The sequence below is a fragment of the Eschrichtius robustus genome, chromosome 20 (assembly GCF_028021215.1).
Source record: "Eschrichtius robustus isolate mEscRob2 chromosome 20, mEscRob2.pri, whole genome shotgun sequence".
Taxonomy (NCBI): Eukaryota; Metazoa; Chordata; class Mammalia; order Artiodactyla; family Eschrichtiidae; genus Eschrichtius; species Eschrichtius robustus.
In genome coordinates, this window is record NC_090843.1 from 58,468,959 (window position 1) to 58,536,573 (window position 67,615).

Here is a 67,615-nt window from a genome sequence, read left to right on the forward strand (position 1 = left end):
GAAAAATTATTTCAGGTCTCAGTACAATGAGGGTCTTTTACTTTGACATGTCATCTTTCCATAAATTATTGTTTTTTATGTGTGCAGAGAGCATGTCCTAGGGGTCATTAACTTACTGAGCTCACTGGGCAGGATGTGGGTCTCATGCCACCAGGGTTTTATTGTTTTGGGGCATGTCTCATGCTTCTGTTGCATGGTTTGTTGCTAAGCAGGCCTGCTTGGTTTTGTGGTTAAGCAAACCTGTTTTCTTGAGTGATCATTAACTTACAGGGGTCTCCCATACTTTTTTCTTTACTTGCAATCCCCTAGTGGGATTAACTATTTAATTACCTAATTTGTCTTTTTACTCTGTCCCTATCACAATCGTATATGTATATAGTATGAGAGTTTTAAAAATGTGCCAAAAAACAGTACAAAGCTGCTAAGTGTTTGAGCTACAAAACTAAGGAACGAGAGCATGGCTATGAGCCTCAGCTTCCACTTCTGTAAAACAGGGTTTTTGTGAGGATGGACTGAGATCATGTAATGGGTGCTCAATAAATGCTTCCGATCATTATTATTGTCACCGTAACTAGCCAGAATACAGAAGTTAAAAACATACGCCTCCCCGACTTCCCTGGTGGTCCAGTGGTTAAGCCTTAGTGCTTCCAATGCAAGGGTCATGGGTTCGATCCCTGGTCCGGGAGGTTCCACATGGCGATCGGGGTGCGCCCTGCCCCCCACAAAAAAATATATATATATATATGCCTCCCACCCTGCTAAGAATTAAATAAATGAATTCATTCAGAAAAGATCAAAGTGAAAGAAAGAAAGCCAAGGGAGTAGGGGAAGGGAAACCGAGTCCTGGACAGGTAAGGTGCTTCTCAGTCCGTTTCCCGCATGCAAGGTCTCCGTCAGAGCTCAAGCTGGCTGCACGGATCTGACTGTATTTTCACAAAAGTTAATTGACCCCGGCAGGCGAGAGTGGGCGGGGGCGTTCTCAGGCTTCGCCTCTTCCTGCGGCGCACGCGGATGACGTACATGGGCGCGCCAGGATTCCGGGAGCTCAGGGAGTGCGAGAACGGCTGCCACGTGCGTATGCTTACCCGGATGCCCCTGCATGCTTCACCCCGTAGCCACCCACCCAAAGCCTGATCCAGGCCGCTGCAGGATCCCCACCAGGCCGTGCTGCGCCCAGCGGGTGCCTGCGTGCCCGCCTTAGTGCAGGTGTCCGCTCGCGTTTGTTGGACGCCCGGCAGGGGAGACCCCACGTAAACTCATCCCCTCTCTGACAATTCATTCATTCAACCAAGAAAAAATCCGTTGACAGCCTGTTTTATGTCAAGTACCATGCTGGTCTTTGGGAAGACAGCCCTGATGTAGACAATGCTGTCTTCGTGCTCTTGGAGCTTCTGTTTCACTGGGAATGATAAACGAAAATCAACTGGTATAATAAACAAAATGATTTCGGGTTGTGATAATTCCTGTGAAGGAATTATGGTATGGAGGACAACTGAGGCGCCTAACTTTAAAAAGGGTCATAAGGGGAATTCCCTGGCAGTCTAGCGGTTAGGACTCAGCGCTCTCACTACCGAGGGCCGGGTTCAATCCCTGGTCCGGGAAGTAGGATCCCACAAGCCACGAAGTGCGGCCAAAGGAAAAAATAAATTAAAAAAAATAATAAAGGGGGTCATAAGCATTGGGTGGGGGCCGCTGAGAAAGGGAGGAATCAAGATCTGGCAGGAACACTGGTTGCTGAAATGAGACCTGGCCTGGAACTTGTCAGTCTACAAGTTTGAGATTTTTTGGTTTTTAAGCCCCAGGTATTGTTCTAAGCCTTGGTAATCCGATGGAGGTAAAATAGCTACGGTTCATGCCCTCATCGAGATTTTGTTCTAGTGGGGAAGGCAGAGCTAAAAATAAAATGTCAGAGAGTGATACATGCTATATAGGAGATTAATATAAGACCATCTCATAATGGCTACTTCAGGGCAGTTGGTCAAGGAAGGCCTTTTCAAGGAGGTGAATTTTACCTGATATCTAAGTAACAAGAAAGAGCTAGCCATGCAAATAGCAGGGTGAGAAAAATGCCTTTCGGAACTGAGCTTGTCAAGTTAGAAAACAGTAATAGAAAAGAAGCCAGTGTGATTGGTGCATTGTAGGTGAGAAGGAGAGTGGTGTGACGTAGGGTTGGAGAGGTAGGCAATGGCCAGACAACATAAAGCAGGGTAGTGAGTTGGAATGTTATACCGTGTGTGATGAGAAGCCATGATCTCATTTATGCTAACTTGTGGCGAGTGGATTGTGGTTGGGGCAGCGGTAGGATCAGGGGTCCTGGTCAGGAGGGCTACTGATGCATTAGTCCAAGTGAGTCCTGGTACTGACTTGAACTGGAGTGATGGTAGCAGAGAGGAAAGGACGTGGACAGATTTGGGATATGTTTGGAAATGGATTCGCTGGCAGACTGGGCATAGAGAGGGCTCAGGGAAAGAAAAATTAAGATCGACTCCTGTGTTTTTGGCTTGAGCAACAGATTGGATGATGGTGGTGTTAACCGAGATGGGGAAAATGGGGGGAACCGCAGGTCTGGAGAAACGATAAATCAAAATTTCTGTTTTGGCCAAAACAGGCTATCTGTGTTTATGAGACATCTATATGGCAATGTCACCTAAGCATTTGAATGTACTAGTTCGGAGTTTCAGGGAGAGTCAGAGTTGGATAAAGTTATGGAATCTGTTGGCAGATAGTAACTCGAATCATGTGAAATTGCCATTTTGAGTCAAAAATGGTTGAATGCTGGCAGTTTCATTGGTTCAGTCTAATAGATTGTATTTAAAGCCACAGGTCTGGATGAAGTCTCTTAGGAAGAACATTTAGAGGGAAGAGAACAAAGGGCACAGTCTTGGGCACCCACCATTTAGAGGTGGAGCAGCAGAGTAGGAGCCAGACAGGTGACTGAGAAGGAGCAACCAGCAGGTGGAGGAGCATCAGGAGAGTGGTGTCAGGAGGCCAAGAGAGGAGGGTGTTGCAGGAAGTAGAGAATGAATAAGTCAGATGCTGCTGAGAGGCCGAATACGGTAAGAAGGTAAGTGACCTCTAGATCGGCAACGTTGCAGTCTTTGGTGACCTTGACAGAATAGTCAAAGTCAGCCTTGAGTAAGTTAGATTTGAGATGCCTATGAGTTGTCCAAGTGAAGAAGCGAGGCAATGAGCTTGCTTTCCTCCCACTTCCTTGGGAAGAGGCCGTGTACAGCTGGGAGACCTGTGTGTGTGTGTGTGTGTGTGTGTGTGAGTGTGTGAGAGAGAGAGAGAGAGAGAGAGGGAGGGGGAGAGAGAGAGAGAGTGAGAGAGAGAGAGATCGGAGCTGAATGAGTGGTACAGATCAGAAGCCCTCAGCTCTGCTAGGAGGGAGGTGTCCCTGAGCACTGGAGCAGTGAAGAAGGCCTCCCAGAGCTGGTGAGACCTGTACTCACCTCGACAAGTGGGAAAGCTTTGGACAGGTTAGGGATAGGCATAGGCATTCTAGGATGGGGCAAAGGAATGGCGAGGAGGCTAGGCAGGGTTTAGTGAGTAAAGCCAGGGTCCTACTGAGAAGCACTGGGACCAGAAGTTGAAGTCGCTGGGGAATAGATGTGGAGAGCCTTTGACTGTCAGGCTAAAGGCTTTGGATTTACCTTGAGCCGGGAGATAATGTTTTGAAACAGTGAAGTAGAGGAACTATCATTTGACTTCACTGGCCAGCCCCGTCCAGCTCATCCTTCAGGTTTACGCTTAGATGCCACTTCCCTTAGGAAGTCTTTCCCACTCCTAAAGTGCTAGGTTGGTACCCACAGTCCTGTGGCCTTGACCACACCGGACGGGAAATGTCTGGATACATTTATGCCCCAGTGCCCCCACTGCTTTCCCCCACCACACCCCTAACGCTTCCGAAGCCTCAGCTGTCCTTGAAACTTGAAATCAGTTCAACAGATAGGCTCTAGTGAATGTTATTTTTTCTAACTCGTCTCGCCAGCAAAGGACACCTACAGAGATGTCCTCAGTCCTTCACTTCTATGTCCGTCCCTCTGGCCACGAGAGGGCAGCCTCTGAATATACTCAAAGGAAGCTGCGAGGGGAACTGCCAGAGCTGCAGGGTGTCAAGACCGAGCTGTGCTACAACGTGAACTGGACAGGTTGGGCCACTTACTGGATCCTTTGGGAGAGGTGCCACGTGCCAGGGGCAGTGTCTCAAGGTGTCCTTGCCCTGTCTCCCTGCAGCTGAGTCCTCCCCGAGCGCCGAGGAGACGAAGAAGCTGACATGGCTGTTTGGCTGCCCCTTGTTACTGGACGATGTCGCTCCGGAGTCCTGGCTCCTTCCCGGCTCCACTGACCTGCTGCTGGAGGTCGGGCCCAGGCAGGTGTCTCAGCCTCGGGTAGCTCGTTCCATGGTCCAGAGCCCATCAGCCTTTCCAAACACACACTGCCACCCCTTCCACTTTCATTCCTCTTCCTCCTCTTGTGGTCCTTGGGAGACTTGTTTTCCCTTCATCCTACTCCCCGCCTAGAAAGCTGTGCACATGCTTTCCCCATGTGGGAAGATACCTTTGAAGACTGAGCCAGCTGCCAGGCATGTTCTGGAATATAACACGTTGTATTCTGAGAAGTTGAAATTGAAGCATTTTGTTGCTACAAGAACAGTTATGGTTTGATTTGAATGACCTTTGAAAGCAGGTTTCTCGGTGCCCAGGTCTGAGGCTGGAGGCCAGTGGTGTGGGCAGGTGCAGGGGGGTGGTAAGTAGAGCCGGGAGATTGCCTGGACAGCAGTGGGCAGGATCCACCTTCTCAGCTGGGGCTCTAACCATCTGGTCCTAACCAATCCACAGGCTGAACTTCTCCACGCCAACGTCCAGCAACATCGTGTCAGTGTGCCAGGCTGCGGGGCTGGGGGCTGTGGACCGCGTGGAGCCGACCCGGCGCTACCTGCTCTCGGTGAGGTAGTAGGCAGCCAGGGGGGGATCAGGAGGAGGAAATGGAAGAGATTGGGTCCTAAACTCTAAGGAAATGATGAGAAGCAGGGGGAGGAGTTCCTGGTTTGACGCCTGCCCTGTCTGCGGGTCGTTCACTGCCTGAGGCCACCTGGTCGAGGAGTGAACAGGACAGAAACCCAGCCTGTGCTCCCCTTACTAATCTGTGCATGCTGACAGGGACTCATGCCTGGAAGGAGCATCTTTTTCTAATCTGAACAAAGGTGCCGGAGAGGCTAGCAGTGGGCTGGTCCTGTGTGGCTTGGAGGACGAGGGTGGACCATTTTGTCCATTCTTCAACCCTGCACCCCTCGCCTTCTGTGTGTGTCTCCACCCCTAGTTTGCCCACCCGCCTTCGGCTGAGCTGGAGGCCGTCGCCCTGGCTACCCTGCGTGACCGGATGACAGAGCAGCACTTCCCCTGTCCCATCCAGAGCTTCTCCCTGGGGTGCATCCCAGCACCCCTCGGCGGCCCAATTGACATACTGGCCGAGGGCCGGTCTGCCCTGGAGAAAGCCAACCAGGAGCTAGGTGAGCAGGAAGGCCCAGGCCAGGCTAGTAGGGGTGCTGAGTCCCACAGTCAGCTCTTCTGGTGGTTGTCTCCTAGGTCTGGCCCTAGACTCCTGGGACCTGGATTTCTACACCAAGCGCTTCCAGGAGCTGCAGCGGAACCCCAGCACTGTGGAGGCCTTCGACTTGGCTCAGTCCAATAGGTGGGGAGGAATGGGGACATTCTGATGTCTGAGCCCGTGGAGGTTGGAAGGGAAGACCACAGGGACTCTCCATGGCTCTCTCTTGGCCTAGGGGCCTCCCTGAGTCTGTTTGAGTACCTGGGTTCCCCATCCATCCAGTAGTCTGCATTCACATCTTGGTTTTATCTTCACGCTGGATCTGGACCATCCACAATGACAGACTGTTGGAAGCTTATGACTTCTGGAATCTATTTTGACCTGTGGCCGTAACTCTGCCGTTTATGCTGATGAGAAGACATGGCAAGGCCTGAGAAATGACCCATGTTTCCACCCTGCCTTCCCCTCCCCACGTCACCCCCTGCAGTGAGCACAGCCGACACTGGTTCTTCAAGGGCCGACTCCACGTGGATGGGCAGGAGCTGGCACACTCGCTGTTTGAGTCCATCATGAGCACCCAGGCATCCTCGCACCCCAACAACGTCCTCAAGTTCTGTGACAACAGCAGGTGGGCTGTGCCCTCAGCCGGGGTGACCTCAGACCCAGGGAACGGGAGGCCCCAGGCTCTGGTGGGGTAAGTGCAGATCCCAGGAAGGAAGTGAGACTCAGAACGGTTGTGTCCACAGTGCAATCCAGGGGAAGGAAGTCCGATTCCTGCGTCCCGAGGACCCCTCACGGCCAAGCTGCTTCAGGCAACGTCAGGGGCTGAGACATGTCGTCTTCACAGCAGAGACCCACAACTTCCCCACAGGTGAGATGAGTCCTCAGGAGGGATAGGCAGGGTCAGAGTATAGGGTAGGGCAAAGGCCCCAGGCCCACCTGGGGACCAGCAGGTTGGCTGCATGTCCTTATTTTCAGTGGGGTGGTCAGAGGTGGAGTTTGCCTTTTCAGTACCCATACCCTCCCTCTCTCTTCACAGGAGTAGCCCCCTTCAGCGGTGCGACCACTGGCACAGGGGGCCGGATCCGAGATGTCCAGTGCACAGGCCGCGGGGCCCACGTGGTGGCCGGCACTGCTGGCTATTGCTTTGGAAACCTGCACATCCCAGGTCCCGTCTCTTTCCTCTCTACCCATCTCCCCTTCCAGATCCCTTGTCCTGGCAGGCACTGGACACTTATCTCTTAGGTCAAAGGGTCATCATGGGTACCTTTTCTTGGGAGGGAGGGCTCTAGAGTAGCTGGCCTTTCGCCAACCGTGGTTGTGAGGACAGTAGGCCAAGGAAGACCCAGATCTGGCTTTGCAGAACCACAATTTTCTTTATAAACTAGTATCTACTCAGCCAAAAAGAACTGTGGTACTGGGTTGGACTTCTGGCCATCAACTGCCCCAAAAATCCTTTTTTTTTTTTTTTTTTTTTTTTTTTTGATGTGGACTATTTTTAAAGTCTCTATTGAATTTGTTTATTGCTTCTGCTTTTATGCTTTGGTTTTTTGACTGCGAGGCATGCGGGATCCTAGCTCCCCGACCAGGGATCGAACCCACACCCTCCCCCGCCCCGCCCCAAATTGGAGGGGGAAGTCTTAACCACTGGACAGCCAGGGAAGTCCCAAAATCCAATTTCTTGGAAAGTGTTAAGAACTCTGATCCCAAGAGTCAGACTCTTCCTGAAGGGCCCTGACTCCTCCATCTTCCATCTTTACAGTCCATCCATCTTTCTCCTTCCTGCCCAGGTTACAGTATGCCCTGGGAGGATCCAAGCTTCCAGTATCCTGGGAACTTTGCCCGACCCCTGGAGATTGCCATCGAGGCCAGTAATGGGGCTTCTGACTACGGCAACAAGTTTGGAGAACCAGTTCTGGCTGGTGAGGCTTGAGGGGGCATGGGGGCTAACAGTCCCAGAGGCGGGGTAGGGTGAGGTGTGTGACCCAGTGAGCGCTGAGGAGCCTGGCTGACTAGACCCTGTCCCTCTCCCTGTGCCATCCACACTCCAGGCTTTGCCCGTTCCTTGGGCCTCCAGCTCCCAGATGGCCAGCGGCGCGAGTGGATCAAGCCCATCATGTTTAGTGGAGGCATTGGGTCCATGGAAGCTGAGCATGTGAGCAAGGAGCCCCCAGAGCCAGGTAAGAGCCCGCCACCTGTCTACCAGGTCCAGCCAGCTTTCTCCCCAGCACGTGGCAGCCGCAGGAGTGGAATTTAGAGGAACTTCAGTGGTTTGTTTTTTATCTCCCAGCTCATGTCTCCTCTCCCCAGTACAGGCTTTCAAGGCAGGGCAGGGCTTTATGCCAGTGGGGCAGGCTCAGTCTGTGTGGCCTCTGTTTCTTCCCGGGTTGACTTCTGCATGGCAGGGGCCCACCCTGCTAAGTCAAGGCAGCCAGTGTTTACCCAGGGCCTGTTTTTATCTGCAAGCTCAGTTCAATTGGTCGACATTTACTGAGCGCCCATCGGGTGCTGGGCACCATGCTAGGACCTGTGGTGGAATCAAGATAAAGGCCAGGTACCATTTATTGAATGGGTGACCCGTCACATGGCTCAGAATTTAAAAAGCAAGGAAAGGTTATACGGTGGAAACTCTCCTTCCCCTGACCTTCAGCCACCCAGTTTCCCTCCCTAAAGATAACCAATGTTAATTGGTTACTTTTGTACCCTACCAGAGGTTTTTCCTGCATACATAAACAGACCCATGTGTATATTTGCCCCCCTTTTTTATTTATTTATTTATTTATTTATTTATTTTAGTTATTTCTGAGATACACATTTTAAAGTAAAACCCCCCCCTTTTTTAAACAAATAGCATGTGTGCACACTTTTTTTTTTCTTTTTGGCCTCGCTGCGCAGCTTATGGGATTTTAGTTCCCCGACCAGGGATCGAACCCGGGGCCCCAGCAGTGAGAGCGCCGAGCCCTAACCACTGGACCACCAGGGAATTCCCCACCTATTTTTTTAATAACCATTTTATTAAGATGTAATTCATGTACCATAAAGTTTACCCTTTTAAAGTGTACAAGTCAGTGGTTTTAGTATATTCACAAAGTTGTGCGTCAATCACCACTAATTCCAGAACATTTTCATCGTCCCAGAAAGAAACCGTGCACCCATGAGCAGTCACTCCCCATGCCCCCTTCCTCGGCCTCTGGAAACCAATAATCTACTTTCTGTCTCGATGAATTTCCCTGTTATAAATGTTGTGTTTGGCTTCTTTCACTTTGCATGATGTCTTAAAGGTTCATCCATATTATAGTATGTATCAGTACTTCATTCCTTTTTATGGCTGAATAATATTCCATCATGTTGCTGTATCATTTTGTCTCTCCGTCAGTTGGTAAACATTTGGGCTGTTTCTGCTTTTCGGCTATTATGAATAATGCTGCTGTAAACATTTTATTTATTTATTTATTTATTTTTGCCTGCGTTGGGTCTTCGTTGCTGCACGCGGGCTTTCTCTAGTTGCCGCAAGCAGGGGCTACTCTTCGTTGTGGTGCGCGGGCTTCTCATCGCAGTGGCTTCTCTTGTTGCGGAGCACGGGCTCTAAGCGCGTGGGCTTCAGTAGTTGTGGCTCGCTGGCTCTAGAGCCCAGGCTCAGTAGTTGTGGCGCACGGGCTTAGTTGCTCTGAGGCATGTGGGATGTTCCCGGACCAGGGCTCCTGCATTGGCAGGCAGATTCTTAACCACTGCGCCACCAGGGAAGTCCTGCTATAAACATTTGTGTACAAGTTTTCCTATGTACTTATGTTCTGAATTCTCTTGGGTAGGTAACTAGGAGTAGACTTGCTAGGTCACATGGTAACTGTACTCAGTCTTTGAAAAAACTACCTGACTGTTTTCCAAAGCAGCTGCACCATTTTACATTCCCCTCAGCAGTGTGTGAAGGTTCCGATTTCTCCAGATCCTTGCCAACACTTATCTGTCTCTTTGATTATAGCCATCATAGTGGATGTGAAGTAGTATCTTATGGTGGTTCGGATTTGCATTTCCCTAATGACTCAGGATGTTAAGCATCTTTTCCTATGTTTCTTGGCTATCTGTATACCTTCCTTGGAGAAATATCTATTCATGTCCTTTGCCCATTTTTAAATTGGGTTGTCTTTTTTTTTTTTTGGAGTTTAAGTTAGAGTTCTTTGCATATTCTGGATACTAGCCCCTTATCTGATAGGTAAATGATTTGCAAATATTTTCTTCCATTCTGTGGGTTGTCTTTTTACTTTCTTCATGGTGTCCTCTGAAGCACAAATGTTTTTAGTTTTGGTAAAGTATAATTTATCTATATATTTTTTCTTTGTGGCTTCTGGCTTATAGTGTCATGACTAAGAAACCACTGCCTAAGCCAAGGTCACCAAGATTGACTCATATATTCTCTTGTAATACTTTTATAGCTTTTAGCTTTTACATTTAGGTCTCTGATACATTTTGAATTTTTGTGTATGGTATGAAGTAGGGATCCAACTTCCTTCTTTCACATGTGGATATCCAGTTGTTCTAACAATCCTTTTTGAAAAAAACTGTTCTTACCCCCATTGAATTGTCTTGGCACTCTTGCCAAAAATCAGTTGGCTATAAATGTTTGGGCTCATTTATGGACTCACAGTTCTATTCCAATGACCTATCTATCTACCTGTCTCCTTCTGCTAGTAACACACTGTCTTGATTACTGTAGCTTTACAGCAAGTTTAAAAGCGGAAAGTATGAGTCCTTCAATTTTGTTCTTCTTTTTCAAGATTGTTTTGGCTTTGTTCTAGGTCCCTCGAATTTCCATATAAATTTTAGGATCAGCTGGTCAGTTTCTTTGAAAAAGGTGGCTGATTGTGTTGACTCTGCAGTTCACTTTGGGGAGTATTGCCATTGTAACAATATTAAGTTTTCCAATCTATAAGCATGAAATCTCTTTCAATTTATTTAGGCCTCCTAAGATATTTCATAATTTTCAGTGTGTAAGTCTTAAGTATTTTATTCTTGTTGATGCTGTTCTAAGTGGGTATGCATACTTCTGCACCTTGCTTTTTTTCAGCTTAGCAATATACTTGGAGATCATTTCATACTGATGAGATCAGATTATTTCATTATATTCATATGTAACTCTCTTTTTCGGGGAAATTCCCTGGCGGTCCAGTGGTTAGGGCTCCATTCTTTCACTGCTGAGGGCTTGGATTCAATCTCTGGCTGGAGAACTAAGATCCTGCAAGCCGCGCAGCATAACGAAAAAAAAAAATTCTCTGTTTCGGTGGCTTAGTTTTTCATTATATGGCTTATACCATAATTTATTTAACCAGTTCTCTGTTGTTAGCATTTAGATTATTTCTCGTGTTTGGTAATACAAATAATGCTGCAGTGTTTAATTTTGTACGTAGGTGCTTTGTACCTGTGAGAATAAATCTGGAGGGTAAATTCCTCAAAGTGTATTTACCCAATCAAAGAATTTTGATTGCTCTCAGCTCTAACACCAGCTTCCCTTTATCCTCACACTGCTTCTTTCTCACACGTCTGGTCACTTCCCGGGTGTTCTGATTCTGCCCTCCTTCCTCGCAGGCATGGACGTTGTGAAGGTTGGGGGTCCTGTCTACAGGATTGGAGTTGGGGGCGGAGCTGCTTCGTCCGTGCAGGCAAGTGCAAATAGCTCAGGTGCCAACTCCATGACATCTCTGGGCCCCATGCATGGGTGGGGTGTGAGCTCCCAGCCCCCCTGAGCTGAGATGTGCCATCTGTCCTCCCAGGTGCAGGGAGACAACGCCAGCGACCTGGACTTTGGGGCTGTGCAGCGGGGAGACCCGGAGATGGAACAGAAGATGAACCGTGTGATCCGGGCTTGCGTGGAGGCCCCCGGGGGAAACCCCATCTGCAGCCTTCACGACCAGGGCGCCGGTGGCAATGGTGAGAGGAGGGGTTGGGACAGGGGACCAGGCCTACCTGGTCTCCTGCCAGGTTCAGTCTGGGGAGAGGTATCGCGGATCTGCAACCAACCAGCTAGCTCTGGGCCCCACTCTCCACCCACTACACATTCTGGACAGGCTCAGGGTTAGTTGCTGGAGAGGGTGCAGTAGCGGTTCAAACAGGGATGCACAGAATTAGGGGCTCCTTTGGAGGCTGGGAACGGCCTTTTGTTTGCCCGGTGCTGACCAGGGCCAGGTGAGAGCCTCTCCCGGAAACCCTCTCACCAGGCAACGTCCTGAAGGAGCTGAGTGACCCAGCCGGAGCCGTCATTTATACCAGCCGCTTCCAGGTGGGTCTCCTCCCTGAAGTCTGATTGTCTCCCTGCCCCTGCCAGTCCCAGCCGGCCCCACCCATCTGTCCCCCACTCCCAGCAAGAACATGAGACTTGGAAGTGCCCGCTGACCCTTCCCTTTCATCCTCCCCCATGGATGTGCAGCTCGGGGACCCGACCCTGAACGCCCTGGAAATCTGGGGGGCCGAGTACCAGGAGTCAAATGCACTTCTGCTGAGGCCCCCCGACCGGGACTTCCTGAGTCGTGTCAGCGCCCGGGAACGCTGCCCAGCTTGCTTTGTGGGCACCATCACTGGAGACAGGAGAGTGAGTTGGCTCAGGGGGTCGGTAACAGATGCTGTGAGTGGGCTTGAGCTGCCTAGGAGGGAGAGCTGTCTCAGGAAAGAGACGAGAGGATGGGAGCCGTGGGGACCAGCGTGGGGCCGGGGGCCTCAACAGGAGAAGCCAGATGGGGTGGACAGAGCATCTCTGCCGGCTTTCCAGAAGTGTTTATTCCCTGCTGGTGGTCATAGTCTCGTTCTCTCTGGGCGGTGTCCCTGTGGTCTACAGATAGTGCTGGTGGATGATCGGGAGTGTCCTATGGGAAGAGATGGCCAGGGGGATGCCCCCCCAACACCTCCCCCGACCCCTGTGGACCTGGATCTGGACTGGGTGCTGGGCAAGATGCCCCGGAAGGTATGTGGGGGGCGGGAGGTTTCTCCCTCTCTGGCCCAGCCCTTCAGACCATCGTCTGCCCTACACGTGCTTTGTCACCTGTGTGCCCGGCGCCTCCCCAGGCGCTCACACCACTGTTGCCACCTGTGTTGCAGGAGTTCTTCCTCCAGAGGAGTCTCCCCGTGCTGCGGCCCCTGGCCTTGCCCCCAGGGCTGAGCGTGCGCCAGGCCCTGGCACGGGTCCTCAGGCTGCCTGCGGTGGCCAGCAAGCGCTACCTCACCAGCAAGGTCCGCCCCGCACCTTGCTCCGCCCCCTCAGCCCTCTGCGCCCTTCCCTCTGCTTGCCCAGCCCAGGGGATGGCTGTGGGAGCCCCCCGGGCCCAAGGGGGACGTGGCAGGGGCAGGGCAGCTACCCCGATGGCCTGAGCCCCTGCTGTCCGCCCTGAGTCTTGTTGTGTTCAGGGTGAGCCAGGCCTCCCACGCCCTTGGCCTCTTGCCAACTCCACCTGGTTCCACAGGTGGACCGCTCCGTGGGCGGCCTGGTGGCGCAGCAGCAGTGTGTGGGACCCCTGCAGACCCCTCTGGCAGACGTGGCGGTGGTGGCACTGAGTCACCAGGAGCTCGTAGGGGCTGCCACAGCCCTGGGAGAGCAGCCAGTCAAGAGCCTGCTGGACCCCAAGGTTGCTGCCCGGCTGGCCGTGGCCGAAGCCCTCACCAACCTGGTGTTTGCTCTGGTCACCGACCTCCGGGTGAGCCCCCTGCAGCTTCTGCCCTGCAGCCCCAGGCCTCTGGGACGCAGACGCAACCACCGCCTGCTCACCCCTCTGCCCCCAGCCTCTCCACACCGCCCTCCCTCCCTAACGCGAGTCTCTGCCGCTTCCCAGGATGTGAAATGCAGCGGGAACTGGATGTGGGCGGCCAAGCTCCAGGGGGAGGGCGCGGCTCTGGCCGACGCCTGTGGGGCTGTGGCGGCCGTGATGGCGGCCCTGGGTGTGGCAGTGGACGGCGGCAAGGACTCCCTCAGCATGGCCGCCCGGGTTGGCGCTGAGACCGTGCGGGCTCCTGGTGAGCTCTGGGCGCCCAAGGGCGACGGGCAGGTCTGTGGGCCGGGCTGCGCCTCACTCTCCACTCCCTGCTCCGCAGGGTCGCTGGTCATCTCAGCCTATGCTGTCTGTCCAGACATTACAGCCACTGTGACCCCAGACCTCAAGCGTCCCGGAGGGAGAGGTAGGGGTTCTTCCCTCTCCTCGGTGCACTGTGGATTCACAGCCGGGTCCTTTGTTTGGGGTCTGCTCCGTGAGTGCTGGGCCCCCTCGTTCAGCACTGGGGCCGTGGTGCCTTCTGGGGCTGGTGGTCTGGGTGTCTCACCACGTCCCGGGAACTTCAGTGAGCATGGCGGGAGGGGTTCTCCTGAGCCGCCCACCTCCCCTCACCCCTTCCCTGTCTCCCCAGGCCACCTGCTCTACGTGCCTCTGAGTCCCGGGCAGCACCGGCTCGGGGGCACGGCTCTGGCCCAGTGCTTCTCCCAGCTCGGCGAGCAGCCTCCCGATCTGGACCTTCCGGAGAACTTGGTGCGAGCCTTCGGCATCACCCAGGGGCTGCTGAAAGGTGAGCGAGGCCCTGGAGGAGACGGTGCCTGTGGCTGGCACGGGGCAGGCACTGACCAGCTGAGCATGTGAGGGTGGGCCAAGAGGGATCCGACGCCCTTCTCTCTGGTTCTCTGAGTGAGCCCCCACTCTCGCCCCCGCCCTCTCCCGACTGTCCAGAAGCGGGGCGGGGCCTCCAGGTTTGGGTCCCGAGGCTGCTGAGCATCTTATTCCTTCCTCCAGACCGCCTCCTCTGCTCAGGCCACGATGTCAGCGACGGAGGTCTCATCACCTGCCTGCTAGAGATGGCCTTTGCTGGGAATTGTGGGATAGAGGTGGCCGTCCCTGCCTCTGGGGTCAATGGTGAGGAGCCTGATGTCTAGATTCCAGCCTGGGCTGCCTGCCCCATCCTGCGGACCCCATGTCCTATTAAAGAGTGGAGTGTCCCCAGCTCCTTTTCCCCCGAGTCCCTTGCTGTCTTTTCTGACCACTGAGCCAGGTGGCACCTCTGAAACCTCCTGCAGACCCTGAGGCCACATCCTTGGTCCTGCTTTCCCAGGCCTCACCCCATCCCTGACCCCTGCCTTCGTTCCTTTAGCCATAGCCACCTGACTCCACCTCTGAGTCCCTGGCAATACCCTAGTCACCTTGACCCCTCTGTTACTCTCCCAGCGCTGCCTGTACTGTTCGCTGAGGAGCCAGGCTTGGTGCTGGAGGTGCAAGAGCCAGACCTGGGCCAAGTGCTGACACGTTACCGGGAGGCTGGCCTCCACTGCCTGGAGCTGGGCCGCACAGGCAACGCCGGGCCCCACGCCATGGTGAGGAAGTGAGGAATGGCAGGCCTGCAGCGGGAAGGTCGTGGTTTGCCTCTGCCAGCCTCGGAGGGGGCCCAACGTGGACATCTTTGCTCTCAGCCCCTGAAAGATCTGCTCCCCTCTCTAGGTCCGGGTGTCAGTGAACGGGGCTGTCGTTCTGGAGGAGCCCGTTGGGCAGCTACGAGCCCTCTGGGAGGAGACCAGTTTCCAGCTGGATCGGCTGCAGGCAGAGCCCCACTGTGTGGCCCAGGAAGAAGAGGGGCTGAGGGAGCGGACGGGGCCCACCTACTGCCTGCCCCCCACCTTTCCCAAAGCTTCCGTGCCTCATGAGCCTGGTGAGGGAATGTGTGTAGTGGCTTGGCTGCCCGGGCACTTTGGGGAGGAGCCCAAGGCTTGGATGCGGGGGCCTGCCCTGGAAAAAGTGTCTGGGGGGCTGGGGTGGAGAAGTAACCCTCTGGCACAAGGACACTCCTTCTCCCCCCAGGTGGTCCCGCCCCCCGAGTTGCCATCTTTCGAGAAGAAGGCAGTAACGGAGACCGGGAGATGGCCGATGCCTTCCACTTGGCTGGGTTTGAGGTGAGCAGGTTGCCTGGCAGAGCCGGGGCTGGGCTTTGGGCCATGGGCCCTCTGACACTTGCCCTCCCCCTCCTGCCAGGTGTGGGACGTGACCATGCAGGACCTCTGCTCTGGAGCAGTCAGGCTGGACACGTTCCAAGGCATGGCCTTCGTGGGCGGCTTCAGCTACGCGGACGTCCTGGGCTCTGCCAAAGGTGGGTGTGCGGCCCTGCCCACTCGCTCCCCGCATGTTCCTGAAGAGCTGCCTTAGCCCCCTTCTCCCTTGACTGAGAACTGGCCTCTCGCCTCCACGAGGCTGGCCGGGGGAGCATGAGCGCATTCATTCTGGGCCAGCCGCTGGCAGGCCTGCAGGTAGCTTTTTTTTCATTCATTCATTCATTCATTCATTGACTGCGTTGAGTCTTCGTTGCTGTGCGCAGGCTTTCTCTAGTTGAAGCGAGCGGGGGCTACTCTTCATTGCAGTGCGCAGGCTTCTCGTTGTGGTGGCTTCTCTTGTTGCGGAGCATGGGCTCTAGGCATGCGGGCTTCAGTAGTTGTGGCACACGGGCTCAGTAATTGTGGCTCGCAGGCTCTAGAGCGCAGGGTCAGTAGTTGTGGCACACGGGCTTAGTTGCTCCGCGGCATGTGGGATCTTCCCAGACCAGGGCTCGAACCCTTGTCCTCCGCGTTGGCAGGCGGATTCTTAACCACTGTGCCACCAGGGAAGCCCCCTGCAGGTAGCTTGTGAGGCAGGTGGGCTGGGTGGCGCTGTGCCAACACCGGGGGCATGTGCCCTGTCAGAAGCAGCAGCTGCTACTCAGCTCCAGCAGGTTGTCCCGTCAGAAAGCAGGCTCGGCACAGCCAGATCTTTCTGTTTTTCAAGAGAAGCCACAAATCCTGATTAAATGTTAGGCAACTGAATAAAAAATTTTGAAAATGCTCTGCTGCCTAAGCAGAAAACTCGTCATGGGCCGTCTCAGGCCCAGGAGTTGGCAACATCTGCTTCAATCAGTTAAACCTGCTTTTTTCCCCGGCGTTTGCCCTGAGCTCTGCAAAGGGGGGAGGTCCTGGGCGAGTGTAATGGGGCACGCTGGGATGGAAAGGTGACGGTCCCCCCCTCATAACGGCGCTCACCCCAGCCTCCTGTTCCCTCCTAGGGTGGGCAGCTGCTGTGACCTTTAACCCCCAGGCTGGGGCTGAGCTGAGGCGCTTCCGGCAGCGGCCAGACACCTTCAGCCTGGGCGTGTGTAACGGCTGCCAGCTGCTGGCCCTGCTGGGCTGGGTGGGAGGCAGTCCTGGTGAGGAGGTGGCAGAGATGGGCCACGAGCCCTGGCCGGCCCGGCCCGGCCTCCTGCTGCGCCACAACAGGTCTGGGCGCTTCGAGTCGCGCTGGGCCAGCGTGCGAGTGGGGCCCGGGCCGGCCCTGATGCTGCGCGGGATGGAGGGTGCCGTGCTGCCCGTGTGGAGCGCCCACGGGGAAGGTCAGGCTCCGGGGAGGCGGGGAGGGCCTGAGGGCAAGGGTGGGGGAGGACGCCACGGAGCTCTGCTCTCAAGTCCCTCGTCCCTCCTTCTGCCCCAGGTTACATGGCATTTTCTTCCCCGGAACTCCAAGCCCAGATTGAGGCCAGGGGCTTGGCTCCGCTGCACTGGGCGGACGATGACGGCAACCCCACGGAACAGTACCCCCTGAATCCCAACGGGTCCCCAGGGGGCATGGCTGGCGTCTGCTCCCCCGATGGCCGCCACCTGGCTCTCATGCCTCACCCTGAGCGGTGTGTGAGGCCTTGGCAGTGGGCGTGGCGACCCCCTCCATTTGACACTCTGACCACCTCCCCCTGGCTCCAGCTCTTCATCAATGCCCGAAACTGGACCCGGGAAGGAGGCCGCTGAGCAGGCCGGGGAGACTCCCCTGGGCCCCGTGGTTTTTACCCACGGTGTCTTTAGAAGTACCTCATATTATTTCTGTGCATCTTGGACAGACAAGGACCAAAATGCCCAAAAAAACCTTGGCTAATTTTATGAATCTGTCTATGCCTTACGCTGGTGGATCCGTTTTCAGTTCTGTTCTAACACGTTTTGTCCTTTGTGGGCCCGGGAAGCAACATGCGGTTCAGAGAATAGAGCCTGCGGTGGGAAGTCAGGATGCGTGGGGGGAGGGGTTTCCACTGCCCTGCTTCGCTGCACCACGTCAGTCATGTCACTTATCTGAGCTCGGAGGGGTGTCCTATGCCCCCCTTCCTCGTCGGGGTTTAAGGGGGTGGGGGCGGACAAAAGCAAGCAAGTCAGGACCTCGGCGTGCTCATCTGGAAAACAGCAGAAGCTTTCTGGATTCTTCTTTTTATTTTTATTTTATTTTTTAAATTTTAGATAGAGAATTTTAATTAAATTGGCATCGTTAAGACCAGAAAGATAAAGTGGACATTGTCAGTGTATCTTCAGCCCTTGCTTTAACAGGCAAATGAACACAACTTGAAACACAGGTGAATTCTGCTGGTCTATGAGACAGTGAAGGGAGCTTCTCAATATTTAAATACATTAATATAACCAGTTATAGAAATCTAAATATAAAACCAATCTCCTATAGGGTTTGAGAAGGCATTCACCATATCCCTGAAGAGTTTAACGTTCCTTATTCACGTTTAATCATCTCTTTAGAAGGGGAAAACAGTGATAGTACTTGTTGAACCAGAATTACTATCAAAATTCAAAAAGCTGACCATATTCATTTAGCCACAAGCCAATCTTATTCAAATCAGGACAGAAATACTACATCATCCATTCATGATCTGAATTCTAGTATATGAGATCAATTTAAATATGGTACACGTAGAAAGTCATGAGACATTTGTTTCATAATAAATAAGGCAGTGGCCAACTATTACTCATTAGTAGCTTTTTTGAGGTAAGCTATCAAGTCTGCCCTTTCTCCCTTCTTAATGCCAGTGAAGATCATTTTTGTTCCAGGGATGTACTTCTTAGCATTCTCCAAATACACCATCAGTGTCTCCTCTCCCCAGGTGATGCCTCTGTTCTTGTTGGCATCTGTGTAAGAGAATCCGACAGGCTGACCTGTCTTTCGCCCAAACAGACCACGGAGATTTGGCCCAGTCTTGTGCTTGCCTCCCTTTTCCACAGTATGGCGCTGGGCACACTTCTGAACAAAAATCTTCTTGCCCTTCTCAACATCACCCATTTTTAAATCGTTCTTTCTCCGTGCACGACTAAGAGGTTCCCGCTCACAAACCGAACGTCCTGCTCTCTCGATTCTTCTTTTTAAATGCAGCGCTGTGCTAAGTGTAAGCAGTTGTTGGCAGCTTCTGTGACAGTGTCTCCAGCTGAGTCATACGACTGCCCTGGTGCTGGCCTCTGAACTCAATATTCCTAATCTTTGCTTCTAGTTTAGCAGCTCCCTTCCTTATCCCTAGCACTGAGCCTTTAGTATGCATTCATTCATTCGTTCATTCATTCATTCCATTAATTTTTGATGGTTTGCTACAGTGCCAAGCACTGTCGCTGCCACCAGGGAGTTTATGGTCTAATAGTATTTAAAATAATATCTGTGGGACTTCCTGGTGGCGCAGTGGTTAAGAATCCACCTGCCAATGCAGGGGACACGGGTTCGAGCCCTGGTCCAGGAAGCTCCCACATGCCACGGAGCAACTAAGCCCATGTGCCACAACTACTGAGCCTGCGCTCTAGAGCCCGCGAGCCACAACTACTGAGCCCGCTCACCACAACTACTGAAGCCCACGTGCCTAGAGCCTGTGCTCCACAACAAGAGAAGCCACCACAATGAGAAGCCCACACACCGCAACGAAGAGTAACCCCCGCTCTCCACAGCTAGAGAAAGCCTGCGTGCAACAACAAAGACCCAACGCAGCCATAAATAAATAAATAATAAAAAATAAAATAATATCTGTATGCGATGTATATATATATATATATATATATATATATATATATACACACACAACGGAATAGTATTCAGCCACAAGGAAGAAGGAAATCCTGATGTGTACGACAAGATGGATGGACCTTGAAGGTATTATGCTCAGTGAAATAAGTCAGACAGAGAAAGACAAGTACTATATGATCTCACTTATATGTAGAATCTAAAAAAAGCTGAACTCAGAAACAGAGACTAGAATGGTGGATGGGGGAAAGGGGGATGTTGGTCAAAGGGTACAAACTTCCAGATAGTGGATGAACAAGCTCTGGGGATCTAAGGTACAACATGGTGATTATAGCTAATGATACCGTATCGTATACTTGAAAGCTGCTACCAGAGTAGGTCTGAAATGTTCTCACCAGGAAAAAGAAGTAGGAATTATGCAATGTGCTGCAGGCATAAGATGTGATGCAGGTGTAAGGTATGGTGGTAATCACTCGCTAGTGTATCAGATCAACACTTTGTACACCTTAAACTCACATAATGTTATATGTCAACTATATCTCAATAAAGCTGAAAAAAAAATAGTATCTGTATACGGCACCTACCATGAACCAAGCATATACTAGGCATTTTATATGTAACTAAATTATTTTTCATAAGAGTTCAGCAAAGTACTTGATAGCCCCCCTCCCTTTTTAAAACAAAGGAAGGATTAAGGTTAAATAAATGGCAGCATTTGCTTCCTACTGCCCTGCAATCACATTTCCGGGAGGCAGCATTGTCAGGACTTCTTGCTGACAGCTGACCTTGCTCCCTTTGCTCACAGGAGTGTGTGTAAAGGCCACTTCCTCGTGACCGCTGTGACTGTCCTGTCGTACAGCTCAAGTCAGTTTGCCCCCTGAATAGCTCAACATCTTGGTTAAAGAAATTTCCCTGAGAATGGAGACTGGTCTTTCAGATCCCTGAGGGCACTGGACCTGCGGGGGGGGGGGGGGGGGGAATGGGCAGTCTGAGTGGTGTACTCCTAGTTGAGTAGCCTAAGGAGAGACTGATGAAACTGTCGAATCACGGCTATGGAGAAAATAACTGTTTCAGGTCTTTTTCTCATTTGCAAACTGACCTACCCTGAGCAGTTTGGGGGAGTAGGGGTCATTTTGGGCATTTCAATATTCCTCCCTGATGGCTGGGAAGCCGTGTGTGTGTGTGTGTGTGTGTGTGTGTGTGTGTGTGTGTGTGTGTGTGTGTGTGTGTGTGTGTGTGTGTGTGTGTGCGCGCGTGTGCGTGTGTATATAAAATATAGGTAATCTCAAACGCACAATTTTGAGGGCTGATACCAAGTCTTGGATGTCAAGTTTATAAGCGCTTGACGCAAAAGTAGAAGGACGGTATGTGAGGTAACCTGCTGATTGGCTGTGATAGGTAAATTCATGCATTTTGGAGTTGGAGCGGTTTCTGGTTTAGATTACCCTGGCCAAGCAAGACCCACCCTTGGACACTACCAAAACCAAGTCAGCTGAGCTTGTTTTTATCCAGAAGCCTCACAACCCTGTCCTTGCTGGTCCCGACCCAGCTTCTATCTCCCCACCTCTCCCAAAGGCCGTCTAGCAAACTACCGGCTAGCTCTTTTCTGCCTCTCTTTGCCTTGCCAGGAAACCAACTGCTCTGAAAGCCACTCCACAGCCCCTCCAGGTGGTGGCGTTTATTCTCAAACCTCATCTCACCTTCCTCCAGCCAGGGAGTTCCTCTCTGTACCACTCCCAGATTATTCTCCACCCCCTTCGAAGAAAATCTTGCCCATTTTAGGTTCATGCCATTCTCTATCACCTTCACCCCCTACTTTGTGTTCTGTTGACTTCCCCATCACTCCCTGTGGAAGGGGATGCCAGTTGTTCCCCGATATCTGATTCCCCTTTCTAGAAATAGGACCTTCCAGTATTTTAGCAGGGGTTGTGGCTGCTCAAAATAAAGATGACATCTCCCAGTGTCCCTTACAGCTGTGACTAAATTCTGTTTTGTTTGTTTTGTTTTTGGCCATGCCACGTGGCATGTGAGATCTTAGTTCCCTGACCAGGGATTGAACCTGTGACCCCTGCAGTAGAAGCATGGAGTCTTAACCACTGGACCACCAGGGAATTCCCTGTGACTAAATTCTGATTGGTAGGAGAGAAAATGATGTATACAACTTCTACGTGTTCTTAAAGGAAGGGGTGCAACCTGAACTTTTTCCCAATGACTTCCTCCATTCTACCTCGGCCATGGAATTTTGTCATCACCCAGATGTGCTTCATTTCCACACTCACTCAAGCACCCTACCTCTGACCATAACCTCCCTTCCTGCCATCATGCATCTTCCTCTTCAGTACTCGGATCTCAAAGTCATCAGGACCTCCAGCTCAATCACATCTTTCCCCCAATCCATTTCTTCTCTCTTTTTCCCTCCTTATCCAACTTCCAGTAACAGCTTTTCCAGTGCTCTTCAACTTGACCCAGTATCTTTTCATCATTCCCATTTGACAAAATCCCAACCCATCAGCTTTCCCAGAGAAAGCCAGACAACAGGGCAGATTGTCCCATTAGAAATTCGGCATTACCCACCTATGGGGGAAACGGGGAATCGGAAAGAGAAACAGAGACCAAAGGTAATAAGAGAGGGCACCCAAGTGGAGCAATGATAATAATGTATCATGAACAAAAGGGGTATGGTGACCTCAGCTCACTACACCTGAGGTCTGAAACAAGACCATTAACGATAATGTCCAAACCTAAGTCTTGTCTTTTTTTTGGGTCTCATCAGTCAACAGCTCTCTGACCAAATTCTTTGTTAGACACCGGAGGCTCCTACGGTAGCATCACACACCTCCTTTTCTAGCCCAAGTCACTGTTGTAATTTCTTTTTCAGCATTGCAATCTTTCGTTGTTGTCGTTTTGTTTTGTTTTGTTTACCATTGCAATCTTACATTGAACGATGTGTTTCTTTGCTCAACGAGCCGTCTCCTCAGTAGAGTGTGAACTCCATGAGAGCAGGAACTCCATTTCTGCCCTCCACTGCATCCTACCACCTAGCATGGTGCCTGTCACCTACAAGGTGCTCAATAAATATATGTTGAACAAGTGAATAAATGTGAATGTTAAAATTAGTAAAGGTTGATACACATTTTTTTTCCTTAATAGAAGAGTGAACTTAGTGAATTGGGCTTATGGGTGGCTTTGCTTTGCAAGTCCTCAAGCATTTCCCTTTTTTACTTCATTCCTCCAGTCATTCAAAGTTACAAGCTCTTGTCCTCATGTCAAATGAAGGACAGTGTATGCATGTGTTGGGGCGGGGCGGGGGCGGGGTGTGGAGAGACAGGGAGAACCAGTAAGTCTTGTCTCTGTCTTAACACCTGCCTGGCAGCCAACAGGGCCTTCAATTTCACAGAAAAAGACACGGCCCTGAACTGAGCATGCGTTCATCCCTTTCAGCCTGATATGTGCTGGAAGGAGGGCTCCAGGAGGCCCGGGCACAGAAAGGGGGGCGTGTGTGCAGGGGTCCGGATGGGACCCCTGGAGAAGACCACTTTCTCCAGAGAGGCTCCCAGCCTCTCCAACAGGCCAGCGCACCCCTGGGCATCCCTCCAAATAGCACCTGGGACACCCCGCCCAAACCCAGGTGTGGACAACGGGGGTAGAAAGGAAAAAAGGAGGTGGATGCCAGACAGTTGTGAGCCTGTGGGAGGAGGGTGTCCCCCAAAGCAGCTGAGCCTTCAGAGGCCCCGGGGTCCCACAAGCTGTATTTATTTCCCCAGCACCTGCTGCATTCAAGACCCTGGGGCAGAAATCAAAAGAAATCCTCAGCCTGTCATTAGACATTTGGGGGCAGCAAACAGCCAGATGGTGGAGCCTCGGGCGCTGCTGTGGTGGGGCCTGGGTTAGAGACCTGTCTTGGGCTTCAGGAAAGACCTTCCTATGTGAGCAGTCTACTAGGAGTGCCGGCGACTGTGGGCCGTTTTCCCCCAGGACGGGTGGCTTTGTGCAGCTTCATCTGTCTGCTCAGGCTGGAGGAGAAGCCCGTGGCTAGAGAATGGGACAAAGGGTGTGAAACAGGGAGCCCCGCCCCAGCTGTCACTCAGGTAAGAAAACTGTCGAGGGCCTCCTCCCTGGGCGGGTGCACACACAGAGGGAGAGGGCCGTGACGCAGACAATTTCAGTGAAACATCTTTGAGAGGAAGCTCGGGGTACAGGTGGGAGCTCACAGCAGGGGATGCAGCCCAGAGTCTCAGGATCAGGGAAGGATTCCCGGGATTAGCTGACACCTGAGGGATGCCTAGCAGCTGGTCACAGGAGAGGGGAGGGAGGGAAAGCCGAAGATATTTGCAAAGCCTCCGAGTTGAGCAATAAGGCGAGTTAAGGAACTGAACAAAGATGAGTCTGTCTGGAACATTAAGTACAATGGGAAACAGAACAGGCAGTTAAAGGCCTAACAGAGCATGTCAAGGAATCTAGATTTTCTCCTAAGAGCAATGGGAAACCACCCGAATGGGTTTATATTAGGGAGAGACATGATCACTCCAGCTGCAGAGGAGGAAGACAGGAGAGGATGTGGAGAGTCCCATAAGAGGGCTTTGCACGCTCCAGACAGAAATAGTGCTGGCCAGGACTAGGGTGGCAGCAGTGGAGATGGAGAGGGATGAAAGGATTCAAGAGACATCAGGAGGGACTTCCCTGGTGGCGCAGTGGTTCAGAATCTGCCTGCCAATGCAGGGGACACGGGTTCGAGCCGTGGTCCGGGAAGATCCCACATGCCGCGGAGGAACCGAGCCCGTGCGCCACAACTACTGAAGCCCACGCGCCTAGAGCCCGTGCTCCGCAACAAGAGAAGCCACAGCAATGAGAAGCCCGTGCACCGCAACGAAGAGTAGCCCCCGCTCGCCGCAACTAGAGAAAGCCCGCGTGCAGCAACGAAGACCCAACGCAGCCAAAAGTAAATAAATAAATAAATTTATTAAAAGAAAAGAGACGTCAGGAGGTAGAATCACCAGGCACTGGATGTGAAGGGAGGAGAGAGAGGAGCTGATGATGAAGCCCAGACTTTTTGCTGGGACCACTGGGTAGGTGATAATTTCATTAACTGTGATAGGAACACGGGAGATGGCACATGCATGGGAGGAAGATGACGTGCTCTGCTTAGGACGTGTTGAGTTTGAAGTGTCAGTGGGACACAAAAATGGAGGTGTCCCCCAGGTAGTCAGAAGAGATCTGGGATGGAGATGAAGGTTTGGGAAGCACTGGTCTATGCGTGGGGAAGGTGATCTGGGAGGAGTGAGTAGAGCCTGGTAACCCAACATTGAAGGGGTTGGCAGCAAAAGAGGAGGCTGAGAAGGAATGGCACCACTAACCTTACAGTCTAACCAGCTGAGTGGCTTCCCACTGCCCAAGTCACTGGAGCATCCTGGGATGCCCCTGGGAAGGTATCCAGGGCAACAGAAGGGACTGGGGAGTCAGCCTGTTCTCCTCACCACTGAGTCCTAGCTCTGCTGACCCCACCTTCACAGCGAGGCAAACCCTTCTCTCCCCTAGATCCTTTCCCAACGTAGTACAGACAGCCCTTCCCACTCCCAAACACCTCACCTGCAGAAGGTAACAAGGAAATGGCTTGGCTAAACAAAGCAGGTGAAAAGAGCTAAATCATGTGGCACTTTGGAGGCTGCGGCCCCGTGGACTCCCAATGGCACCTTACAGGAGGTTCCAAGGGAAGGAACAGGGGGCATCCCCGCTGGGTTAAGGACACAAAGATCCTGGCCTGGGTCACAGCCCAAGGAAACCTCTCCTTACCCTTGAGGATGTGATGGGCATCCCCCTCTCCATGAGGACCCATCAGATGATGAAACGCAGTGATGGGACCAACCCCCAAGCCCCTCACCCCCACCTCCCTCAGACGCTAAGCAGGTCACCAGGGGGATGTCCACCACCACACACCACCTCTCCCATCTGACCACGTCCAAGTTGCCTCCTCCTCCCACTTCTGGAATAAAGGCTGAGAAACAGGTGTGAGATGCAGGAGGGCAGGTTAAGGAGTCAACACCGGGAGTTGCCAGAACTGAGTCGGAAGTACGTAACTCATTCTGAGGGTGGTGGGGACGTGTGTAGCTCACTAGCTCCCGACACAGGGGCCTTATGAAGAAATGGTACAGAGCACTGACATATGGTGCGGTCATCCCTGCTTTGCTGGCCAGTGATAATCCCATAGTGGAAAGCGATGCATCGCAGAATTCCACTGTTGGCGAGTGGGGGACAGAGGGTAAAGTGCCCAAATTGTGACTTGGGGGCCAGAACAGAAGCCCTCTCTCCTCTTTGCCCTATCCACAATCAAACCCTGCATCAGAAGCCCTATTCCTGTCATTGGTGTCTCCGCTCTTCTTGGCAAAGTCTCCATCTTTGAACCTGCTCTTTCTGCTCCATACCTTGTGGATCACCCATATTATTACCGCCCTTGCTTTCTGCTTATCTGGCTTCATCTCCTCCTCTCCCACCTCTACCGGCTTAGTGCAGACCCTCATCACCCCAAACTTGGGATATTACAATGACCTCTTCTATTTCACCCCCGACTGGTCTGACACCAACTGGATGTACTATAACATAATTCTGGTATATATATATATATACACACACACACAATTACCAATTGTGTGTGTATATATATATATACACAGACATATATATATACACACACAACACACACATACATATATATATACACACCAATATATGTATATATATATACCAATTATTTTATGTTCAAATCCACTTTTATTAAAATTATTTGGCAATTCTGGCAGCAGTATAAAGTCTCTGACCACTGGACACATTAGACATGAGTTTATAATTTTGGTTTGTTGTGGGTTTGGGTACATGGACTTTTCTAAATCTTCTGCCCTTCATTTCATCACCAAATGGCAAGGTGCCTTAAGTTTCTCTATCTGAAATACCCTATTATTTATAGAACAGGAATTTGTAAAATAAGATTGAAAAAATAAAATGCACAGATTCAAAAAATTCTCTTCAAATATTAAAAACATACAAAGTATACTGAAGACATCTACGTTTAGTCCACTATATGTGTGTGTGTGTATATATATATATGTGTGTATATATACATATATATACACCAATTTACACACACACACAGTTTTTAAAGTTTACACTCCATTTACAATTTTTTTAATTTTGATAACTGTATTTAAATAGTTTAATTTTCTTTGTATTCCTATATATTTTATTTTTTTATAATGGTTATATTTCCCTGTACATATTATCCTTGTTGCTTATCCATTTAATTTAATTTAATTATTTATGTTTGGCCACACAGCATGTGGGATCTTAATTCCCAGACCAGGGATTGAACCCACACCCCCTGCCGTGGAAGCGCGGAGTCTTAACTACTGGACCGCCAGGGAAGTCCCCTATATATTTTATCTTACGAATTTAAGAACATTATTCTGAGTAGGGGGGTGGTCCATGGGCTTCACCATACTGCCAAGGGGGTGCATGGAAGCAAAAAAGTTAAAAACCCTGCTTGGTAGAAATATATATTGTCCTTACTCTTCCCAAAGGGATGCTTGACTTTGTGCACTGAGCTACCTCTCTGGTCCGAGTCCATCACTTCCACCTCTTGGTGCCCTCAAAGGTGATGGGGTGGGGGCTCTGAGACAACTGTCCCCAAAGCAAAAAAACTGCATCAGGGGCTTCCCTGGTGGCGCAGTGGTTGAGAATCTGCCTGCCAATGCAGGGGACACGGGTTTGAGCCCTGGTCTGGGAGGATCCCACATGCCGCGGAGCAACTAGGCCCGTGAGCCACAACTACTGAGCCTGTGCGTCTGGAGTCTGTGCTCCACAACAAGAGAGGCCGCGACAGTGAAAGGCCCGCGCACCGCGATGAAGAGTGGCCTCCGCTCGCCGCAACTAGAGAGAGCCCTCGCACAGAAACGAAGACCCAACACAGCCAAAAATAAATATAATAAATAAATAAATAAATAAATAAATAAATAAATAAATAAATAAATAAATAACTGCATCAACTGCATGCAGGGCATTGGAAGAGGGAATGTCCCAGGGGTACAGAATCAATCAGTTGCAGGCCTACTTAAAACCAGTGGGTTGAGAGCTGGACACACCCTCACACCCTCTTGAGAAAAGTAGCTTCGGGCCATCTCAGCCTTCTGAGGTCTCTCCCATGATACTGGTCAGCCTAGCCACAGCCAGCTGGACAAGGAAGGGATCTCATCTGTGTCTGGCTAGTGGCCGGGCAGGAGAGCTGGCCAAATAGGTACTTTCAGATTGGATGGTGACTAACTGACCCGATTTGATCCTGTCTCTTGGGAAGTTTGAACTTGAACACGCAGGGGGAGTCAGCGGTTGGGAAGGCCGGAAGAAGTGACAGACACAGAGAAGAAGGTGAAGGGTGAGGGAGAGGGAAGTGGAGTCAAGAGCAGGAAGTTGCCAAGTTAGGGTTTCCTTTCACCCCACTCCCCCAGAGGAGGCCCCGCCCTGCACCTCTGTCACTTCCTGGAGGTCTGCTTCCTACCATCTGGAAGAGCCCACCTAACCTGTGCCCCAAGAGCTCCAGAACTGTGGAGGGCAAGGCATCCTGAGATGCACAAGAGGCTCACAGCAGAGCATGACGCCTAACGTGCCAGAGACCCAAAATGAGGAAGCTGGGGGGATTCTCCTCAGTCTCCCTAATCTAGTCTGACCTCCTCCTGGCCCATGAATAAGCCCCCACCCCTTGTGCCCGGTGCCAGGGCCCTGTTAATTTCTATGTCCTTGCAGGTCCCTTTCCAAGGGTTCCCTAACTGCTTGACTGCTCACCAAGCAGCCAGAGCCAGTATTGCCAGCGGGGGCCAGGTGGGAGCAGGTGGCAAGCCAGCAGAAATGGGGGGGAGGGATAGAGAGGTACATCATCCCCTACATGAGGGAGGCAGCATGGGGTTGACCCCTGAGACTTGGCTCCCTTGGTTCCCCATGTCCAGGCTCCTTCTCTCCCTTGGGGGTCTATAACACACCCCTCTTCTTTCTAATTGCTTATGGATCAAACTTAGTCTGCTCTCTTTGCCCCAAAACAGATTCAATTCAACTACATCCGTACTTCCTTTACTTCTAACAACGTTTTAGAGTTGAGGAAATGAGGCTCAGAGAGAAGTCTGATGCTGGCTGTCAGAAGTGAGGAGTTCACGCTCCTCAGCACACCCTGACCGTGGCCAACCCTCCAGCCTCACAGCTCCCTGCCATCCATTCCCCAGGGCACCCTTGTCAAACTGATATACTTACATTCCCCAAAACACGGCCCTCTCATTTCCAAGTCTTTGCTCCCGATGTTCCCCTTGGCTAGCATACCCCTAGGTTGCCCTGGTGAATTCTGAGTCAACCTTTAAGACTCAGAGTGTCCTCTACTGTTCTTTGTATACTCCTGGTGAGGCAGGGGCTCTGTCCTAATAGCCTTTATATCTCCAGGCTTTTGCTTAAGGCCTGGGAAGGTGAGGGACCAAAGAATATGTGCCCCTTGGCCCCAGTGTCACAAAATTATTACGGTCCAGAGGTATGATCGGCACTTGGAACCCAGTGGGTAGACAGGCTGGGACCTGGGACCTTTTGCTGCAGTGCTGCAATGCTTGCACCTGGACACACTTCTCCTCCAGCAACCAAATACAAAGAAATGGTATGGGACTAAAAATAACTACGTGTGCATGCACAGTTGGGGTAAATTCTGGACAAAAGATACAAAGAGACCAAAAAACCCAACTGCCACTTTTGAAGAGCCTGGAGCAAAAGCAGGGGGTGGCAGGGCCTTGGCTTCTATGACTTCATCTAGACTAACTGTGGCATACCCTGCCTTTCGGTTTCCCATTTCTAGAAAACTGCTCCCATCAGTAAACCATTCGACTTTAGGGCTGTCAAGAGGCTCATCTAGAAGATCAGGCCTGCTGGAGTAAGTTTGTTCTCTGGTCTCTATACACTGGTGCAGTAAGTCTCCACCCTCCACTGCTGGAAGCAGAGTTGCTGGGTTCAGGGTTTGGCACACCTTTAAGGTAATGTCGGGGGTGTCCATTAGGAGGGACAGGTATCTTGTTAACCTTCCTCTAGTCAACCAATGATGTCCTCTGACCTCCAGCACAGACTGTACCTGATGAGGGGTCAACACATCTAAGTGTTGTCCCAGGGTGAGCTTGGAAGCCTCATTAGCCAACAAGGCTGTAGCTGCTACTGCCCGCAGGCAGCTAGGCCATCCCAGGCCAACTGAGTCCAGTTGTTTTGAAAAGAAAGCCACTGGTCTCTGATCTGGTCCCAGCTTTTGGGTCAGGACTGCTGGTGCTCTCCCTGACCTCTCGTGAACATACAGGGTGAAGGGCTTGTCCAAACGTGGAAGCCCCCGTGCTGGTACTCTGATCAACTCAGGCTTTGGAGTCTCAAAGGCCCGCTGGTGGTCCTTATTCCATTGAAGGCATTCCCTTTCTCCTCCCTTTAGAGCGTCATACAGAGGTTTTGCTACAAGGCCATAATTTGGAATCCAGATACGACAGAACCCAGCCATCCCGAGAAAGCCTCGGAGTTGCCTCTTTGTGGTTGGAGACGGTAATGCACTAGTTGCTATTTTTCGATCTATGGCCAGGACTCATGCCCCTGGGGTCAAAACAAATCCTAAATATTGAACCCCTTGCTGTGAGATCTGAGCCTTGGTTGGAGAGACTTTATATCCTCTTTTTGCCAGAAAATTTAGGACCCTAACAGTATTTTGACCTGAATCGTGTTTGGTCTCACTACTTATCAGTAACTCATCAACATACTGTAACAGAGTTCCCTTCTCAAGGCTCAGTTCCTTCAGTTCCCTTGCAACGCATTTCCAAAAAGATGGGGGCTGTCCCGAAAACTCTGCGGACGCACCATCCATGTATATTGGGTAACCTCCAGGGGGTCAGGGTCCCTCCATTCAAAGGCAAAAAGGTATTGAGAGTCTGGGTGTAGGGGAATACAGAAAAATGCATCTTTTGAGGTCCAAAACAGAGAAATACTGGGCGCTCCCTGACACCTGGGTGAGGAGGGTGTATGGGTTTGGCACCAGAGGGTGAATAGAGATGACTCCCACATTCACGACTCTTGCACAAACCGACACTCCCCGTTAGGCTTCTGAACGGGGAGGATCAGGGTGGTGCAAGGCGATTGGCAGGGCCTAATGAGTTCGTGTTTTAGGTTGGATTCCCCTCAGGGCCTCAGGCTTTAAAGGATATTTTCTCTTCCAGGGGTATTTTTCCCCAGGCCTTAACCTTATTTTTATTTGGGGAACACATTTTGCCCTTCCTGGCACCGAGGTATCCCAAACTGCAGGATCTACTTGTCCTCTAATTTCTTGAGGGATGTCTTGGGGAATATTTTGATGCCCAACAGGTGGGTCATCTGGGGCTACTAATAGATGCACTCTCTGTTCGAATTCTTTACCTCCTTGGACTTCACCCTGTCCTAAGAATACACTAGCTCCTAACTTACTTAGCAAATCTCTCCTGAGGAGAGGGACAGAGCATTCTGGCACGTACAAAAAGGAGTAATAATAACGGACCCGATTCCGCAGGCAAAGGGAGACGTAAGTTGCCTTACCTTTAGCTGTCCATCAACTCCCGTCACAGTACAGTCATGGTTGGAGAAGGGGCCGGCTGGCCAAGTCAGAACAGAGCAGGCAGCTCCAGTGTCTACCAGAAATTCAGTTCTCCTACCTGCCACATGGAGGGTGACCCGAGGCTCCACTGGAGAAATGAGGATGGATCGAGTGGGATCCGGAGCTGGCCAGGCGCTCAGGCCGTCAGTCAGTGTGCGGGAATCTCTCATCTGAGAGATTCGCAAGGAACCGGGGCCAGTCGGGTTTGCCCCTCGGGGTCCCACAGGAGGGCGCTCAGGGCATTCCCCCTTCCAGTGCCCTCCTTCAGACAAAAGGCACACTGGTTTGGGCCCAGGTGGTTTCTTGGTGGTCTGTCCTGCCTTCTCGTCCCTCCAGGGTCCCCGCGAGGTGGTGGGTGAATCAGAGTAGCCAAAAGCTGCGTTTTCTTCATTAGCCTCTTATCCTTATTGGTCTCCTCCGTTAAGTCTCAGTTGTTATAGACCTTGAAGGCCTCCTCTACCAGGGTTGACAATGGGATTTGGGGCCCAGCCTCAAGCTTTTGAAATTTTCTCCAGATATCAGGAGTAGCCTGGGTGATAAAATGCATGGCCGACAGTGTCCTCCCTTCTGCAGACTCAGGGTCTGTATTGGTGTCCTTCCTGAATGCCTCTGTCAACCGGCTCAGGAAGGCTGCCAGGTTTTCATCTTTTTCCTGTGTAACCTCTCAGACCTTATCATAATTTACAGGCTTCACCATACACCTTTTCATTCCTTCTGATAAACGAGTAATATAACGTCTCATCCTAGCCTGGCCTACACGGTATTCATAGTCCCAGTGTGGGTCATGTTCTGGGATTGCATCCCCATCCACCTGATAAATCTGGTGGTGTGGATTGGTGGCCAGTAGGCCATCTGCGTGTTCCCTGGACTTCCTCAGTATACGCTCCTTTTCATCCGGGGTACAACAGTGGGCCAGAATAGCCATGATGTATCTGGGAAGTCTGTCAAAAATTTTAAAAAGTTTTAAAACACCCGGTTGGATAGGCTCATAGGTTGCTGTGAAACAATATTGATTCCTTGAGCCAAGGTAGGGAAAAAAATCAAAAGTAAATATAGATCATTTAAAGGCACAGGAATTCACACGATCTGTTATCAAAAGCAGCATTTCAGGACAACTTTGTTCTGAGAGACAGAAACCAAATCCAGTCTTGCATCAGCCTGATCTTCATAAAGTCTATTTACCTAATTAAATTTAATCCAACCTTAGAAAATCCTGATCACATACAAAATTCTTTTCTCACTGTTCCTCTTCCGCAAACCTTCTGAGGCCATATTTTGTCCCGTATTCTTTTCCCATTCAGAAATAGCCAGCTCTAGTGACACAGGCTGCAACATGGGACCCTTTGCTGCAGTGCTTGCACCTGGACACACCTCTCCTCCAGCAACAAAATACAAAGAAATTGTATGGGACCAAAAATAACTGCACGCATGCGCAGTCGGGGCAAATCCTTGCTAAAAGATACAAAGAGACCAAAAAACCCAACTGCCACTCTCGAAGAGCCCGGAGCAAAAGCAGGGTACTGCGCATGCCTCCTGCACACACCACCTATGGGGTGGGAAAACCACCTAAGCCCCCCCTTCCGGCCTGACCCCTGGACACACCCCTACCCTCACCCACATAAAGAACAAGCTCACCACCGCCTCAGGGAGCCAGCAAGCAAGGGAAACTGTTGTTTGCTCTCACTTCCCCCTGCTGCAGCAGGGGCCCCAATAAAACCTTGCCTGAATTTCTTGTCTGGCCTCTGATCAATTTCTATTAATTAAGGAGGCCAAGAACCCTGGTCAGTAACAGGATGGCCTCAGGATGACAATCCTCTTGCTCACTTTTTGGCTTGGAAGTAGATGACATCTAGAACCCCTGAGGGTATGGGTGGTCCCCTGGGTTCCAAAACTCACCCTGTTGGGTTCATTCAATCACTCAACAGTACATCATGGGCCTGTTATGCTCTAAACACTCTGCCAGGTGCTGGGGATCAAAGATGAATGGAGCAATTAGCTGGGAGGATACACTTGAGCTGAAACTTTAAGAACACTCTGAAAATCTATAAAAGAAAAACAGTTTATCTGTGCTTTCGTCCAGGCGTGTGTGTGAGGGGTGGGCAACGCCTCCCTCCCCACCCCTCCATCCCCTCGCCTCACCTCAGTTCCCAAGGTGAAGATTTGAGGGGAATTAGATGTATAATCCCCGGTTTGGGTCTTGCTTTCAGGAAGGCGTGAGGTGAGACCTGAATCCTAACCCGGCCCCGCACACCTGGCCCCATTGTTCCCCTAATTCCCTGCATCCGGGAATTAGCGATCTGGCTGGCAGCTCATTCCCTGTCAAGAGGCCCGGGAGAGTGATATGGGAGACCCTGAAACTATCCCCACCAACTCAGGAGACCCCACAAGACATCGGTCCCTTGGACGAGCAACGGCCCCTAAGGAGGGTCTCAGGCAACACTCTTAAAAAGTGCGACCCCTTTAGAAGGAGGAGACCGGCGGGCGCGGGCCAGTAACCACGAGAGTGTCACAAGCCCTAAACCGAAGTCTCAGCTCCTAGCGGACCCCAGGGTCCCACCCCGCGCCCTCCTAAGAGCTTGGCTTCCGGGAGGAGCTCCGCTGGGGCACCGCCCTCCAAGGCGCGGGCGCCAATTGGCCAGCGTGATCGCGGGGCGGGGCCAAATCCTAAAGGGTCAGGAGCAGAGGAAGACCTGAAGGGGGCCGGGGCTGCTGCGAAACGGAGGTGATGCAAAGTGGCCCCATGTGGGTTTCTTTTAAATCTTTAATGCCCATACCCTAGTCTCAGGCCCATGGAGCCCACGCGAGACTACCCACTGTTCGGGGGCGCCTTCTCCGCCACTCTCCCTCCGGGGGCCATCGACGTAAGGTGAGAAGGCCCGGGCGCCAAAGGAGGCTGACCAGGTGGGTTGCGGGAAGTAGCCGGGGTCAACCAGGGTGTGCCTCGCCTCTCTCCAGCGACCTCCGACCGGTCCCGGACAATCAAGAAGTTTTCTGCCATCGCGTGACAGACCAGAGCCTGATCATGGAACTTCTGGAGCTGCAGGCCCACGCGCAGGGCGAAGAGGCGGCGCGGTGAGGGAGGCGGGCCCGCGGCTGGCCAATGGGAGGACCAGAGCCGAAGGAGTGGGCGGGGCCTGTGGGGGGACGGTTAATCTGGGCAATGAGAACTCCAAGGGTAACACCACATCAGCAGAAATGAGCGAAGTTTAGAATAAGAGATGCTTGTAAGGGGCAGTGAGAAATGCCCCTCCCTGACCCTGCTCCCCCAACTCCAGGTACCATTTTGAGGACGTTGGCGGGGTGCAGGAGGCTAGGGTTGTGCAAGTGGAGGCTGTGCAGCCCCTCCTTTTGGAGAACCTGGCCCTGAGGGGCTGCTGTCAAGAAGCCTGGATCCTCTCTGGCAAGCAGCAGGTAGCTAAAGAAAACCAGCAGGTGAGGGCCAGGGGAGTGTGAGACGTCTTGGAGGGATGAAGGGGGTGGCTTTAGGGAATCAGGTAAGCATCCTGACTCTGATCACTTTAGGTAGCAAAGTATGTGACACTGTACCAGGCCTTGCTGCGGCTGCCCCAGTACCACACTGATCTCCTGCTCACCTTCAATCAGCCCCCGTAAGGAGAACGGAAAGGGTACATGGCTCATGACTGGGTCCCCAGGAGAACTGGCTTGGAGGGGCAGAGTAGGGAGACTGGCTGGTGGGGTCCTCCAAGGAAGTGGGAGTGGGCCAGGGGTTTGGGGTCACAGATAACCAGGTTCTCTGGGAAACAGGAAATGGGAATTTACAAGCCCAAGTCCCAGATGATGTTCTCTCTCTATCTGTTCCCCACCCCAAGCCCTGAGAATAGGTCATCTCTTGGCCCTGAAAATCTTTCACTTCCGCCCTGGAGCCTGGGTGACTTTGAACAGTTGGTGACCAGTCTGACCCTTCACGATCCCAACATCTTTGGTCCCCAGTAAGGACGCTGAAATGCTGCATGCTGCTTCTGAAGACTTGGGGCCTCTGTTCTGCAAGGGGATCAAAGGGTTGGATGTATTCCCCTAATTCCTTCCCAGTGCATAAACATAAGACACCTACTCTCTGCAGAAATAAACTTGCTTTATAACCAATATAATCTCTGTGCCTTTGAATCTAACAGAACACCTGGGTCCCCCCAATTCCCTTTGGTCTTGGACGGTGGGGTTTCAAATTGTGCATGGGATCAGAAGGGACCCAAGGCCAGCAGTGGAGGAAGGGAGGAAATACACTTTGGAGTGATTGGTTCAGCCCTGAGAGAGGGGTGTGAAATTCACAGGGGTACGGGTAGGGAAGGTTTAAAGCGACACCCAAGGAAGGGAGGGAAACGATCCCTTGTAGTGATTCAACCCTGAGAAAACAGATGGGGAGTGGGGTTGGTGGTCCCCCTCTGATGGATGAAAGATCATCTGGTCAGAAGTCACCAGGTCGTAACAATGGAGTCAGAAGAGTCCAAGGAGCGCCGACTTGGTGGAGTGTTGGAAGAGTGGCTGTTGTTATTTGGTGTACATGTAGTAGAGCGTGCGCAGCTGGTCCCAGAAGAAGAGGGAGAGGATGGTGTGGGGGCCGAGGCGGAAGTAGGAGGCACCTATACCCTTGTACATGCCCCAAATGCCCTCTATCCGAGCCGTCTGCAACAGAGCATCCAGCAAGCCCCGGTACATGAGGCCCTGAAAGGTTGAAGAGGAAGAGCAGAGTTTGTCAGAGGCCACCAGGGGCCTCACCTCAGCAGGCTGCATTTTAGGCTTCCTACCTGCACCCACAATCTGCTTCCCTCACCCGCCTGGCTTTTCCTGCCTGCCTGCACCCCAGAGCACTCCCTTACCTTGCCCTGAGCATCTGTGGGCTGGTTGTAGAGCCTTGTGCTGACCACGTCAAAGGGTGTCATGGCCAGGACCACCGCAATGCCGCTCGCCATGGCGGCCACCAGAGCCACCTTCCAGCTCTGGGGTGGAAATATCTAAGAGGGGGAGGGAGGAAGAGCTCTGTCAGTCAGCCAATCATTCAACCCCTCGGAAAGCCCAGGCCCTGCGCCGGGGATACAGTGGAGAGCTGGTAACTCAGGGAGCTTCCACTCCACCGGTGATAACACTGTGAAGGAGGAAGAGCGGAAGGCCCTGAGGACTCAGGTGCACCTGGGAGGAAGTGACAAGAGAACTGTGGGAAGGTTGTAAAGAGACAGTGACCCCCCCAAGCCCTCCTGCCGCTCCCTCACATTGAATGTTGGCACTGTCCCTCTTCAAGCTGAGCCCACTTCAGCTTGCCCTCCCCCTGCCCACATTCCCAGGGTGGCCCCGCCCCTTTCCCAGGCAGTACCTCCCGCTGGGTCATGAGGTCCTTGGTGGACGAGAAGGTGCACAGCTGGGTGGAGGAACCGATGATAACTCGGGGCAGGCCGCCCAGGGCCCCACGCCACAACCCCACCAGACCATGTTTCTGGCCAATCTTGATTAGCGCCTGAAACATGCCCTGGTTGGGGGAGGGGGGGGCAGAGAAAAGACCATGGGGGCGGGGTTCAGTCACCCAGGCATCAGGGGCTGCCACCTCCTAACAGTGCCAAGGATGGGTCCATAAAAGGCACCCGATGTCTAGGCAACCAGTGCCATGTGGGCTTAGAGCATGAATGTGGCCCTCACTTGTCCGCCAACCCATCCTTCCCTCCCTCGCCACCCCAGAACAGGGCAGGGTATATGCAAGTGAGGACATTAGCAGGTCAGGAGAATGGGGCAAGAGAAACAGGTGCAGGAGCTAGAGGAACAGGGAACATGGGGATAAGAAGGTCTGGGTGGACTCCAGGGGCAGAGGAGGGCCGAACTGATGGGCTGGGCAGAGCCGTGGCTGGGTTGCGGCTGTTGGGTGCAGGCAGAAACCTGGGGGAAAATGGAAGAGAATGGGCAGGGACGCCAGCAGTTTGGAAAACCCTCACCTGATGGTTATACTGGTGCCCCACAGCAATTTCTGTGGCTGCCTGTGCCTGTAGGTGTGTCTTCACCTGGAGACGAGAGAGTATCACAGCCTATGGCCCAGCGGCCAGCCCCCCACCTCAGACACCCAAATGCCTGACCCCTTCACACTTCCTCTGCGGTGTTCAGCAATGAACATCCTTCTAATCTGATAATTATTGTTGTTCCCACCTAATAAACTGGTCATGAGACTGTGTCCCTTGGCTCCAGTCCTGGGGGATGGCTCTCCTAGCGCTGCAAGACACCCCACCCCCTCTGCATCCTTCTTCCCTTGGGGGAAGGGGCGGGCATGGAGAGGTTGGAGAATGGCAACAATTCCTAGGACTGTTCATGTTAGGCAAGACCTGGTGTCCAGCCTCTCATGCCAGCTCCTACTCCCAGACCAGCAGACAGGATCTTCGGCCACCATCATGACCAACTCCCCATCAGACTCTGGGGCAGGTTGTGAGGGGTCATCGGCAAAACTTGCTCTCTGGCCCCCAAGCCCTGTGGGGGGCATGTGTCCAGCTGACTTTGGAGAAGTCACTGTCCCTGAATCTCATACCCTGGGAGTGAGACCAGACTGCCTCTCCTTCTACAGAACTCATTGCCTCCCAACGTCTTTGCAGAAAGAGTGCTAAACAGGGCCAAGTCCTAGCAACAAGCAGCTGTGGTGACCTTGAGCTAGTCACTTCCCCTTTCTGGGCCTCAGGTTCCTGACCCTTCACCAATACCAGATTAACTCAAAGGGGCAGACTGTGGGATAGTAATTCTGTAATGCCCAGGACTTCCCCTGATCCCCACACTCGTTGATGTATGTTAATCAAATTCCTCACCCTCCCCTACACAAATCCACTTCCAACCTCAGTATCAGGTTGTGAAGGCCCAGGCACCCACCCTACACCAAAGGTCTGCCCTGAAGGCCCCAAGCAATACCCTTCTTCTCACCATGTAGATGGGGCTCCCCAAGTAGGCTCCCATGACCCCAGCCAGGGCTCCAGCTGCTGCGCTGCGGACAGGGCTGAGGGTGCCTTCAGCCGTGTGCAGGCAGCCCCCAGCTTCAGCCAGCCCGTAGGTGCCCAGCCGGATGCCGTTCATCAGGAACTGGTATAAGAGGGCAGGGGCCAGGCCCTTCTGCAGGGCTGCCAGGCCGTCCACCTTGCCGATGGTGATGAAGGCATGGAAGACGTTTCGGTAGTGTCGTCGGTAGGTCCCGGGGGCCTGCAGTTCTCCCTGCAGCTGCATCCTGGTCTTCACCACCTCCAGGGGATTGGTGAACAAACAGGCCCCGCAGGCTGCCAGGCCGCTCATCAAGAAGTCCATGGTGGGACAGCAGTAGCAGGAACTGGCCCAGGGGTAAGAAAGTTACAATGAGCTTCAGAAACGGAGTCCGAAAATCAGGGGAAAGCCTCAGTTCCAGCAGTCCGGGCTGCAGGAGGTAGAAATGCAGAGGTCTGGAGTCAAGAGTGTCAGGGTCAAATGTCAAGAGGTCAAGGGTTAGCTGGAATTTGGGAGTCAGGAGATGGCAAAGAGAGAAGAAATATGAGTTTAGGAGAGTCTGGCGAGAAGGTTATGACAGGGACTTGTTAATCAAGGGATTTGAGGTCAAGGAGGGGCAGAAGCCAGGAGGGCGGCAGGTGGGATGCTGAGGATGGCCGGCTGTGGGGGCCGGGAGTAGGTGAGGGAAACGCGGAGCTGAGAGACCGGAGCCAGGGAGGAAGGAGAAAGAAAATCGGCAGGTTAAGGAGGGAAAGGATCCAGGAGAAGATCCGGTGGCGTCCCCGGACAGCAACGAGGTCTGTATCGGGGAAGGAAGTCGAGGCTCCGGCCGGGGATGAGCGCCCTCAGGCAGCTGCCGGAGCCCGCGGCAGCTTCACCCCAGGTAGCCTGCGGAGGCCGGGCCGCCACACTCCAATCACTGGAGAGCGGCGCCCAGTGGGGAGCCTTAGCCGAGAGCCTCAGCCAATCAGCGCCGAGCCGGCTCTGCGGCCAATGGGAGGTGCTCTCGGCGACCCGGCCTCCGGAATCCGCAGAGAGGCGTTCGGAATTAACTCTCCCCACCCCGGTACCAGTGCCTGGGCTGCGGACTCGGAGTACTGGGAGGGGTCCCCAGGGAGCAGAGGTTTTATCACTGGCGGGGAGGAGAGGTTGGACCCTGGGTTATTGGACGCAGAGGCCGAGTACGGAGGCAGCAGTCCCTCATCTGCCTGTTTGGGGCTGCTGCTCTTGCGGGCGGAGGGCCCCCCTCCTTCGCCTTGTATCCCAGGTCATCGCCGGGTGGGGCTGCCAAACTGTAGGTCCACTCCCTCTCGGTTCAGGCCCCAGGAGAGCCCGGAAACTGCGGCTCCTCCCGCGAGGCAGGTGGGACACACCTGCTGGACGGGACAGATCTCCTTAGGCTTGATAAAATATTTGTTAGGTTCCAGCGCGGGAGTGTGGTGGCTGCGGGCGCGGAGGAAGGGGTCCCGAAGGATGGCGAGGGAACATAGTCACATCCCTACGCTCTTTTGATCCTCACAGCAAACCAGGGAGAAGGCCAGACAGGCTAAGTAAGGCGGGGTTTTGATCGCTGGGCTTAGGTTACACAGGGCCAGCAAGTGGTGGGAGAGGTCCTGAGACTCTGGACTCCTTCCTGCCCTAGTTCATGAGCCTGGTAATGGTTAATTACGCAAGAACTTCTGAGAAAAGAGACTCGGGAAGCTAGCTGGGAAGGGGTTGAGGGGGGAAGGCTTGGAGAAAGATGGCAGGAGGATAGCAGATGTCTTCTGGGGCGGGAGGAGGAGGCAAGGGGGCACACCTGTGTGTGAGGCAGCCACCAAACTTAGACTCAGAGGCCTTCGGAGTTCCAGTTTGGGTCTTCCTGCTTACCAGCTAGATAGCCTTGGGCAAGCTACTTAACATCTCAGAGCCTCCTTTGTAAAATGGGAATGATAATTATTTATTGCACAAACCTGAGTGAAACTGTTGCATTTTCTCTAGATGCTCAATTATCAGTCTCCCTGTGCCCATGTGTATCCTGTTCCCACTGCCGGGGAAAGTCCTTGCACCCTTATTTTGGTGACCTCCAAATCACTCTTCATCTTGAGCTTCATCTCCTGATCCTTGAAGCTTTTTAGCCACTTCCATCCCGCTTTTCTCCTCAGGCATTTACCTTTGTTTCTCATTTGATTAGCAGTCATTTACTCTGAGTCCTCCAGTACTCTGGAAGTTCTTGGGTGCCCCCGGGGCTGGGGTGCTGAGTCTGGGTCTTATCTCCCCAGTGTACTGCTAAATCATTGAGCCTTTGGGTTAGGCAGGAGGGGTGGAGCAGATAACGGGGCTTCTCAGGAGAGGTTCTGAAAGGGTCCCCTGAAAATTTCCAAGGAATGCTCCCCAAATGCCTCCACCTGCTGGCTGGGATTGACACCCAGAAAACTGAATTCATCTCTTGGTGAGTGGCGAGCCAATAGACACAACCAAGCAAAAGAGCGAGAGAAGGAAGGATTTGTAAGTAAGTTAGGAGAACACAGGGGATCTTTCCCAAAGCAGTGTCTCCCAAACAGCAAAATTGGAGACGTTTTAAGCTAAGGATACATGCATATTAGTGAATGGGTTTGGGTAGTGTATGCTTATTCGTGAAGGGGCTTGAGCAGAAGAGGAATCAGCATAGAATAGGGGCAAAGGTTGCTAGAGTCCAAGCTTTAGTTGATTGAAGTCTCAAGCTCCCTACCCTATCTGCTTATAGGATGAGAGTTCATCATTGTTTTAATCTTTGAGTTTATACCAGTGATTCTCAAAGTGCAGCAGCACCTGGGTACTCAATAGAAATGCAGAGTCTCTAGGCTCCCCCTAGACCTCCTGCACTGAAGGTGGGGGCCTGACAGGGGTTAACAAAACCTCTAGGTTATTCTGATATGTGCTAAAGTTTTAGAACCACTGCTGAAGCCTTTCATTTTAAATATCCAAATGCCCTACAGATAGACAACTTTTAAAGTGTTATTTTTTTAAAATAAGCTTAATTTTTATTTTTTAAAAAATTTATTTTATTTATTTATTTTTGGCTGCGTTGGGTCTTCGTTGCTGTGCACGGGCTTTCTCTAGTTGCGGAGAGCAGGGGGCTATTCTTTGTTGTTTCGGTGGCTTCTCTTGTTGTGGAGCACGGGCACTAGGCGCGCGGGATCCAGTAGTTGTGGCACGCGGGCTCAGTAGTTGTGGCTTGTGGGCTCTAGAGCACAGGCTCAGTAGTTGTGGCTCACAGGCCTAGTTGCTCCGGGGCATGTGGGATCTTCCCGGGCCAGGGGTCGAACCCCAGTCCCCTGCATTGGCAGGCGGATTCTTAACCACTGCGCCACCAGGGAAGCCCTTTTCCCTGTTTTGTTTTTGTTTTTGTTTTTGTTTTTTTAACTGGGTTGTTTATTGTTGAGTTTGAATTATTTGTGTATTTTGGATAACAGTCCTTTATCAGATAAGTGTTATGCAAATATTTACTCCCAGTCTATGACTTGTCTTTTCATTCTCTTAATAGTGTCTTTTACAGAGCAGAAGTTTTTAATTATAATAAAGTCTAACATCAGTTTTTTTCTTTCATGGATCATGTTTTTGGTGTTGTATCTAAAAACTTATTGCCAAACCCAAAGTCACCTAGATTATCTCCTATACTTTCTTTTAGAAATTTCATAGTTTTGTATTTTACATTTAGGTCCATGATCTTTTTTGAGTGTGAATGATGTAAGGTCTGTGTCTTTTTTTACATATGGATATCAGTTGTTCCAGGAAGTTTTGTTGAAAATACTATCCTTTCTCCATTGAATTGCTTTTGCTCCTTTGTCAAAAATCAGTTGACTCAGGGAATAGAGCCAATATTTTATCATAACTATAAATGGAATATAATCTATAAAAATTCTGAATCACTATGTTGTACACCCAAAACTAATATAATACGGTAAATCAACTATACCTCAATTTTTTAAAAATTGAAAAAATATCAGTTGACTATATTTGTGTTGGCCCATTGCCATTGATCTATGTGTCTGTTTTTTCACCAATACCATGCTGTGTTGATTATCATAGGCTATTATCATTTTTTTTTCCCCCCTGGGTATGAATGTCCTGAGACACGTGTGAGAGGAGTGGAGGGGAAGCACAAAGATGGCCCCAGGTCTGAGAGAAGGGGTGAAACCACAGAGAGGGGAGAGTGAACGACGCAGAGGCCTGGAAGGCACGGAGCTGTGCCTCTTCGGCACCTCTACCTGGGGTGGCCTAGACACCCATGGCTTCGTATTGGCTGCCAGGCCCCACACCTGAAGTGCTCACACGCCACCTGGTGGCAGTTGTTCAGAATCCTCCGTCCTCGCATAGACTAGAACCTGCACGGATTCCCAGAGCGGGCCAGCGTTTCCTCACTGCCCCCTTCCTGATTTATCGCACACCACAGGCAGGCTACCTACCCCTAATAGCTTTCTAGACAGAAAAGAGGGCCTAGGTGTTTTGTACTCCGTGAAGGATTCTATTGGAGTTCAAGGTCCTGGCCCCGTCAGAGGCCAGTGGGACTCAGCACTTCCTTCATCATGAGCGCCTCTCCCATTGGAAGGGATTTTTTTGCATGAATTAAGCTTTGTCCCTGCTTGTGTCACACGCTCACCCCTGAACCAATCTCAGTAGCTAGGGAAGAGGAAATGTGCTGACTGGCTGCTTCTGGGCCGTACATTCCCCCAAGAATGGGCCATGTGGACCTAGAATGATGGAAGGGCGGGTCCCCAAAAGAAAACTCGGTGCTGGTACCCGAAGAGGGGGAATGGGTGGGGAACTGGTTACAACTCTTGCCATCCACTCCTCCACCTGCTCAGAAACCTCAGTGCCTGTTCTGCCCTGTCCGGTTGCCCGTGGGGTGGCCTCTACATGTTCCTCCAGCCTCATACCCCTCTTTTCATATCAGCTAAGCTTCCCTCTCACAGTTCTCCAGATGGGCCTACTCTCCTCTTCACTGTTTCTCCACTTCCATGGTCTCCCCACATGGTCACCCATGCCTCGCCTCGTGGCCTGGCCAAACTTTACCTGATTTTCCTAACAACCAGGTGAGTGACGTAAGGAGGACTGAAGGAGGGTCGAAGCCACCTGATGTGGAGGTAAAGGGGTGAGATAGAAAGACCTAAGGACACCTCCAACCTTCCAGCAAAGAATCTTTGGGCAAAATCAAGACCAACCACATTGAAGCTTCTGGGGCTACTTTGTTAATCATTTTTATTTTTTAAAATGTTTATTTATCTTTTGGCTGCACCTCAGAGCTTGCAGGATCTCAATTCCCCAACCAGGGATTGAACCCAGGCCATGGCAGTGCAAGCCCGGAATCCTAACCACTAGGCCACCAGGGAACTCCCCTCAATCATTTTTAAATTGAAAGTATTTTGTTTTGTTTTTCACAAAGATGTTTACTGCAGCATTAATTGTAATGCCAAAAACTGGAAGCTGCCCAAATGCCCTGCACTCGAGAACGAATTATAGCGTTTAAGATTCTTTCAACAGTGAGTGACAGAAGCTCAGCTCAAACTAGCTTAAGCACTAAAGGGAATTCAGTGGCTCCAGAAACTGAGCAGTCCAAGGGGCTTAAATGATGTCAGGCCCCCTCCATCTCTTGGTTCTGCTTCCCTCCGGTGTGGGGCTCATTTTCTCTCACTATTGACTAGTTTCCTCCATTGTGGGGAAAGGGAGGCCGAGACACAGATTGCTCCAGACTTATATTATTCCTGCTTTGTGACCTTGGAAGAAAGAGAAAGATGCCTTTTCCCAGAGACCCAGGGCAGGACATCCTGGCATGGGTGATTTGCTCATTGCTGGGCCAGTCTCTGTGGCCAGAGGAATGGGATCCTGTGATTGGCTGAATCTGGGTCTGGTGGCCAGGAGGAGGTTGCTGTGACTGACCGTCCCACCGGAACCACAGGGAGTGGGGTGGTGGATGAGAGTTTCCCAGAAGACTTTTACTGCTGTTACCAGGGTGACAAAATCTAGTTGATGCAATATTACACTCCAGGAAAAATTATAATTACAAAGTCCATGTGTGTAGTAACATGGCAAATAGTTATGAAGCAGAAAACAGAATTGAAACTATGATGGCACGTTTGGAAGGTAGAAAAAGGGAAAACTTTTGCTTTGTCGGGGTGGTGGAAGAACGTATCATTATATTAAAAATCTTCTGGGACTTCCCTGGTGGTGCAGTGGTTAAGAAGCCACCTGCCAATGCAGGGGATATGGGTGGTTCGAGCTCTGGTCCGGGAAGATCCCACATGCCATGGAGCAACTAAGCCCGTGCACCACAACTACTGAGCCCGAGTGCCGCAACTACTGAAGCCTGCGCATCTAGAGCCCATGCTCCGTAACAAGAGAAGCCACCACACTGAGAAGCCCGCTGCGCACCGCAATGAAGAGCAGCCCCCGCTCGCTGCAACTAGAGAAAGCCTGTGCGCAGCAACGAAGACCCAACGCAGCCATAAATAAATAAATAAATAAATAAATAAATTTATAACAATAAATAAATAAAATAAAAATCTTCAGTACCTTTGCAAAAGTATTTGTACAATAAATAAAAGGTGTTTGTGCAAAAACAATCTGGCACATATCACATGATACAATTTTCAGAGCTCAGTTTCTTTTTGGAATGAGATGGGGCATAAATAGACGGTGATTTGTATAGATCTGAAATGTCATGCTTTTCATCTTTGTGGTTGCTTTGAGCAGGGAGCCCAATGGAACCTCTTTGTCAGGAGTGTTAGAACATTCTCAGTGTAGCTCCAGTGAACTTTAGTTCCCCAAAACATGCTATCCTGCCTTTGGGAGTAGGGGAAGTCTCTCCCCACCAGGCAGGCAGGTGAAAAGCCTTCAGGTGGGTCTCTGATAAGGACAGAGAGAGGACAAGGAAATAAGCTCAGACGAGCCAGGAAGGACAGGTAAAGGTGCACGGGCGGCCCAGCCCACCTAATTCCTCTTTTTGTGCCCATACCCCCATGCAGAGCTGGGGTGGTTCATGTAGTACCAAGTGCCAACATGTCTGCAGCCAACAGCCAGCACTTTGGGGTTAGTTATCTTTTTGTTTATTTATTTTTCTTTTTGGCCGTGCTGTGTAGCTTGCAGGATCTTCCTTCCCCAACCAGGGATGGAACCCGTGCCCTAGGCAGTGAAAGCGTGGAGTCCTAACCACTGGACCTCCAGGGAAGTCCCAGTTATCTTTTTAAATGTTATTTTTGTAAGTAGTAAAACTAATACAGACATTCCTATTTTAGTAAAAACAAAAAACAGGATTTGTTTGGCTACACACATGTATCTAGCTTTCTTGATAGGGTCTCTGAGGCACTCTTGTAGAGATTTACTCTCCCTGGAAGCCGAAAAGGATCTAGAGGTGAGGGCTGGGAGATTGGATGTCTGGTCCTGGGGTGTGTGTGTGTGTGTGTGTGTGTGTGTGTGTGTGAGAGAGAGAGAGAGAGAGAGAGAGAGAGAGAGAGAGATGGGAAACTGGTGGGATCAACAGAATTATGGAAATGGTCTGTAGGAAAGGAGAGCCAGGGGAGTAGTGAGTGGGCTGTGGGGAGGATTCAACTCAATTTGTTCAAATCATCAAAATATTAAGCACCTCTTATTATGTGCCTGAACTTGTTCCAGAATTTTAGGGTATATCAGTGAACAAAACAGATAAAGATCACGCCTCCAGGAAGCTTACTTTCTTCTTTTTAAAATGTCATCATTTATTTATTGACAGGAAGCTTACTTTCTAATGTGTATGTAGCTATAAACATGCTATGTCAATTTAATAGTAATACACTATATGCTATGTTATAAGGCATGATTGCTATGGGAAAAAAGGCAGGTCAGGAATTTGGTGTGACGCAATTTTAAAGAGTGGTAGGGCAGCCTCACTGAGAAGGTGATATTTGAGAAATGAGGTGAGGGACTCTTTCATGCGGAAGTCTTGGGAAGGGGGTCACCAGGCAGAAGACACAGCCAGTGCAAAGGCCCTGGAGCAGGAATGTGCCTAAGAGGAGAGGTTTAGGTTCACTGTTGGACCTTGTCTTTTACTCTGGACTTTGTCTTTTACTCTGAGGAAAAATGAGTTAAAACATATGTTTTATCCCAGTTTTCTGGCTTTTCGTCTTAGCGTCTTGTTTGGAGTGTGTGTGTGTGTGTGTGTGTGTGTGAGAAAGTCTGGCAAAAGCAGGCACCTGGGCGTGGGCAAAGGCCCCCTGAGTTCCTAACTGCCCTTGCATCTTCCTCTCGTTACCCTACTTCCCAGGCTGGGGTGTGGCTCATTCCGCCCCCTCAGTTGTTTTTATGACACACTCTGAGCCCTGGGAACTCAGCTCTTCAATCACAGAGCAAATTAGAGGTGAGAGGGACCCCTGCCCACTGCCCCCACCCCCAGGGGTACTGACTCCCAGCCAATCAGCATCACAGCCTCCCAGGGGGACAGGGAGAGTCAGGGGCTAGGACCCTGAGAGACAGGGACTGAGAATGGGGAGCAGGCAGGGGGCCCAGCAAAGGGCATATCCACCTGGGGTGCACCGAGATATCACACCGACCCCTTGGTCCACTACACACACACACTCGCCTGACACAATGGGCGGGTGGGGCTGAGGAACTGGCTTCCTCTGCGGAGATCTCAATCTGCGCCCTCAGTTCCCGCCCCAGAAACACAGGAACAGACCATCAGAGACCTGGCCCCGCGTTCCTTGCTCCAAGGGGCAGGCAGGACGGGCTGAAAATAGAAACCGCTTCCAAAAAGATAAAGGTAAATTTAGGGAGGGGGAAACCGGGATGGGCGATGGGGTCCCTTGGTGTGAAATAATGGGCTGACTCACCCCCAGGGGGCAGGTTGGATGCGAAAGGGACAGGCTGTCATGCGAGGTGTGGAAGAGATGGTCAGACACGCCGTCGAGGGACGCACACCGCATCCCTCAGCGATCCAGAGGTGTCTGGAGCCCACGCCCTCCCGCCAGCCCAGCCGGTGCCATTGCCACCCTGCCCTCACCCCCACCCCTGTCCACCGCCAGCCGCTGTCCACACAGCAATGCGGACCCAGGACAGAACGTGCACATACAACGTGCACAAACAGCCCACTCTCCACAGCTGAGTTACATCCTTTCCCCAGACTCTGTTATCCTCCGAAACCCGGCATTCGGGGTCCCTCACATCTTCCAGAGCCCCAGTGTGCGCATGTGGAGTGTGGTGTGGTTTGGGGGGGGGGGTGTCCGGTTGGGAGGAGGATCCGATTCCTGTTTCCTGCCCCTACTCACTCGGGCCCCGGGAGGTGACCGAGAGTGGAGAGGCCTCGAGGGTGAGTGCTTGGGCCGAGTACCTGGATCCCTGCGAGAGGCCTGAGTGGGGGGCGGGGGGAGGAAATTAGGGCTGGTACCTGAGGGGGGCAGGGATCTCTGAGGGGGGCAAGGCTGGGGAGGAGCTGGCCAGCTGGCGAGGCTACTGCCCGGGGTCACCTAAGGAGCTTCCTGCCAGAACACAGAGGCCATTGAGCTGCAAGACTCCCAGTCTACAGCTCCCAGCCCCCACCCTGCATCATTTCTCAAAAACCAATCTGGGGCCTGGAGGGATCTGACTCTCCTGCTGACTCCACAGGGGAGTTTGGGGGCGCCAGGTCTCCCAGCCCGGACCTTGCTGCCTTCTCAGGATTACAGCGCCTTCCCGGCGGGAGGAAGTGAGCCCAGGTCCCAGCGTCTTGGCCCCATTGGTCCTCACCTTTATTCTGGCCTCCTGACCACCCTCTAGGCATCCTGGCAGGACCCAGGCTTCCACCGGGGCCTTTCTCCGGGACCAGGTGGGGGGCTGGGAGACAGGCAGGGATGAGGATGGGGCAGGAGAGACCATGCCGGGGCCTCCTGGGCTCTTGGGGTCAGAGGCTCCAGGAATCTTCATGGCAGGAAAAGGAGACTAAAAATAATCCGGAAAGGGAGAGTCCGGAGAGAGGAACTGGGAAATGGGGGCGGAGGGCCCGTTGGAGCAGGGAAATAGTGATGCATCCCTCACGGCCCAGGCACAGGCGGGCGCGCAGGCAGACGCACACCGCACATACGCCCCACACGACAGCACGGAACACACGCACCCTTGCAGCCCCATCTCACACAGCACACCACACACACTGTGTACTCCACTCTCCCACTGCACACTCGCATATAACAGATACACTCTGAAACACAGCATCCAACACCCCGTTCATGTAGCACTAGAAACACACCATGTCCACTCACGCTTAAACCACACACACAAACCTCCACAGCACTCACTACAGACACAAAACACAATAAATCAGGTAGACACATAGCGGCTCTACCAGCACACCCCATTTCCCTTACTGATCCAGTTCTCTTGTACCCCTCCCCCAGCCTGGGTCTCTACCCAGGTGCCCCAACTCTGGCCTCACTGTCTCCTCTGGCCTGACTGGGGCAGCAGAGGCTGAAAGACAGAGCGCAATGGAGGCTGGGGGTGCCAGGGAGGGTTCAGAGTCCTCAGGGAATGGAATAAGGAGCGGTGAGAGGTAGAGGGAGAAGACAGTGGAAATGGGAAGAGAGGAAGTGTACCCGCCTTCCCTCCTGACTCTGAAATCTTGGCTCATTTACTTGCAAACATTTCTGCTCACGGCCTCGGTCTACTCGTGGGCACTAAGGGTCTCTCTTTCTGCCCCTCTTCCTCAGGGGATGACTCCAGCAGTGTACCCCACTCCTTGGAAGAGCTCAGAGGAAGATGTCAGCTCAGTCTCTTCCTGCAGCAACACCCCCTACTCAGAAGCCCCCTCGGATCATCCGGCCGCGCCCCCCTTCTCGCCCCCGGGCTGCCCAGTCCCCGGGGGCCCACCACAACGGCTCCTCTCCACAAGAGCCTCCCCTCACTGCCAACGAGGCGCCAAGCCTGATGTGCACCCCCATCTTCTGGGAGCCCCCAGCCCCGTCCCTCAAGCCCCCAGCCCTTCTGCCCCCGTCAGCTTCTAAAGCCAGCCTCGACTCCCAGACTTCCCCAGACTCGCCTTCCGGCACCCCCAGCCCAGTGTCCCGGCGCTCCATCTCCCCAGAACCTGCTCTCCGGTCTCCAGTGCCCCCACCCAAACCCTCCGGGTCACCCCGAACAGCTCTGCCCCTGCTCCACTCGACCCGGGCCCCTGGCCAGGATGGCTCTGCCTCGGCCACAGGCACCGTGCGGAGACTGGCTGGCAGGTTCGAGTGGGGGGCTGAAGGCAGGGTCCAGGCTCCAGATGCCCTGGAGCCGGGTCCTCCAGGGGGACTGGATGTGAATGGGGAGAGAGAGACCGCCCAGGGCATCCTCGCTGGGAGTGGGTCCCAGGAGAACGGCACTCCAGGTAAGCCCGGGCTGGCTCAATCCGGCTCCTCTTCTTTGTTTTCAGGCCTTTAAGATTGGGTACTTTAAGGGGCTACTTTTTAAAAACTGGATTCCATGTTTGGAAAATCTGGTTTTCAGATTTCTGGGGGTTTGAAGAGAGTCAGGGTAGAGGTGATAGATGCCTAGGGCTGACCTCCATGTTCCTGAGGCTGGGCAGGTTAAGGGGAGGGAGGAGGCCTGGGGAGGGTGGGTGTCCTAAGGATGCCCCTGTCTCCCACAGATGCTGCACTGGCCTGCCCTCCCTGCTGCCCTTGTGTCTGCCACGTGGCCCGGCCTGGCCTGGAGCTCCGATGGGTGCCACTGGGGGGCTATGAGGACGGCCCCAGGGCCCTCTGCCGGGCCTCCCCACTGCGGACCTCCCGCTCCCGCCCCAGCCCTCCAAGCCTCAGCCAGCCCCCAGTCGTCCTCACGTCCTACCGTTCCACTGCCGAGCGCAAACTCCTGCCACCCCTCAAGCCCCCCAAACCAACTCGGGTCAGACAGGACGTCACCAGCTCTGGGGACGCCCCACAGCCAGATCTCGATCTGCCCTCCGAAGATGGAATCCAAACAGGTACAGGGCCCCTGGGGAGTGGACCTCTGGGCTGGGAAGGGGCCTCTGGGCTCCACGGAGTGGAGGTGAAGCATTCTGAACACCAACTCACTACAACCCCCAGCAGGCCCTGGGCTTCTTGTTCCTCCGCCAGCTGCTGCTCTGGGACTGACTGGAGTTGTAGTTTTTATAGTAACAGTCTCTGCTGGGCGGGAGTCAGGAGTCCTGGGCTGGGGATCCTGGAAGCTTGCTCTCTTCTCTCTGGATTCTCTCTCTAGGGGACAGTCCCGATGGCGCCCCTCAGAACAATCCTCCAGCCACCATGGAGGGCAGGTACCGAACACTCCCACCCTTATTCCTACCTGAGAGCAGACTAACCTTCGGGTCCACCTGAATCCCACCCCCACAAGTGTGGAGTGAAGAAGGCCTAGGCCATTAGGGACAAGCAGTGCCGGTTTCTAAGCCCAGCTCTGTCCCTTATCAGCTGTGTGACCTTATACAAGTCACTTAACCTTTCTGGGTCTCAGCCTCCTCACCTGTGAAATGGGGGTAAACATACCAAGTACTTCATAAAGTTGTTGGGGTCGGATATTGGTGACGAGTCAGGGCCATAATAAACCATTTTAGTTCCCCCACTTTGAGCTTCTATCGAAATTATTGTCTGTGAATCCATGTATCAACCAGGAACATCTCTCCTGTGTTATCTGGGCCTGTTAATCGTTTCACCACCATTATCAGAGTTAATCTGAGGCCATCCATTTATTCAACAATCATTTACTGGAGTTTATTCTCCCGGGCTTTTACTTTGGGTGAAAGGGTGCATGGTGGTGCTGATGACCGGAACAGAGCGGGGAGGTATAAGAGCTGGGTTTGCCCAGGTTGAGTTGTACCGAGGCACCCACAGGACATTCCAGACAATGGTCATTCCATGAGAGCCCTGGAGATGGAGGCTTGGAAGTCTCCGGTGCACAGTAGCTGAGACTGCAGGAATGGCTTGGGCGCACTTAGTACAGGGCGTCACATACAACAGGCACATAAAACGACCTGGGGTTTGTTCACAGTCCCTGTACACAACCTGCATGCAGGTCGTGCACCCCCTTACACTGTCACGTGAGGAGCACCCCCTGGAGGTGTGCACCGGCGGTGGTTCTGATGGAACCCCATCCCTCTCTCTTTCCACAGGGAGGACGAGGAGCTGGAGGAGCTGAAGGAACCGAACTGGGAGCTGCCCCTGCAGGACGGTGAGGGCCTCCGGCCCCGGGGGGTCCCTGCTGAGACCATCCAGCAGTGGGCGAGGGTTCCGGGGCACTGGACTTCGCTGATGTGCGACATCTGCTCTCCAGAGCCCCTGTACCAGACCTATCGCGCAGCCGTGCTGTCAGAGGAGCTGTGGGGGGTCAGTGAGGATGGGGGACCCTCTTCAGCAAATCCTGGGGAAGCTCCCCCCTTCGCCCGGCCCCCCGGGCCTCGCAACACGCTGTGGCAGGAGCTTCCGGCTGTGCGAGCCAGCGGCCTCCTGGACACCCTCAGCCCCCAGGAGAGGCGCATGCAGGAGGTGGACGCACCTGGGGTCCGGGGGGCGGGGCGGCGCGGGGGGGGGCGGGGGTAGGAGCCTGGGACCCGGCGCCTGGGCTGCGTGGGAGCTGGGCTTTCCACTCCCGCCCTGCTCTTCCTCCTCAGAGCCTGTTCGAGGTGGTGACATCCGAGGCCTCGTACCTGCGCTCCCTACGGCTGCTGACCGACACCTTTGTGCTGAGCCAGGCGCTCCGGGACACGCTCACCCCCCGGGATCACCACACCCTCTTCTCCAACGTGCAGCGCGTCCAGGGAGTCAGTGAGCGGTCAGTGGGGCCGCCACCCCTCCGCAAAGCGGGCCTCGGGAGGAGGCACTCCTCAGCTCTCTCCTGTCCCCGGGCCTCCCCTGCAGGGCCCACTTAGTGCCCAGCTCGTCCCTCGAGAAGCCGGGACACCTGGCTCTCTGCCCCGCTCCATTGCTTGTCGCCCACTCCCCCAGGTTTCTAGGGAAGTTACTGTCCCGTGTGCGCTCTTCCCCCCACATCAGCGACCTGTGCGACGTGGTGCACGCCCACGCCGTGGGGCCTTTCTCCGTGTACGTGGATTACGTGCGGAACCAGCAGTATCAGGAGGAGACGTACAGCCGCCTGATGTGAGCGTCCCAGGGGCGGGGCCACGTCACCAGTGCTGGCGGGAGATGGGGAGCAGGGCCGGGGTCCAGGCCGGGGCAGGTGGCGGGGAGATCGGGGCTTCGAGGCAGACGCCAGCCTGCGCCTGCTTCTACAGGGACACGAACGTGCGCTTCTCCGCGGAGCTGCGGCGGCTGCAGAGCCTCCCCAAGTGCCAGCGGCTCCCGCTGCCGTCCTTCCTGCTGCTGCCCTTTCAGCGCATCACGCGGCTCCGCATGCTGCTGCAGGTAGCCGTCCTGGCTTGGGCCCTTGTCGGCCCCACCAACCCCGTTGGAGAACTCTCCGCAGGGGCCGCCTGCCCCGCCATCACCATTTCCCACCCCACCACAAACACAAGAATCCCCTAAATCAGGACTCCTAATCGGGGCCTCTCCATCCAGGACCCACCAAACCCTACCTGGAGCTACCCAAACGTTTCAAGGAGCCGTCTGGGTGCAGGAAAAGAGCCTCTGGCTAGACACCTGAATTCTAGATTTACCTCTGCCACTAACTGGCTGAGCGACCTTGGGCAAGTCCCTTTCTCTCTCCAGGTCTCAGGGGGAATGTGGTGAGTGGTCTTTTAGGTCCTCTCAGTCCTGTCTTTGACCGTATGCCTTCCCAGTGTGGTGGTATCACCCTCAAGGAGGCAAAAACTCGTTCTTTGGGGGGCAAAAAAATCTTCAATATTCCAATGGCTTGTGGTACTCCAAAGCGCCAGGGTGTATAGATATACAGTATATTTGTGGTACTAAAATTTGATGGGGGTGGGGGGAACAATTAGGGAAAAAATGTCTAAAAAGATTCCTTAGTGGGTTGATACTGAAAAAAGGGGTGAGAAACACTCTTCTGTTACAGAGTAGAAACTTCTCCCTAAACTAGGTTGCCTGATGTGGGGATCTCAATGTGAAGAGTCCCCAACTAGATCATCAGTGCCGTTGTCTTATTCAGCTTTATATATCCCCAGTGTAGACAACAACAACAACATAATAATGATGATATTAATCATAATAGCTAAACAACTCTGGGGTGTCTGTTCTAGACATGGTTCTAAGTGCAATACGCTTGTTTAACCTTACCAACGACTATGTGAGGGTAGGAACTATTATTGACCCCACTTTATAGATGAGGAAACTGAGGCTCAGAGAGGTTAAATAACTTGCCACAGGTCACACAGATAATAATTGATGGAGACAAACTTTAAATCCAGGCACTCTTAACCCCCACGCTATATTGTTTGTACTAATAGCTGTGGTTAATAATTATTAAAATAATAGCAACCCTCTTTTCAGCATTTACTATGTCCCAAAGACTATGCTAAGTACTTTACGTATATTTGCTTGCAGAATCCTCACAACAATGCTAATGGTATGGAAGGTGGGAGTTATCCCCATTTTACAGATGGGGTAACTGAGACTCAGAGAGGTAACCTGACTTGCTCAGGGTTATGCAGACAGCGAGTGGTGAGGCTGGTCCCCCAGCCCTGTGAACCCCCAAATGCCAAGCCAGGCAGGATCCTCTGAGCTGCAGCCCCTCTGAATCCCAGAGCCACAGAGCAGGGGCCCAATTACCCTTCTTCCTCGTCCCCAGAATATCCTGCGCCAGACAGAGGAGGGGTCCAGCCGCCAGGAGAATGCCCAGAAGGCTCTGGGTGCTGTCAGCAAGGTTGGAGGGGGATGCTGGGGCTGGAGGAGGTGAGGAGGCGGTAGGGAGGGATGGAAGGGGTGGAAGGGAGTAGGAGTGGGTGACTTGGCTCCCCTTACCCAGATCATTGAGCGGTGCAGCGCCGAGGTGGGGCGCATGAAGCAGACAGAGGAGCTGATCCGGCTCACGCAGAGGCTGCGCTTCCACAAAGTCAAGGTTAGATCCTGCCCAGGCTCCCTGCTTCCCTTTCCCCGCGGTGCTGGTGCTGCAGGGAAGTCAGAACCTCCCCCCTGCTTCCTCACAGGCCCTGCCCCTGGTCTCCTGGTCCAGGCGCCTGGAGTTGCAGGGGGAGCTGACTGAGTTAGGATGCAGGAGGGGGGGTGTGCTCTTCGCCTCCCGCCCCCGCTTCACCCCCCTCTGCCTGCTGCTCTTCAGTGACCTGCTGCTCATCACTCAGCCCAAGAGGTGGGTCTCAGGGAGGGAGGGAGCCCAGGCAGGATTCCCGCTGGACCTCTGCTCTCCCTCTGAACTTCCTCTTCCCTGGGCAGTGGGCAGCGGCTACAGGTTCTGGACTATGCCCATCGCTCCCTGGTCCAGGCCCAGCAGGTCCCGGACCCATCTGGACCACCTACGTTCCGCCTCTCCCTTCTCAGCAACCACCAGGGCCGTCCCACCCACCGGCTACTCCAAGCTTCATCCCTGTGAGTTGTGTCTCCTTCAGAAAACACCCTGGGGACCCTCACTTGACCTCTCCGAGTCCACCACCCTCCTCCCTAATCTCTCTCCTCCGAAGCCCCTGCCTAACTAACCCCCAGGAGGATCTCCCGGGCCAACTGTGACCCTTCCCTATATTCCCACCAGATCAGACATGCAGCGCTGGCTGGGAGCCTTCCCTACCCCAGGCCCCCTTCCCTGCTCCCCGGGCACCATCTATGAGGACTGTGGTGAGTGTTCCCTAGAGGGGAGGAGGGAAGGAAAAGTGAGTCTTCAGGGGAATATGGAGAGAAGCTAAAAAGAGTCTGGATCCCACTGTAATGTCACCCGCCCCGACCAGACTGTTCCCAGGAACTCTGTTCAGAGACTTCCACACCTGCCAAGACTGAGGGACGGAATCTGGAGTCCAGGGCTCCCCACAAGCACCTACACAAGAGCCCCGAAGGTGAGAGATTCTTTTACTTATTCATTCAATAAGTATTTATTAAGCACCTATGAGGTGCCACTCGCTGTTCTCGGCACCAGTAAACCAAACACGTAGATATGCCTGCCCTGCTAGACTATACGTTCTAGTGGAGGAGAAACAATAAAGAATAAACGAGATAAATAAGTAACATATATACAATGGAATATTACTCAGCCATAAAAAGAAACGAAATTGAGTTATTTGTAGTGAGGTGGATGGACCTAGAGTCTGTCATTACAGAGTGAAGTAAGTCAGAAAGAGAAAAACAAATACCGTATGCGAACGCATATATATGGAATCTAAAAAAAAAAAAAATGGTTCTGACAAACCTAGGGGCAGGACAGGAATAAAGACACAGACAGAATGGACTTGAGGACACGGGGAGGGGGAAGGGTAAGCTGGGACGAAGTGAGAGAGTGGCATGGACATATGTACGCTACCAAATGTAAAATAGATAGCTAGTAGGAAGATCAGCTCGGTGCTTTGTGACCACCTAGAGGGGTGGGATAGGGAGGGTGGGAGGGAAACGCAAGAGGGAGGGGATATGGGGATATATATATACATAGAGCTGATTCACTTTGTTATACAGCAGAAACTAACACCACATGGTAAAGCAATTATACTCCAATAAAGATGTTAAAAAAAAAAAAAGATAAATAAGTAAATTATACTGTCTGAAGGTGGTAAGTGCTGTGGGAAAATGAAAGTGAAGCAGAGTCAAGGGGGTCAGGAGTCCCGGGGTTGGGTAGGCTTACATGTTTAAGTAGGGAGGTCGAGGGGGACCTTGTTGAGGAGGCACCGTGTGAGCAGTGATTTGGTGGAGGTGAGGAATTTAGGCACGTGGTGTCTGGGGGAAGAGTGTCCCAGAGGGAGGCAGGAGTCAGGCTGGTGTGTTTGAGGAGCAGTAAGGAAGCCAGTGTGGCTAGAGGGAGTGAGGAAAACGGGGAGAAGCAGATGACATCATAGGGGTAGCGGGGACCAGATCACGTGGGTCCTCGTAGGTTCCTGTAAGGAGTCTGGCTCTCACTCTGAGTGAGATGAACAGTCATCGCAGGGCTTGACAGAGGAGGGAGCCCGATCCTCTTTTCTTTTTTTTCTTTAACTTTTTATTTTATATTGGGGTATAGCCGATTAACAATGTTGTGATAGTTTCAGGTGCACAGCAAAGCAACTCAGCCATACATATACCTGTATCCCTTCTCCCCCGAACTCCCCTCCCATCCAGGCTGCCACATAACACTGAGCAGAAGGACCCCGACCCTCTTTGATGATGATGTTTCCTCCACCTCTAATGGCCTTTTTACCAATTCTCCCAGGCTTCTCCACTAATCCCCGCACCCGCCATGACCTTCAGGCATTAGACCCCACTGGGCCTCCTCTCCGTCCTGACCTGCCCCCTGCCCCGGTCCCACTTAGGCCCTTGTCTCTCTTTCCCCAGGCTGGCTGAAGGGGCTTCCTGGGGCCTTCCCTGCGCAGTTGGTGTGTGAAGTCACGGGGGAACACGAAAGGAGGAAGCACCTTCGTCAGCACCAGAGGCTCCTGGAGGCTGTTGGGCCCTCTTCAGGCTCCCCCAGTGCCCCCCAACCCTAATGCAGGCCGGGGGGGCGGGGGGGTGGCACAAGTTGGGACAGCGGGCAGCCTGGCACAGAGGAGACAAAGCCCATCCATCCATTGGATTTGCTGTCAGTGGAAACGCTACCTCAGTGGCAACCAATAGGGACCGAGCTTCAAGACTGGGCAGCCAATGAAAACAGGGCCGTCTGAGCCCACGCATGAGGGAGAATGAAGATGGCTTGAGTGGATTGCCAGTGGAGACAAGAGGCTCAGTGCAGAGTGGCCAGTGGGTGCTGAGCTGGCTGAGCCTCTGGCCAGTGAGTATCCCTGCTATGCTCACAGCCAAGAAAGCGAAGCTAGGGCAGTGCAGCTAAAAGAGGGCTGCACTGGAGATAAAGTCCTAGGATAAAATAGCCAGCAGTAGGGACACATCCAGCCAAAGAAGATGGTGATCTGGGTGCAAGAGACCAGTAGGAACCCTGCTTGGTGCTATAGCAACGACCGTCTTGCCTTTTGAGTCTGGGAAGTATTAGATTCCATTCCTGGGGTGCCTCCTGTGTCCTCTTAAGCCACTTCCTCTCTTCTAGAAGAATCCAGAGTGTGTGTCTCAGAGAATCTGTGTGTGTGTGCCTATGTCTGTGTATGTATCAAGGAAGGTGATTCTGCTGAACATGATGTGTGTGTGGTCTTGCCCCCTTCCCAGATGATTGAATCCTCTATTTCTCCCCTCACTCCCCATTTTTCCTATTAGTCTCCTCAAGAAAGACACTAGGTCTGAGCTCCAGTGGAGAATGTGCTGGGTGTGGTTGGCAGGCAGAGGGCCAGAGCTGGGGATGAGAGGCCTGGGTTCTGGGTCTCTTGGAGGCCAGGGTTCCATGACAGTTGGGGGATGATATTGTGGAGCAGCCAAGCAGCCTGGCAGAGGAGTCCAAGGGGCTGAAGATGGCCAGTAACTGGGGTCCGAGGCCTCCTGAAGCCTGCAGGCCCTTCTCCTTGCCCAAAGCTTGGCCTCCATAATCCCTGCCTGCAGATCCTCCAACCTGAACGATAACCAGCCATTCAGCCTCAGCCTCGGGCTTCAGACTGGCTCTGGGTCCCAGGGTTGAGTGAAGAAACAGGAACTGTGGATCTCGGGCCAGCTGAGCCTCTAGGGCTTTCTTGCCTTCATCCTGGTCCTTTCACAGAAACACTGGGCCAAGCAGTGGGGAGAGAACAGAGAACCAGCATTACTGCCTAATCCCACCCAGAGCATCTGCTTCCAGATGAGAAACTGCCCCCGCACAATGCCAGAAGGAGGTGAGGAATGGAGACAGAGCGGAGCAGACAGCTGCTGGCAACTGGGGTCCCGGGCCTGGCACAAGGTCGTCCCTGAGCTGAGCCATCACACCTTTCCTTCAGCTCATGCATGGCAACTTGCCCAGGACAGAAACCGCCACGCAGACCACTGGAGGTGCAAGGACTCTGGGAGACTGAGAGGGAGAAAGGCACTGGCATTTGGCATGTCTATGACTTTGGAGATTCACCTAGCACAATGCCTGACATATGAGAAACCCTCAATAAATGGTGGAGCTGCATTGAGGCTCTCCAGGGAGCATGTGCTTAAAGGAGCAGTGGTTTCCAAATGTGACTTTATTAGGGGGGAGGGGCTGGTTGAAAAGGGATCCTTTGAGAGCAAGAGTCAGCTCTGCTGGGAACTGGGGCTTGGAGACCAGGTGCAAGGTGTGTTGGCACACTCATAGCTCCTGAGGGATCTATGGCGGTGTGATGAGAGGAGGGTTGCAGATGCTGAAGCAGAGAGCTGCTGCAGGTTGGGGAAGAGGACAGGCAGAGCCAGATATGGATGGGGCTCTGGCAGGGGATGAAGATGCAGCAAGAAGGACACAGAGGGCAATCAGTCAGCAATAAAGATCCTTTACTGACCAGCAAGCATCTCTGTCTAATTAATTTCAATTCTACACCTATTTATTGAGTGCCTTCCATGTGCCAGGCACTCTTCTAGGATCTGGGGACACAGAGATGAAACAGACAAAGGCCTTGACCTCAAGGAGCCTACATTCTGGGGGAGCAGGTGGGGGGAAGTTACTAAGTAAGAAAAGATCAGGTAGCAGTGAATGCTATGAAGAAAATATAGCGAAGGCTATGATACAGAGTGCCGTGTGTATGTGTGTGTGTGTGTGTGTGTACGTGGCTTTGGGGAAGACCCTGGAGGAGGTAACATTGAGCTGAGACCCAAATGACAAGAAGGGAGCATCTGGGAAGATCTGGGCAGAGAGCACTCTAGGGGTGGTCGCAAGGGGATTGAAGTCCAGAAAGAGAAGGCAGCGGTCATGGGGAGGGAGCTGGCCTACAGGCTCCTTCTTTTCCTGGTGCGGGAGTTCCTCCACACAAACTCCCCTCTTCCTCTGACATAGTCAGAGACAGACAGACACACATCCAGAGGCAGACACAAAGCTGCACATGTGCCCCATATATGTTCCGTCTCAACTCCTCACTCCCTCCCCGAGTCCTGCCACTAAAGGAAGCCTCCAGGCTCCAAGTCAGAGGTTCTAATATTGGGATGATGGGGAGATGGAGACCAGTGAAGAATTGTTTGGGGGAAGTAAAGACAAAATACAACCGCATGTTCCAAAGAGACGGAAAGACAGGGAGGGAAGGGGACTGTCATGTTTCTGTTATCTCAGAGGCCCCTTTCCATTTTGGGGTGACCTGAGTGTGTGTGTGTGTGGTCCTGGAGGGGTCTGCATTCTGCAGGCCTGTCGGAGAGGGTAGAAGGGCATGAAAGAGGCAGATGTGAGGGAACGAGGACCACCAGCAGCATGGAGAAAGTGGATGGGAGAAGGAATGGGGCCCTGGTAAGAAAGAGAAAATGGAATAATGGATGGTGGGGGCGGGGGAAGGTATGGGACGTCCCTGGCGGTCCAGAGGTTGAGAGTCCACCCTTCCACTGCCGGGAGCGTGGGTTTGATCCCTGGTTGGGGAACTAAGATCCAGCATGCCTTGCAGCGTGGCCAAAAAAAAAAAAAAAAAAAAGGGAGGGGGTACAGGTGGCAGTAAGTCACTTAGTATTAGTTCCCCTAAGTTCTCTCCCTCCCTTTCCTGAACACCCTCTGCCAGGCATCAACTTCTCTGTGTACAGCCTCCTCCTGATGTCCATCATCCTCTCCATCCTGTGTGGCTCCTCCCCTTTCTTGCCCCTCTGGCTGCCTTCTGCAATTTCCTTGTAGGTGTGGCATGAGGACCCAGCATGAGGACCCATGGGAGGAGAAGTGTCTCTCAATGCTGCCCTGTCTGGCATTCCAGGCATGGTGGTGTTACTAACATCCCAGGTGGTAGAGAGGTACACTGACTGGCTTGGGGCATCCTGGAGCTGCCATTGCCCCATTCCTTCATATTCTATCATTCTGGGGAGGTGGAAGAAACAAACATTTTCACAGGCTTAGGAAAGGCTCACGTGTGTCTCAGACCTGGCGGAGGTGACTGGAGAGACAGACTGGGGAAGCTGGGCTCTTGTTGCGAGGCTTTCTCTGAATCAGTATGTGCTCTCTCCACTCACAGTCCTGCTCCTCATATTTGTGGCCTCCATATTTGGGGAGTCGACGATAATGCTGATAGGATAGGGCTCCGACCTCCCTTTGCGCTGGCCCTTCTATGGGCTCTGGGTCAACATCCTTGTGGCCATTATTGCAGGTGAGGCTGGTTGCAATCATGACCTCAAGCAACAGGTGTTTTGAGAGGAGCCCGCTTCTCCCCACAGCCTGCTCATTAGCGTTCTCTCCTCTCCTTTTAGCCCCACCGACCCCTCCAGCCCACTTCCTGCGATCCATTCCACAGCCCTTCAGCCTGGCTCTCTGTCCATCCCTGAAAGCTTTTCTCTCTCCCTCCTTCCTCGCAGGGCTCGCATCTCGTCAGCTACAGTGGTATCTGCTGGTTCCTGTTCTCCGTGTTGGCCAGCCGCCCAGGCAGGCATAGCATCCCGGTGCAGGAGTACCTCTCCTCCGACAGCGTCTCCAGCGAACTCCCGGAGGCCTCCCCGTCCTGGCTCCCCAGTACGTCCTCCCCAAACTACCCGCTCTCCACCCTCCAGCGGCCCGAGAGCGCCCCAGGCCAGAACAAGGGAAGCAGAGGGGCAGAACTCCTCGAGGATTCACTGGGACCCAACCCGGACTCCCCTCACCCCGGGGCGTGGCCAGGACCCTCCACGGCCCCGCCCCCGGTATTGGCCCCGCCCCCGGGATTGGCCCCGCCTCCAGGCCGCACCCGGCCTTAGCAGGACATCTGGCCAGGCTCCGTCTCCCCGCCACGGAGGAATCCTCACGAAGTTGAGGCGCAAGCTCTTCGTCTGCAGTCAACCGCACGCCGCCGCCCCCTCCCCGCGCTGACCCGCCGAACTCTTGCTGTCGCCCCGCCTTCCCAGGGCAGGCGTTTAGCAGATTATCAACTTCGGACCCTACTGGTCACCTAGGCGCTCAGCTCCCGAGCATGGGAGGCCGGGTTGGCATTTTCCATCGGTCCCTGCACGCACCTCTGTCACTGGGAACTCAGCCTTGCCTTGATGCTTTTCCAGATTCACAAAGGGAGGCAACCTTGAGTTTAACCGACTCTAAACCAAGAATGCATAGAGGCAGGCTGTCTGTGTCCTTCAGTTTATTGCCCAGGCCACAGAACTACCCTGAGCCCTGGTCCAGAGAGCTCAGAAGCATTTTCTTTTGGGGAGGAAGCCGATTCATTTCTGAAAATGTGTTTTCTATTCATATTTGGGGTGAGAAGAAACAAAGTAGGCTGAGAAGAGGTGAGAATCAGAGAGAAGTGCTGACAGGTGTTGGGGAAATGTCAATTAAAACCAATAAACATTTCCTGAATCTCAGCTAAGTGCCCAAATCAAAAGGAGGATGGACTGGAGAAAGAGGAAGACAAAGTGGGTTAGAGAGAGAGGGAGGGAGAAGAAACGTAGGAGGGAGGGCTTGTAATGCAGGGGTCAGATTCTGGCCTGCAAAGGCAAAGAGTCCTTGGGTTCAGGAGCAGGACCAGAGACTGATTTTCCATAAAGCTAATATTGCTGATTTTTTTTCCAGGATGCTTTGAATATACCCAAAACTCTCGAGTGAGACTGTCCGGATTCAAATGCTGGCTCTACCACTTATTAGGTCTGTAACCTTAGCCCTGGTTCGATCCCTGGTGGGGGAAGATCCCACATGCCGCGGAGCAACTAAGCCCGTGCGCCACAACTACTGAGCCTGCGCTCTAGAGCCCGAGAGCCACAACTACTGAGCCCGCATGCCACAACTACTGAAGTCCTCACGCCTAGAGCCTGTGCTCCGCAACAAGAGAAGCCACTGCAATGAGAAGCCCGCGCACCACAACGAAGAGTAGCTCACCGCAACTAGAGAAAACCTGCACGCAGCAACAAAGACCCAACGCAGCCAAAAATAAATAAATAAATAATAAATTAATTAAAAAAAGAAAAATTAGAAACTGACCGTTTGTTTTCCAAAGTGTCTGTACCATTTTACATTCCCACCAGCGATGTATGAGAGTTCTGGTTGGTATCCTGCTCTGTGTCTTGGCCAGTACTTGGTATTGTCAGTTTTGTTGTTTTTGTTTTGCGTGCCGGTCTATTATGTGTGTGGTGCTATCTCACTGTGGTTTTAATTTGTGTTTCCCTAATGACTAATGATGCTGAGTATCTTTTCATGTGCTTATTGGCCATTCACATATCTTCTTTGGTGAAGTGTCTGTTCAAATATCTTGGCCTTTTAAAAACTGGGTGGGTTTATTTTCTTATTATTGTGTTTTAAGAGTTCTTTAAATATTCTAGATATTAGTCCTTTATCAGATATGTGATTTGAAAATATTTTCTCCCAGTCTGTGGCTTATATTTTCATTCTTCTAACTGCATTTTCCCAAGAGCAGAAATTCTTTATTTTGCAGTCATTTAAAAAAAATTTATTTATTTACTTATTTGGCTGTGCTGGGTCTTAGTTGCAGCATGTGGGATCTTCATTGTGGCACATGGAATCTTTAGTTGCGGCATGCGGGATCTAGATCCCTGACCAGGGAGCAAACCCAGGCCCCCTGCATTGGGAGCATGGAGTCTTAGACACAGGACCACCAAGGAAGTCCCTGCAGTCACTTCTTGCTTTGTTTTAAGCAGCCATTTTTTTCTTCCTACTTCTGTTTAGTTGGTATACAGAAGGCAGTGGAATGTCCCACAGGGGCAGAACCAAGCAAGCAGGACACACACTGGCAAGTGGGTCTGCCCATCACTCCCCCATGTGCCCAAAGTCTCAAGGTCAAAGGCATCCTGGGAGGAGAGTGGACCTAGCAACCCACATCTTTTACAGTCTCATTCTTTACTCAGTGTGTTATCCTTGAGCTGGCAGCATGGGCACCACCTGGGAGCCTGTCCGAAGTGTGGCGTCCGCATTTTAATGAGATGCCCAGGCCAGGAGTACACACATTAGAGTTTGAGGAACACCAGCAACGACAGGCCCACATGAAGGAAGGATGCATATTTCATAGATGTGAAAGGGAGGGAACATTGCAGCCACTGAAATGAATTCTGGCCATTGAAATGTCCTAGCAATGCCATGGGTCTGGGAGCTCACCACAAAGGAGATTCATGCTGGTGTTTGTACCGGGATGAGCTGGCCTGGGGTAGGACTGTTTCTGAGTGTAATGCAGGTAGCAAAGCACGTCCACGTGGACAGTCAAGGAGTGACCAATAAGCCTGTGTTCTCGAGTCCATGTTCTAAGCCCAAGTCCATGTTCTCCAGGTCGGCTTTGCCCATGGGCACTGAGAGGCTATTGTCTCCTAAGGGTGTCTAAGCACCTGCCCTTACGGATGGAACAGTGGGGCACCTTCCTTCTCAGAAAGCTCCCAGCCTTGCACTCCATTCTGGCTGCATCTCTGTACCTGTGTGAGCAAGTGATCATTATTTGCTGACTGCTCAGCTTCCTTTCTTTTGGGGAATGATCCCTCCCCAAATCCATGTGGTTCTGGTGGGCTGTCAGTCAAGGCATCCAGGCCAATCAGACTCTTGGGATTTGGAACCCTGCCCAGGAATAGACAAGGATGGAGGTCTGGGGGGAACTGGGGGGAAACAGCGGGAAGAGAGACCAGCTCATGCTAATGATACGTCCATGCTCCCCTGGTCTCTGTTTAGTTCTAGGCCTGGATGTTCTGCTTCCCCCTGATCTGTGTTTATTCAGTATCGCCTCAATACATTCCTTTTTTCTTTACTTCGTCTGGGTTCGCGCTTGCAACCAAAGAACTCTCACTGATACAAAACCTTACAAGATAATTGGCCAGGACTTCCCTGCGGTCCAGTGGTTAAGATTCTGTGCTTCCACTGCAGGGGGTAAGGGTTTGATCCCTGGTAGGGAAAGATCACTCATGCTTCGCGGTGCAGCCAAAAAATAATTTAATTTAATTTAATTTAATTTAAAAGAAAAAGATAATTGGCTAGCACTGCTGCTAGCCCATAAGGGGTCTTTGTGCCTTTAACCTTGTGGTTAAAAGGCAGCCCTTCTGAATAGATGTAGGGGTAGTTGACTTGGCAGAGAACAGCACCTTTATGAGATACAGAACAAAGCGCCTCTTCCTCCAGGCCACTGGAGCCCCCTTGGCGGGGCATGGCTTGTTGAGCAGAATGCTGACTGGAGTTCAGTTCTCACTCACCTCCTTTGCTGCGTGCTCTTGTGCAGTGCCCATCCTGCACAACCTTACGTGGAGACTCTGTTGTCAGGTCCCCCACATTTCCCTTCGGCTCTTTCTCTTCCTTCCACCTTCTAGTTTACCTCTTCTAGGCTTTTACTGTGGCAACATCAAGGCTGATAACAGCTATGTTTACTTTCATAGCTGTAGTTAAGTTTTCCGTGCTTTGTCCATCTGTTGATTCAAAAATTGAAACTCAATGAAGAGTGTTTACCTTACATACTGTGACTGTATAAATATCTTTCATTGCAGAGCTAGTAATCACTAACATTATATTTCCTTTCTTGAGGAAATGCTGTTGGACTACTTTTAATTACCTTTTGAAAAAGAATATTTGATACATTCACAGGGTTATATGAAATATATGTTAGTTATAAATGATTCGAATATAATGAATACCCGTGTACCTATCACCCAACTCAGGAACAAATTACCTATTGCCAATAACATGTTATGTACCAGTGTAACCCTCCCTGTCCCATTTCCCTGTCTCCCCTGAGAAATAGCCACGATTCGATATTTCATGTTTATCATTCCAGTGATTTTTAAAACATGCCATGCAGTCATGAGAGTATGTATGCTTCAACAATGTTTTGCTTAGTTGTGCTTGTTTATGAGCTCTATAAAAATGGAATCATATTTATGGTACAGTCTTCTGGGAGTTACATTCTTCAGGAAACCTATTTCCAAGATTCTTCCATATTGTTTTGTGTTGCTGTTAGAACGGCTTACTGTGATTAAACACTTTTAGGAACTCCAGGAAAAACTAAAACAGATCCAAGGAAGAAAACGCAGTGCTGATGGTCACCAGTTCTGCATGAGTGACGTTCCCGGTAGGCCCAGCCCCCATCCCCCCAAAACTGCTCCCTCAGTTTTGCATCAGAGTCACCCCAACCTGCAGCCAGGGAAGCTAGGGAATTTGCCCACCAATTCCCTATCTGTCATTAGTTCATAGGTCAGCCTCCAGACCCGGGTGATCCTGACCATGGCTAATGGGATGGCACTTGTCCCTGGCAGGGCCAGAGAATGTTTGGGCTTGGGACGGAGAGACAGCCCATGGCTCTGGCGGCTAAGGACAGCCCGCGATGTAAGGGCCACATTTCTCACCATGTGGACCAGAGGAGGAGGTTGGTTTGCAGAGAAAGAGCAAGATGCTCAGGGAAGGGACTTCCCTGGTGGTCCAGTGGGTAAGAATCCTCGCTCCCAATGCAGGGGGCCCGGGTTTGATCTCTGGCCGGGGAACTAGATCCCGCATGCCACAACTAAGACCCAGCGCAGCAAAAATAAATTAATTAATTTAAAAAAAAGATACTCAGGGAGGAGCAAGACCAGAGTCCAAGTGCTACGGTCTGAATATTTGTGTCCCCCGAATTCATATGTCGGGAAAGTAACCCACAAGGTGACGGTTTTAGGAGGTCGGCCTTTAGGCGGCTCCACTTTCATTAATAGGATTAGTGTCCTTATAAAAGAGACCCCATAGAGCTCCCTAGCTCCACGCGAGGACGCAGCAAGAACTCAGTGACCTCGAATCGGGCTGTCACCCGACCATGCCGACTATGATGGACGGCACCATGATCTTGGACCTCCAGCCTCCAAAACTATGAGAAATAAGTTTCTGTTGTTTATAAGCTACCCAGTCTGCGGTATTTTGTTATAGCAATCCAAACAGATTAAGACACAGAGGAAGAGTCCTCACAGGATTTGAATTCTGTTTTTTTTCTTTTTTAAATTTAATTTTATTTATTTTTTATACAGCAGGTTCTCATTAGTTATCTATTTTATACATATTAGTGTATGTATGTCAGTCCCAGTCTCCCAATTCATCACACCACCATCACCAACCCCCCACCACTTTCCCGCCTTGGTGTCCATACATTTAGGATTTGAATTCTTGATTCCAAGTATTCTGAGGTCCAGCTGGACACGTGACCTCACAATCCGTAATTAACTCCCCTTTGGCTTAAACTAATTTCGGTTCCCTTCCATCATTTGCAGCCACTCATCGGCAAGGATGCCTGCCAGACACCTCTGTGTTTTTTACTCCTTCTCTGTTTGCTAGTAAAAGAGTGCAAAACAGTTAAAACAACTTGACAATAATAACTCCACTTTCTGGGAATTTACCAAAGAGTGCTTTTTGTTCATTATCTTATTCCATACTCAAACCAAATCTAGATGAGTATTATTGTGCTGTGTTATAGATGAGTAAACTGAGGCATAAAGAAGCTATAGGGGGACTTCCCTGGCGGTCCAGTGGGTAAGACTCTGTGCTCCCAATGCAGGAGGCCTGGGTTCAATCCCTGGTCGGGGAACTAGATCCCACATGCCACAACTAAAGAGTCCACGTGCCCCAACTAAAAGATCCCGCATCCTGCATGCCACGATGAAGATCCCGCATGCCGCTACTAACACCTGGCACAGCCAAAATAAATAAATAAATAAATTAATTAAAAAAAAAAAAGAAACTATAGGGGGACTTCCCTGGTGGTCCGGTGGTTTAGGACGTGGCACTTTCACTGCCGGGGCCCGGGTTTAATCCCTGGTCACGGAACTAAGATCCTACAAGCTGCACCAAAAAAAACCAAAGAAGCTATATGAATCCTGCAGGTCACAAGACCATTAAGAGAGGAAGGCCCGTTATCCACGCCTCTGCCTGCTGGACCCGAAAGCCTGTGTTCTTAACCTCATGTATCACTGTCTTTGCAAAGTGAACCACCTCTGGTGGGGTCCAAACTCACATCCCAGATTTGAAAGGCTCCTTCCTCATGAGAATTCCAGAGGCTGACTGAGGTCTGGAAGGCGCGGTGACCAGGCTGCCGCGGGTGACTCAGATTTATTTTCCTATAGCTTAAAAGGGAGCTTAGAAAAATCTTCTCAGACTGTGTGACACCCCCACGTCCTCTCCTCATCCTATGTCCTTTCCCTTCTGGTGCTGAGAAAAAAAGAAGGGAAAAAGGTCAAAAGAGGGGAAGGAATGGGAACTGTGGACCAGAAGCGAGTAGAGGTGAGGGAAGTAGGGAGAAGGTTGGTGACACCTGTGGAAGGCATTTCCAAACGTCTCCCTGGGGACAAGCTCCTCTCCCTCCTCCTGCTCCATCAGTGAGCACTTGGGGGTGGGGTTAGGGCAGAGGACGTGGGAAGAGAAAAGGAGACCCTCAGCGACCACTGCTCTTAGACGAAGGGTGGCATCAGACCCACAGTTCTGAGTTGAGGCCGCGGGAGCAGGGTTTCCAGAAAGAGTTGGAGGTGAAGCTGTGGGCCCCCTCCCCCATTTGACGTCCCCCCACCCCAGGAATATTCCATGGCAGTTAGGGGCCCTGTCCTGCTGAATGTCTTGTTCTTTCCCAGATCCCAGGCCCTGTGGTGGCCACTGCTCTGCCTGATGAAAATATTTAAACGATGAAGGACAACTGACCCTGGCAAGGGAAGGGGGAGATGGAGTGGAGGATAGAAGGAGAGTCAGGGGGTGCTCAAGATGGGGACAGGGGACA

The 67,615-nt window shown here is 52.2% G+C and overlaps 6 protein-coding genes across 9 annotated transcripts in view; 4 read left to right on the plus strand and 2 right to left on the minus strand.

The window, feature by feature from the left end:
- The first annotated feature begins 812 nt into the window (after positions 1-812).
- On the plus strand, positions 813-19,889 carry PFAS (phosphoribosylformylglycinamidine synthase). Its single transcript, XM_068530256.1, has 28 exons — positions 813-1,071; positions 3,992-4,151; positions 4,237-4,372; positions 4,842-4,947; positions 5,323-5,512; positions 5,589-5,694; positions 6,038-6,178; positions 6,297-6,421; positions 6,590-6,718; positions 7,341-7,472; positions 7,602-7,730; positions 11,131-11,204; positions 11,316-11,472; positions 11,760-11,821; positions 11,969-12,130; positions 12,374-12,499; positions 12,634-12,765; positions 12,996-13,226; positions 13,362-13,542; positions 13,621-13,704; positions 13,930-14,085; positions 14,307-14,426; positions 14,736-14,881; positions 15,006-15,213; positions 15,363-15,454; positions 15,534-15,648; positions 16,591-16,914; positions 17,013-19,889. The coding sequence occupies exons 1-28, from the start codon at positions 1,012-1,014 to the stop codon at positions 17,321-17,323; spliced, it is 4,095 nt and encodes a 1,364-aa protein (XP_068386357.1). The 5' UTR covers positions 813-1,011; the 3' UTR covers positions 17,324-19,889.
- LOC137754524 (cytochrome c-like) lies at positions 18,245-18,640 on the minus strand. Its single transcript, XM_068530257.1, has one exon. The coding sequence runs from the start codon at positions 18,624-18,626 to the stop codon at positions 18,312-18,314; it is 315 nt and encodes a 104-aa protein (XP_068386358.1). The 5' UTR covers positions 18,627-18,640; the 3' UTR covers positions 18,245-18,311.
- A 13,778-nt stretch (positions 19,890-33,667) lies between the features above and the next one.
- Positions 33,668-35,114, plus strand: RANGRF (RAN guanine nucleotide release factor). Of its 3 annotated transcripts, none has more exons than XM_068531430.1 (5): positions 33,668-33,871; positions 33,961-34,077; positions 34,281-34,437; positions 34,528-34,631; positions 34,836-35,114. In XM_068531430.1, the coding sequence occupies exons 1-4, from the start codon at positions 33,795-33,797 to the stop codon at positions 34,615-34,617; spliced, it is 441 nt and encodes a 146-aa protein (XP_068387531.1). In that variant the 5' UTR covers positions 33,668-33,794; the 3' UTR covers positions 34,618-34,631; positions 34,836-35,114. The 3 variants fall into 3 exon arrangements, with proteins under 3 accessions (XP_068387531.1, XP_068387529.1, XP_068387530.1); XM_068531428.1 differs by having other exon boundaries at positions 34,528-34,613; XM_068531429.1 differs by having other exon boundaries at positions 34,281-34,416; positions 34,528-34,613.
- A 245-nt stretch (positions 35,115-35,359) lies between these two features.
- Positions 35,360-38,829, minus strand: SLC25A35 (solute carrier family 25 member 35). 2 transcript variants are annotated; one of them, XM_068531427.1, is made up of 5 exons: positions 37,906-38,302; positions 36,942-37,007; positions 36,332-36,484; positions 35,841-35,975; positions 35,360-35,685 (listed from the first exon to the last, which is right to left on the minus strand). In XM_068531427.1, the coding sequence occupies exons 1-5, from the start codon at positions 38,278-38,280 to the stop codon at positions 35,512-35,514; spliced, it is 903 nt and encodes a 300-aa protein (XP_068387528.1). In that variant the 5' UTR covers positions 38,281-38,302; the 3' UTR covers positions 35,360-35,511. The 2 variants fall into 2 exon arrangements, with proteins under 2 accessions (XP_068387528.1, XP_068387527.1); XM_068531426.1 differs by lacking the exon at positions 36,332-36,484 and having other exon boundaries at positions 37,906-38,829.
- A 7,784-nt stretch (positions 38,830-46,613) lies between these two features.
- ARHGEF15 (Rho guanine nucleotide exchange factor 15) lies at positions 46,614-58,306 on the plus strand. The gene is made up of 16 exons (XM_068530250.1): positions 46,614-46,708; positions 48,624-49,282; positions 49,544-49,876; positions 50,134-50,188; positions 51,038-51,096; positions 51,199-51,410; positions 51,536-51,696; positions 51,870-52,022; positions 52,157-52,286; positions 53,626-53,700; positions 53,803-53,895; positions 53,984-54,144; positions 54,228-54,380; positions 54,541-54,623; positions 54,734-54,838; positions 56,298-58,306. The coding sequence occupies exons 2-16, from the start codon at positions 48,673-48,675 to the stop codon at positions 56,447-56,449; spliced, it is 2,535 nt and encodes an 844-aa protein (XP_068386351.1). The 5' UTR covers positions 46,614-46,708; positions 48,624-48,672; the 3' UTR covers positions 56,450-58,306.
- A 9,293-nt stretch (positions 58,307-67,599) lies between these two features.
- Positions 67,600-67,615, plus strand: part of ODF4 (outer dense fiber of sperm tails 4) — a 4,417-nt gene continuing 4,401 nt past the window's right edge. Inside the window, 1 exon segment of the mRNA XM_068531787.1 lies at positions 67,600-67,615. This exon segment is cut by the window's right edge and continues 98 nt beyond it. Coding sequence (XP_068387888.1) covers positions 67,600-67,615 — 16 coding nt within the window.

Bases quoted from the DNA above. Each gene is read 5' to 3' on its own strand.
- PFAS (XM_068530256.1), top strand. From the start codon at position 1,012: ATGACGTACATGGGCGCGCCAGGATTCCGGGAGCTCAGGGAGTGCGAG. The intron at 7,473-7,601 runs GTGAGGCTTGAG...TCCACACTCCAG, and splicing joins TGGAGAACCAGTTCTGGCTG to GCTTTGCCCGTTCCTTGGGC. The intron at 15,649-16,590 runs GTGGGTGTGCGG...GTTCCCTCCTAG, and splicing joins CGTCCTGGGCTCTGCCAAAG to GGTGGGCAGCTGCTGTGACC.
- LOC137754524 (XM_068530257.1), bottom strand. From the start codon at position 18,626: ATGGGTGATGTTGAGAAGGGCAAGAAGATTTTTGTTCAGAAGTGTGCC.
- RANGRF (XM_068531428.1), top strand. From the start codon at position 33,795: ATGGAGCCCACGCGAGACTACCCACTGTTCGGGGGCGCCTTCTCCGCC. The intron at 34,438-34,527 runs GTGAGGGCCAGG...TGATCACTTTAG, and splicing joins TAGCTAAAGAAAACCAGCAG to GTAGCAAAGTATGTGACACT. The intron at 34,614-34,835 runs GTAAGGAGAACG...CCCCACCCCAAG, and splicing joins CTCACCTTCAATCAGCCCCC to CCCTGAGAATAGGTCATCTC.
- SLC25A35 (XM_068531427.1), bottom strand. From the start codon at position 38,280: ATGGACTTCTTGATGAGCGGCCTGGCAGCCTGCGGGGCCTGTTTGTTC. The intron at 37,008-37,905 runs GTGAGAAGAAGG...TCTCGTCTCCAG, and splicing joins TGGGGAGCCCCATCTACATG to GTGAAGACACACCTACAGGC. The intron at 35,686-35,840 runs GTAAGGGAGTGC...TCAACCTTTCAG, and splicing joins CCACAGATGCTCAGGGCAAG to GGCCTCATGTACCGGGGCTT.
- ARHGEF15 (XM_068530250.1), top strand. From the start codon at position 48,673: ATGTCAGCTCAGTCTCTTCCTGCAGCAACACCCCCTACTCAGAAGCCC. The intron at 49,877-50,133 runs GTACAGGGCCCC...TTCTCTCTCTAG, and splicing joins CGAAGATGGAATCCAAACAG to GGGACAGTCCCGATGGCGCC. The intron at 54,145-54,227 runs GTGGGTCTCAGG...TTCCCTGGGCAG, and splicing joins CTCATCACTCAGCCCAAGAG to TGGGCAGCGGCTACAGGTTC.